The following is a 72,089-nucleotide window of genomic DNA, read 5'->3' as shown; positions in this document are numbered from 1 at the left end:
GAGGAATATCAGATGGAGACAAAGGTGAGTGAGTATGGTTTTACGCCGCTTTTAGCAATATTCCAGCAATATCACGGCGGGGGACACCAGAAATGGGCTTCACACATTGTACCCATGTCGGGAATCGAACCCGTGTCTTCGGCGTGACGAGCGAACGCTTTAACCACCAGGCTACCCGACCTATCCGAATCGCGAAAAGATCACTAGAGATAGTGATAAATATATGTAGACAATTAAGATTTTGTAATCAGTGTAATCTAGATCTTATTGAAGATGGATATCACTTCCTGTTAATATTCCACACATGTGATAATCTAAGAAGTATATACTTAAAAAGACAGCTTTTTGTGAATCCAAGTATCCACAAATTTGTCACTCTAATATCTTCAGTTAAACTTGATGTTATACGCAATTTGTCAATATACGAGGGGTGTTCATTAAAGATTTCCCCTAAACCATTTTACATGTGTAATGATACATGCATCTATGGGTTACGTCTGAATTTGCAGCACCGAACTATTAATCTTACCACTTTTACAGGTGTTATGATTGATTAGGGTGTGCCAATGGAGCCAGTAGAATACCGAGCAGTGATTAGGTTTTTATATTTGAAAAGTCGCACACCAAAAGAAACTTTCGATGAAATGAAAGCAACTTATGGAGAAGATGCCCCGTCATATGACGTTGTTAAACACTGGCATCGCCAGTTCAAGTGTGGTCGGACATTTGTGGAAACAGCTGCCATTCCTGGTCGCCCCCATGCAGCCATTGATGAGGACACTATCCATTAAGTGGAGACCGCCATTTTGGCAGACCGGCGTATTACTGTTCGTCAGTTAGCACAAGATGTCAAGATCAGTGTAGGGTCTGTGGAAAAAATCATCCATGACAATTTGAACATGCATAAGGTGTCTGCACGATGGATTCCAAGGCTGCTCACACCTTTCCAAAAGCAGGAACGAGTCAATTGCTCAAATGATCTTTTGGACATGTGCCGAAAAAAACAGGCAAACTTTTTTGACAGACTTATCACACAGGATGAAACATGGGTCCATCACTATGATCCTGAGACTAAAGTTCAGTCGATGCAACGGAAGCATGTGGAGTCACCACCCCCAAAGAAGGCACGTGTCCAACCCTCTGCAGGCAAGGTCATGCTCACAGTGTTTTGGGACCAGCACAGAGTAGTGATGATGGATTTCTTGGCAAAGGGTACCACAATTACAGGAGCTTATTATTCTTCACTGCTGCGGAAATTTGCCGGACGCTATCAAGCTTAAGAGGCGTGGCATACTGACCAAGGGTGTCCGTCTCCTGCAAGACACTGCTCCAGTACACAACTCTCATGTTGCCCAGACAGAAGCGCGGTCCTGTGGCTATGAAATCCTTCCACATCCTCCTTACTCTCCTGACCTTGCACCATCTGACTTCCACCTCTTTCCAACCATGAAGTCATTTTTGAAGGGAAAACGTTTCACAGATGATTAAACACTGATTTCTGAAGTCACGTCCTGGTTTGAGACGCAAAATGAGGGCTTTTACAAGCGAGGTCTCCATAGTTGCATAAAACGATGGGAGAAGTGTGTAACTCTTGGTGGTTCCTATGTGGAGAAAGACTAATACCTATGCCAAGTTTCATTCCACTAGGTCCATCGGAAGTGGGTCAGGGGAAATCTTTAATGAACACCCCTCGTATATGTATCATGCGATGTCAGTTAGAAATAAGTTTATGTTGTATAAAACCGCTTCCTAAATGCTGTATAATATTGGCCTGTTGCCTAATAGTTTTGTACGAATAAATTATCGATCTATGTGATTGAAAAAGTTAACAAGACCAATAAAGTTAAGACCTCGTCAGCAGGCGGTGAAGATGTCAACTGTTTGGTGTAACACAACGCCCTGCTACACCTGTACCGTGTCTTAAAGTGTGAGCTTACATCAGTGAAGGGGGCACGGGTGGCCCAGTCGTCTAAGGCGCTGCGATTCGCTGTGCAGAGTTGCGTCCCTTGGGGGCGCCAGAAACATATGATTGTGGGTTCGAATCCCGGTTCGCCCCGATTATGTTTCAAGGTTTGTCAGCACCATACCCGTGCTCGTGGGTTTCACCGAAGTGGTAAACGTCTGAGACCTGCATCACCTCGGGCTTTCCTCACACATTAAGCTGACACGCCGCGATATAACTGGAATACTGTTAAAAGCGGCGTTAAACCAAACTCACTCACTCACTACATCAGTGAACAGCGTTCCATGAGTCGAGGTCTAATTCTATGGTTCGTAAAGTTTAGATTTGATGATAATGCGTTTGGATGACGTTAATGTCCCCATGGCGCCCATGACTGAACGAGGCAGAGACGAGGATCAACTCGTATCTTCCTAATAGTTGTCGCTTATCCCCAGGCGTTTGCGTGTGCTAGAACGAATTCTGTTAGCTTTTATTACCATATACAAATCTGTAATATCCAACAAATAGAAACTCGTGCTTACCTTTCGTGTTACAATCAAGCATGGAAGGGACTCGGTAGAAGCAGCTGGGGTAAGCCCACTCAGTGCATATCGTATACGTCGAAAGCCGGACTCAATCAGTATGTAAACGTGACGTGCCTCTCAAACGTGCTAATACAGGGTTATTGTATCTGTGTAATTCGTATCCGTCGTAAAGCATCACCTCGGTAATTTACAAACTTTCATGTCACAATCATCCCGAAATCCACAGTAAATCACAACGTACAGTGTTTTATGGCGACAGCACTATCATAGTAGTTGTTTTAGGACCTCTGTTATTCCTTATTTATATTAATGATCTGACTCATGGGATAACGAGTAATATTAAACTTTTTGCTGATGATACATCTTTATTTCTAATTATTGAAGATCCTGAATCCACAGCCGCTATATTGAATAATGATTTAGAATGTATATCAAACTGGGCAAGTAAATGGCAGGTGAAATTTAGTCCTTCCAAAACGGAAGCCATGTTATTTTCTACTAAAATGAATCCTAGTCCTAAATTATCTCAGCGAATGAATGATATTCTTATACCTGAAGTAAGTAATCATAAACATCTAGGGCTTGTATTCCAGGAAGATGGAAAATGGCACAAACACATTGATTATATTGTACGTAAAGTGAGCCCATTAATTAATTGATTGCGTCGCCTGAAATACCGTCTAAATCGAAGAACGCTCGAAACCATGTACAAATCTGTTATTTCACCTATTTTTGATTATTGTGATAATATTTGGGATAATTGTAATAATGAACAAGTAAAACTATTAGAAAATTTACACTTGGATGCTCTACGAACAATATGTGGAACTGTTCGAGGAGCCAGTCACAAAAAACTTTATAGGGAAACGGGTTTATGCTCACTGTCCGACAGACGACATTACCATAAATTATGTATATTTTACAAAATGGTCAATGGGCTAACTCCTAAATATCTATCTTTATGGGTCCCACCTAATATATCCAGCATAACTGGATATAACGTTCGTACTTCTAATGACTTCTACAGACTAGTGCAGGACGCTTATCCCAGTATAATCGATCTTTTTTGTTACGCAAGCTTGGAATGCACTTGATATTAATATCAGAAATGTAGATTCCTTATCTCTGTTTAAGCAATTAATTTCTAGAGAAACTAAGCTTACTTCAAATTTTACATCTTTTGCTAGTTATGGCCAGCGGCAATGCTAAGTGATTTTATCTGGACTTAGGCTAGGTTGTAGTGATTTAAAATCACATTTATTTTATCTTGTCCACGCTATGCCAAGTTTAGAATTGATAAATACTTTTTTGTTAACCAGCTCAGCATACATACTATACTCCACGGCAATGAAGATTCATCTTCCTCAGACAATGAACACATTATAAAATCAGTTCACAATTACATCATTGAAACAAACCGCTTTACGTAAGTTATGTGTCAACTTAAGAATATAAAATCCATTTGGTATCTTGCTTTCCATTTTTTTTCATTTTGTGTTACTCTTTAATGTCTGCTCTATAGACTTCATTACAATCTACATGTATAATGTACAATATTAGGAGAAGCATTAATAAAGGCCTTTTTGGCCTGTTTGCCAATCCTTTTTCCATTTTGTAACGCTATGTAATGTAAAATCTGAACGTTAATGGAAATAAAATACTGTTTAAATCACAGTAGTTGTTTATAAAAGCATAAAAAAAAGTGTGTGATAGCGAAAATTACATTGTCTGAATCTGTGGGATTTTGTTAATATGGACAGTCAAAGTTTACCAGTACAGATAATATGGACAGTCAATGTGTTCTTGTACAGATAATATGAACCGTCAATGTTTTCCAGTACAGATAATATAGACCATGAATGTTTTCTTCGACAGATACTATGGACCGTCAATGAGTTCTTGTACAGATAATATGAACCGTCAATGTTTTCCAGTACAGATAATATAGACCGTCAATGTTTTCTTCGACAGATACTATGGAACGTCAATGTGTTCTTGTACAGATAACGTGGAACGTCAATGTTTTTCAGTACAGATAATATAGACCGTCATGTTTTCCAGTACATATAATATAGACCGTCAGTGTTTTACAGTACAGATACTATGGACGGTCAATGTTTTCTAGTATAGATAATATAGACCGTCAATGTTTTCCAGTACAGATAATATAGACCGTCATGTTTACCAGTACAGATAATATAGACCGTCATGTTTTCCAGTACAGATAATATAGACCGTCAATGTGTTCTTGTGCAGATAGTATGGACTGTCAATGTTTTTTGGTACAGATAATATTGACCGTCAATGTTTCCAGTACAGATACTATGGACCGTCAATGTGTTCTTGTGCAGATAGTATGGACTGTCAATGTTTTCTTGTACAGAACATATCACAATACGATTTCAAAAACAGGGCAAGCATGTGTAGCACGGGTGTCTAGCCGGTTGAGCCACATTTCAAAAATGACTATTGCCGAATGCGCCACATTTTCAGCTGTGTGCATTTCACCTACTCTAGCCGGTAATTAATTCATCAGATTACCGATACCTTTAAATGAGTGTCCCACATTTAAATTGAGTAAACGTTCTTAATTGACATTGAGTTAATCCTGTTATTCATAACATATTTAAGTGACGTCCTGTTCACTCCATGTCAGAACCATGGCAAGTAGTTTATATAAATGTATCAGGGTCTGTAAGACAGACTATGAAAGAAGATACTGGTCCTGGATTGTCCAGGAGTGCACTGCAAGGATCACAACCCAGGGTGAGTTGCTTCACGCCACCTCGTGACAAGGTGGATGATGTGTGGCTTGATGCCATTGCTGACACTCACAAGCTGTAACTTTCTATTTATGTTCACTTGGTATTTGTATTTGATGTAATATGTACAAACATATCATTTAAATAATGTCTATATCGATGACGACACATCCTTCATTTCAATATGTAATATATGTTGTATGTTCACTCCATGTCAGAACCATGGCAAATGCACAAGTTCAAATAAAGTTCATTGAACGTGGCAGAGGAGGCGTCATTTTGTACTATGATGGCTTTAAGTTTCGGTGTAAGAGCAGTCGTGGTGAAAGAAGTAGACTAACATATAGTCTCTGAAATGAACATATCATACAGAAAAAAACAGTTGTTCAGTTATCTTAATAAAAATCTAATAAAAAGGGAGCCCAGTGATTCTCTTCATTTTCAGATACTGCAGTAATCTAGACTTGCCAAACATTATAGACTTACATGGGCTGTAGTTTATATAAATGTATCAGGGTCTGTAAGACAGACTATGAAAGAAGATACTGGTCCTGGATTGTCCAGGAGTGCACTGCAAGGATCACAACCCAGGGTGAGTTGCTTCACGCCACCTCGTGACAAGGTGGATGATGTGTGGCTTGATGTCATCGCTGACTCTCCGGCTGGCCCTAAAGTGACTGCCTTCATGGACTATGTGACAACCAGTTGGGTTCAAGGACAGGCCTTCGTCCCAGAGATTTGGAATCACTTCGACAACCAAGACCACCGTACCAACAATCACCTAGAAGGGTGGCACAACAAGATAAAGAGACTTGTCAACAAGCGCCACCCGAAATGCCGATCTACGAGGTAGTGAAGCTCTTTCAGCGCGAGCAGTCACTCACAGAGGTTGCAGTCCTGAGACCCTCTCACCAGTGGTCAGAACCTTCACGAAGAAGGAAGTACAATTCATTACACAAACGTGACCTGTAATGTGACAGTGTAATATGACCTGTCATGATATCCATCAATGTAATGTTGAATAAATTATCCCTGTTATGATCTGAATAAAAAGTGAGAAAACAAAACTTGTTTTGTTAAATACGGTAACCTGTTAGAATCACAAAACGTGTTTTGACAGCAAAGCCACGAGAGCCACATTCCACAATCACGCAACCGTAACCATTGCCACGAGAGGCACATCAATTTTGGCTATCTATTTTCGAAATGTGGCTTAGTCGGCCTGTAACCGTAGCACGCAAGGCACATCGGTGGCCCTCGACTTTCGCGTGACGTGAATGTCTACCATACGTGAGTAGTATAGTGTCACTAGGCAGGAGCTGGTTTTGGTTGAGGGAGGTTGAGGGAAAATAGGGAAGGTGATTGGTTGATCCAAGTCACGTGATCGGATAGGATGACTCATGCATCAACAGCGCGTCACAGGTGAGGGGGAATGAAAGATGTGTGTTTATAAGGCAGAAAAGAATTCGTAAGTAAACAAAAGTAAAGGGTTATGAATAGAGCTATGCGTATAGCGTGCTGCCCTAAATAGACAAGCAGCCCAGTTTGAATTGAGCGCGCTTGACAACTCATGTGGCCTCGTCGTTTAACCCGCGCTCGCTAGAGCGTGCGACCTGGTTTGATGAATACAGGGTGTGTGTTGAAAGTACATCATACCACAATAGAGACGGGTTATGTCAATACGATATACGCCGGGTAATGTAGGGAAAAAAAATGTACGTCTAGCTGGATCAAATTCATCTTGTACGGTCTACACGTTGTACATCACGAATGTTAGACAACCTGTATGGAAAAAAAAAATATAGACAAAATAGATAAGACTTCACAATCAGTAAGCTAGCAGTGTCGTTTAATTACATTTAGCGCGCAAGAACGAGGTCGTCAGGTCACCCTGCATTGAGTATAACGCTGAAGGCAGCCGGATTTCGAATCACCCGCGCTGCGTACTGACGGCACGAAGCTAGGTTTGTTAGGAAAGTGATGGAAGCAATCTATAGGACATTTTCATGTTTACAATACTCACCCTTTATTCGAAGAGAGAACAGAGTTTATCATGGAAAATTGTTTGACGAGGAAAATGTTTTATTGGAAATATATGTCGAAGTAGGTTTATTCATAGCTAATGTATAGCAGAGAGACTAAGCGACCGACCGCCCATAACAATGTCAACATACCCCGGCCTTACAATTAATGTCAACATACCAACCTCGCCTGAAGCTTCCCATTCATAAATTGTGTGACCAGTGTCTCGTATTTATGATATGTTAGGGAAGATGTGTTGTACATTTGTTATTTTAAAAGGGAGTTATTTCAGAGAGGATATATATGGGTATTCCCCTCATTAAACCTTTCTTTCGTTGGTGTCTATTAAACGTATCCGGTATTTGATACATTTGAATGATGTAGGAAAGTATGTGCGTGTAGATGTTGTACCTATATCCGAACACGAATGTATGACACCTTTCAATAGATCAATTACGGTTCTAACCACGACACGCAACATGACTATGAGCGTGGTTAGCAGTTCATATTTATAAACACATCGTAAATGGCAGATTTCTGATGAATGAACTCGCCCGCACACATGTCTATAGGGTTATGTTCGCCCGAACTGTAAACAGTGACACATTGATAACAGGAAGGGTGTGTGGAATGCACTCGTCCTCGTAAGGGTAAAATACGCGTTTAAACTCACCATTTAAACGATGACATTACTTTTTAGATATATTGGTATCAGTGAGTGAGTGAATTTAGTTTTACGCCACACTCGGCATTATTCCAGCTCTAGGACGGTGATCTGTCAATAAACGAGCTTGGACCAGACAATCCAGTGATCAACAGCATGAGCAGCGATCTGTGCAACTAGGAACCGATGGCACGTGTCATCCGAGTCGGCGAGACTGACCAACCGATCCCCGTCAGTAAGCATGGGTTACTGAAGGTCGATTCTATAACCCGGGACCTTCACGGGTGTAGTATGACGAAGATTATATACTAATATGATCGCTTTTTTAACATACTCACAAGTGTGCTGTGAAGAAAAGAGTGTCTTCCAAGATTCCCTGCACGTGTAAGACAGTATAAACTCTACAGTAGTGTAGCCCGAGAAACAGTTTTACTCTCGCCAGCAAACGGATTGGACGTGACCAACATGAAGAAAGCATCAGAGATCAGACTTGACCCTAGAGATATATTTAGGAAGACTACGTTGAGAAAATCACAACAGAGAAAGAAACCACAAGCAGCCAAGAAGTCGACGCTGAAGACAAAGAAGAGACAGGTAACACCTAAAATGAAAACGATGACAACCAAACAGGGATCGAAGACAACACCCCAACCCTTGAAAATACAACATGTGTCAGAGGTGAAGGCTGTGGTGGAACGGGCACTTGCTGCCTTGAAGCGTCAACAGAGTCAAGGGTATAAAAGAAAGCTTCATACCCTCTAATCGCACACCGTATTTGGATCACCATGGGGGTTGCCACCTGTCCGGACTGTGAAAAAATGTTTTCAAGGAGAGATGACATGTTACGACACAGGAGAAATAAACATAGCATACCGCCGCCGTTACAAGCCCATCCGCCGCCGCAAGTCCACTCGCCATTACAAGCCCACCCGCTAACGCCGCCGCCGCAAGCCCATCCGCTACCGCCGCCGCAAATCCACCCGCCATTACAAGCCCACTCGCTAACGCCGCCGCCGCAAGCCCATCCGCTAACGCCGCCGCAAATCCACCCGCCATTACAAGCCCACCCACCGCCGCAAGTCCACTGGCCAGCGGCGGCGGCAGATGTGCTTGTAACGGCGGGTTGGCTTGACGCAGCGGCGTTAGCGAGTGGGCTTGTAATGGCGGGTGGATTTGCGGCGGCGGTAGCGGATGGGCTTGCGGCGGCGGCGTTAGCGAGTGGGCTTGTAATGGCGGGTGGATTTGCGGCGGCGGCGTTAGCGAGTGGGCTTGTAATGGCGGGTGGATTTGCGGCGGCGGTAGCGGATGGGCTTGCGGCGGCGGCGTTAGCGGGTGGGCTTGTAATGGCGAGTGGACTTGCGGCGGCGGATGGGCTTGTAACGGCGGCGGTATGCTATGTTTATTTCTCCTGTGTCGTAACATGTCATCTCTCCTTGAAAACATTTTTTCACAGTCCGGACAGGTGGCAACCCCCATGGTGATCCAAATACGGTGTGCGATTAGAGGGTATGAAGCTTTCTTTTATACCCTTGACTCTGTTGACGCTTCAAGGCAGCAAGTGCCCGTTCCACCACAGCCTTCACCTCTGACACATGTTGTATTTTCAAGGGTTGGGGTGTTGTCTTCGATCCCTGTTTGGTTGTCATCGTTTTCATTTTAGGTGTTACCTGTCTCTTCTTTGTCTTCAGCGTCGACTTCTTGGCTGCTTGTGGTTTCTTTCTCTGTTGTGATTTTCTCAACGTAGTCTTCCTAAATATATCTCTAGGGTCAAGTCTGATCTCTGATGCTTTCTTCATGTTGGTCACGTCCAATCCGTTTGCTGGCGAGAGTAAAACTGTTTCTCGGGCTACACTACTGTAGAGTTTATACTGTCTTACACGTGCAGGGAATCTTGGAAGACACTCTTTTCTTCACAGCACACTTGTGAGTATGTTAAAAAAGCGATCATATTAGTATATAATCTTCGTCATACTACACCCGTGAAGGTCCCGGGTTATAGAATCGACCTTCAGTAACCCATGCTTACTGACGGGGATCGGTTGGTCAGTCTCGCCGACTCGGATGACACGTGCCATCGGTTCCTAGTTGCACAGATCGCTGCTCATGCTGTTGATCACTGGATTGTCTGGTCCAAGCTCGTTTATTGACAGATCACCGTCCTAGAGCTGGAATAATGCCGAGTGTGGCGTAAAACTAAATTCACTCACTCACTGATACCAATATATCTAAAAAGTAATGTCATCGTTTAAATGGTGAGTTTAAACGCGTATTTTACCCTTACGAGGACGAGTGCATTCCACACACCCTTCCTGTTATCAATGTGTCACTGTTTACAGTTCGGGCGAACATAACCCTATAGACATGTGTGCGGGCGAGTTCATTCATCAGAAATCTGCCATTTACGATGTGTTTATAAATATGAACTGCTAACCACGCTCATAGTCATGTTGCGTGTCGTGGTTAGAACCGTAATTGATCTATTGAAAGGTGTCATACATTCGTGTTCGGATATAGGTACAACATCTACACGCACATACTTTCCTACATCATTCAAATGTATCAAATACCGGATACGTTTAATAGACACCAACGAAAGAAAGGTTTAATGAGGGGAATACCCATATATATCCTCTCTGAAATAACTCCCTTTTAAAATAACAAATGTACAACACATCTTCCCTAACATATCATAAATACGAGACACTGGTCACACAATTTATGAATGGGAAGCTTCAGGCGAGGTTGGTATGTTGACATTAATTGTAAGGCCGGGGTATGTTGACATTGTTATGGGCGGTCGGTCGCTTAGTCTCTCTGCTATACATTAGCTATGAATAAACCTACTTCGACATATATTTCCAATAAAACATTTTCCTCGTCAAACAATTTTCCATGATAAACTCTGTTCTCTCTTCGAATAAAGGGTGAGTATTGTAAACATGAAAATGTCCTATAGATTGCTTCCATCACTTTCCTAACAAACCTAGCTTCGTGCCGTCAGTACGCAGCGCGGGTGATTCGAAATCCGGCTGCCTTCAGCGTTATACTCAATGCAGGGTGACCTGACGACCTCGTTCTTGCGCGCTAAATGTAATTAAACGACACTGCTAGCTTACTGATTGTGAAGTCTTATCTATTTTGTCTATATTTTTTTTTTCCATACAGGTTGTCTAACATTCGTGATGTACAACGTGTAGACCGTACAAGATGAATTTGATCCAGCTAGACGTACATTTTTTTTCCCTACATTACCCGGCGTATATCGTATTGACATAACCCGTCTCTATTGTGGTATGATGTACTTTCAACACACACCCTGTATTCATCAAACCAGGTCGCACGCTCTAGCGAGCGCGGGTTAAACGACGAGGCCACATGAGTTGTCAAGCGCGCTCAATTCAAACTGGGCTGCTTGTCTATTTTGACGACCTAGCCTCTTCCCAGAAAGGCAGTGGTCTTGCCTTCAAACCTCCACGTGGGAAGTCAACATTCACTAATATGGAAGCCGAGGAGTGGCAAAATGTAGGCTTACAACGCATCTGGAAGCAGGTGTACGATACGTTTCATGACAAGATGAAACTGCAGAAAAAACAGTACAAGCGACAGGGACGAACGCAAGAATGGATTGAGAGAAGAATGAAACTGAGGTGGGAGGATCTAGTGCGTAGTACTCTCAACTATGCTATGGAATATACCACGTACTTTAAAGAGGCACCTCTGTTTCAAAACATGCTATACAACCTGGGAGACATGAATCCTTCCACGGAACAATCCGTTCTCAAAAATAAAATCAAACTCCTCCTAAAACCCAAGATGAAAGAGATCCTGCCTTTGATGGATATGCCGGAAATAGAGAGTGAGACTGAATCTGATAGCGTTGCAGAGGATAACGACGGTGATGACGAGGAGGAGGATGACGATCGTGAGCAGAACGATTAGGCATAAATACCCATCACTACTGTATCAGTCTAACAGTCTGAAGAGAATGCCGAGTCAACGCCACGCGTCTAGTTTGATTCATATTTTGAAAACACCTCGTAAACTGAGGCGTTTGAACGATAAGAAACGCCGAATTTCCCTCTACGTGAGAGGAATTGTGAAACTGGGACCCCCTGGACGGAAATCGTTACAAGCAATGGATAAAGCATAGACTATAGACAACCATTCAACCTTAAAACATTCAACAGTGCGACATGTGTTTCAAAACATGGACTGGCTGTTTAAACAATAGGGCCTTCAGCAGCAGCAGCATGTGTATATGAGTGACTAAATAATGTTCCAGAGTGAATACTATTGTCCATTCGTATATCACAGCTTTGTATGGAACCAATTGACTCGAATCAATAAATGATACGAATGAATTGGTTTGGTTTTTCTCAGTTTTTTTGCATATTAGTATATAGTCTTCGTCATACTACACCCGTGAAGGTCCCGGGTTATAGAATCGACCTTCAGTAACCCATGCTTATCGGCGACTGACGGGGATCGGTTGGTCAGTCTCGCCGACTCGGATGACACGTGCCATCGGTTCCTAGTTGCACAGATCGCTGCTCATGCCGTTGATCACTGGATTGTCTTGGCACTTATAAGTTGTCTATCTATTTTCAAAATAGCACGTTCTGAAGTAAAAACTGTGCACATCATGTTACACGGTTAAAACTCAAACCGTAGGGCTTATTTGTCATCGCGTTAAATGGAAAAGCTAGCATTGAAACATCAACTATGCAAGTCGGGATAGGATTGAATAAGTCAACGCCTTCTATACAAATGGTTCACAATAGTACGCAGCGCGGGTGATTCGAAATCCGGCTGCCTTCAGCGTTATAGTCAATGCAGGGTGACGTGACTACCTCGTTCTTGCGCGCTAAATGTAATTAAACGACACTGCTAGCTTGCTGATTGTGAAGTCTTATCTATTTTGTCTATATATTTTTTTTTTTTCCATACAGGTTGTCTAACGTTCGTGGTGTACAACGTGTAGACCGTACAAGATGAATTTGTTCCAGCTAGACGTACATTTATTATTCCTACATTACCCGGCGTATATCGTGTTGACACAACCCATCTCTATTGTGGTATGATGTACTTTCAACACACACCCTGTATTCATCAAACCAGGTCGCACGCTCTAGCGAGCGCGGGTTATTTGAATATATAACGTGAGTTGTACACTAATTGTAATTTCTACTAACGCCTGAAATAAACGAAACCATTATGACCAATAAACAATTTGAATCGACGTGGTCACGTGAGTTGTCAAGCGCGCTCAATTCAAACTGGGCTGACGGGTACGGTCTGTCTATTTAGGGTAGCACGCCATACACATAGCTCTCTTCAATACCCTTTACTTTTGTTTTATTATGAATTCTTTTCTGTCTTATAAACACACACCTTTCATTCCCCCTCACCTGTGACGCGCTGTTGATGCATGAGTCATCCTATCCGATCACGTGACTTGGATCAGCCAATCACCTTCGCATCCGCCTGGATCAACCGGATCAACCAAAAAAGGTTCCTGCGGACCCGTCCTATACTACTTACGTGCTTGGCATCAAGTATGTTACTGATGTTCATCTTGCTTTGATTCACCTCACCTTCCACATCTGAGAAAATCAACGCCCAACCACCTCCTTAACATAACAAGAAACTGTATCGGAGGGACAGTACTTTCAAAAGACTAATGAAGCGGAACGATTTCTGTAATAGAGAAAAATCCACGGGAATCTGTTTATCCTCCATTTGATTTCAGAAATAGATATTATTTGTTACCGAGATGTTATTACAATAAGCGAATATGTCCACAGTTTGTTTAATAGTACATCAAGGGGTGTTTTCTTTTGTTGAACACAATATTTGCACTGTTGATTGACCATTACTTTTCTTACAAACAACTTGTAAGACACTCACAAGCTGTAACTTTCTATTTATGTTCACTTGGTATTTGTATTTGATGTAATATGTACAAACATATTATTTAAATAATGTCTATATCGATGACGACACATCCTTCATTTCAATATGTAATATATGTTGTATGGGAGCGATGTTAACTTAAGCTGTAAAGCTTGTTCACCAATCCCAACTCATCTCAAAGAATAAAAATATGTTTAAACCATATTTGCACTGTCTTGATGTAAATAATCTAGCTTGCTGCCCATGTAACTGAAACATAAGTTTCATGGACATCAATATATCAAATTCTTTGTTTGCTCCATCTGATATCCCATGTGAGTCAGTGATGCACACGACTAGTACAAGCTTACAGGCCAGTATATTTCCACTCGGATAGCCCAGTGGTTAGAGTGTTGGCTCATCACACAAAACACGACACCTCCGTGGTAGAGTGGTCGAGTCTGCCTGAAAAGCGGAAGGGTGGGGGTCTCATCCCAGGCCCCATCATACCAAAAGACTAAGGCTGGGACGGGTAACTCGGGTACTCGGGTCGGGTGGGTACTGAGTAGCACCCCGGTACCCACAGGACTACCCGGACCATGGCTAGTCACCTGATATATTGTTTTATGTAAAAAAAAAATTCTAAAACTCATAGGTTACACTATAAGTCACTAATGTTCCCATTTCTTTCTGACAATGCACCTATTCCTTCTGACTATAATAGAGGCGGTCGGGTAGCCTAGTGGTTAAAGCGTTGGCTCGTCACGCTGAAGATCCGTTTTCGATTCCCGACATGGGTACAACGTGTGAAGCTCACTTCTGGTGTCCCCCGCCGTGATATTGCTGGAATATCGCTAACAGCGGCGTAAAACCATTCTCACTCACTCACACTCTGACTTTAATATGTTTGAATACAGATAAACTTCATGCAGTAAACTTCCTTATATGCATGACCGGATCGTTTTACACGTGTATCTAAATACATTTTGCCAGGACCAAGGTCAAACTTTTCCAAATCGGACAGTTTGTACCTATCTCTAAATATCTAAAGCGGGTATGCGGGTAGGGTCGGGTAATAAGGTGGTAGGTACCCGAGTAGTAAATTTGGACTCGTCACAGTCCAACAAGACATTAAAAGATGGTACTTGTTACCATACCTGGCCCTTGGCATGAAGGGGCTAAAACAAGGACTGGTCAGCTCGGAGTCAATACACAAATTGTGTCGGAGTGGGGTATTCATGTTCAACTGCGACATAGTGTCTCAGTTGTTGTTGTTTTGGTTTAACGCTGCACTCAGCAATATTCCAGCTACCTGTATATGACAGCAGTCTGTAAATAACTCAGACTGGACCAGACAATCCAGTGATTGATATCATGAGCATCGATCCACGCAATTGGAATACGAGGACATGCATCAACGAAGTCAGTGAGCCTGACCACTCGATGCCGTTAGTCGCCTCTTACAACAAGCTTAGTCGACTTTTACAGCAAGCATTGGTTGCTGAAGAACAATACTACCCTGGATCTTCACGGGTCTAGTATTTTAGTGGGCTAATAACATAAAATCGGCATTAGTCCGGACTAGTTCAAGCAGCCACATGCACACGTCAAGCACGTCACTATATAAGTGCAACAATCTTGCATGGGACGGTAAACCCCATTTCACCTCACCTCACACCTGGGCTCCATTGCCACAATAGATACATCTATTTCTGGTTTACAAGCGTAGTTCTATAGCTGGAGTTATGCCCCAAAAGCACAAAACCCTGCTCATTTTCAACATGAGCGAAAGCAAAAAAGCACACGGAAAATTTCAATGTCATTACTTTTATTCCATAACATGACAAGGGCAGTATCACACACGATTGTCTTGAACAAAACACACAACAACCATATCATTTCCTCACTATTTTCACATTTCCATCTCAAACAAAACAATCAGAATAGTTCACAAAGCTCACTACATCGTATTTGTGATAAAATAGGTACATGTGTACACACATGCACACACATTAAATACACACCTGTAAAAAGGCAAAGCCCCACTTTGTTTTGTTTTTTTAGGGAAATACGTACTTTCTTATAATAGGGGAGTATATGTGGCCAAGTCTTTTAAGGCTGTGCATTGTTGATTGCCTTGAGCACACCACAACCCTGTCATTGTGGGTTCGAATCCCGGTTCACCCTAATTGTTTTTAGGTTTGTCAGCACCATATTCATGTTAGTATGTATTAGATAATAAGTCTTGTGTTCAGTTACTGTTTAAGGGCAAATAGTTTTTTGGTATTCTCTGTCAACAACTTCATGTGATGATGAAAAACCAGTACTTGTCAGTCTAACATAACAGTCCCGTTTTTTGTCATCATGTATCTTGTTTTGTTTTTGTACATGAAAGCAATGTCAAATGTTTGTTTGTTTGTTAATTTTGTAATGCCGCACTAGCAATTTTCCAGCTTTATGATGGCGGTCTGTAAGTAATCGAGTCTGGACCAGACAATCGAGTGATTGACAACATGAGCATCGATCCACGCAATTGGGACAATGGCATGTGCAAATGTGTCCAAAAGTAACATTAAAGTTCAGGATAAATGAAGCTATGTTTATTCAACCAGCAGTAAAATGGGTACCCGGTAGGATGAGATGGTAATGTGACTGTTAACCTAATGCTTCATGGGTAGCTTGGGTTGAATACTCTGCAGAGAGCAGAGAATGAAAGTGCACACTGTTCCACTGACTGGGTAATGCTGGTTTCGAACTTTAGGCATGACGGAGTATGGAGTAAATGCTATATAGGAAGCAATATCCTAAAATAAAGAAATGATGCTTACCTGCTATCCAGTTATATACAGGAAATATTTACTATTTAAAAAAGATTCAAGTGGTGTAAGATGTAATAAAAACATAAGAAAGGTTTGATTAAATCTTAAGCCAGAAGAAATTTGACATCATTCATTCATACATTTGAACAGCAATCATTTTTTAATTTTTTATTTTGGATGCTTGTGTCAGTAATGTTTTTGTCAACTGTCTGTTGTTTAACACCACATTCAGCAACATTCCAGTTTTAAGATAGCAGTCTTAAAATAATTGAATCGGGACCAGACAATTTCATTATTGACACTAAATATGCTTTGTGAATATGCCCAGCAATAATTGTTGTTTCACATCGCACTCAATAATATTCTAGCTATATGACTGCGGTCTGGACCGTACAATACATTGACTGACATCGTGAGAATCAATAGATTCAATTGAGAGACGATGACATGCATCAACAATCAACGAGCCTGACCAGCCGATACTGTTAGTCCCCTCTTTGGACAAGTATGGGATCCCGAAGACAAATTCTTAACTGGATCTTCGCAGGTGTTGAGTCAAGGTGTATACGCCAAATCCATTGTCAGTAAAGAGTGAGTGAGTCAGATAGTTGGGTTTAATGCCCCTTTTGACAATATTCGAGTTAGAGGTATCTCAGGACGTGTCAGCTTAATGTGGAAGGAAAGTGAACTACGATGAAACCCAAGGGCACGGTACTGACAAACTCAGAAACAATCACAAGGAGTGCATCTTAGTTGTCAACCAGTGATGTGGACTAGGCTTACAGTAGTCATAGTGCTGAGATTGCTTTTTGGAAAGAGGCCTAGAGTCCATTTGCACAAAGCGCTCTTAGCGCTATGACTATCGTAAGTCTATGTTAATTATGCGAGTACGATCGTCGTAGCGCTACTGTCACTTTGAAGCCCTGATCTCCCAATGGCAGTTTCTCGCTGCAATCTAGAAGCTTTCCACACACAGGAAGCTTGGGTTCAAGTCCCTACAGGGGCATATTGCGTGCAGAACACCTCTGGTCTCATGGTAAGGCGGGGTCAATGCCAAAAACAGCCATAAACCTCACTCCCTCCCTCACTCACTCACTCACTCACTCACTCACTAATGGCCATCCATGAAGTCACGTTTCCCGGCTCTCACATAACACTTTTCTGCTACGTGACCTGTTGGCTGCTTCATGATATACAGTGGTTTTAGAGTTTTACAATTGTCTGCGTAACTCTGCTATGTACCAAGCAGCCTTGCTCCTTCATCCAGATCTTGTACAAGTGACATCACCAGTGTCTCTGCTGTCGGCGTCTCTCCAAGCATGCCTGGAACAAGCAAATAATTGAACCTAAAATAAACAAGCAAGCTTCTAATCATAACAAGTTTCATACAGACATGGAACACTAAAAGGATTTTTATTGGCTTTTTGTAGTTGGGTTATTAAGCCGTAGTCTGTAAATATCTTTTTAAAACCAGCATCCTATATTTTAGACAGAAGACTTAACATATAAATTAAGTCTATCATGAAGTTTAAGACTTCTATTAACAAGCATATATCATTTTGTACAAATTGTCAATTTTCAAAGCTCTTGGATATTAACACTAAAAGTCAAGGATTATCAAGAAGGACCATACAATTCAAGGCCTTTTCAGTCTGTATGAACCTTGTATCAATGGCAACAAGTTAGCTTTTTAAGCTAGCATAATTATGCATACCAGTAGTCCAAGATGACGGCATTCCCCTGACTCCTTCACACACCAAGATAGCTATCAACTCCCTGTCTCCAACTCCACACAAGCCTCTGGTTATTCTTCTACTATCTTCCTGAGGTAAGTTTGTTAACGGACTATAAAAGTCCAGTTTCCACCCTTGCTGAATTAGGCTGGAATTTGCAGGTTCGATCTTATTGCCACTAGTGCCTATTATGAGTTATATCCCTTCTATGTCCCTCCTATATTCCACCTCTCATATCACTTGCATGTTGCTTCAAACAAAATGGCGGTGTCCAGTCAAGACGATCTGATCAATAATCAAGATCTACATTGTATTAAAACGGGTCTTACCCTTCACATCAAATCACTTGAGCACCATGATTAAAAACATGAAAAGATTTGCAAAATTTCTGTTGCACCCAGTAGATTGTACACATGCTTTTTGCACATCCTGCAGTCGACTGAAATCTACACATTGAAATCTATGTTGTTTACAAACCGGATGACTAAGCATAGACTCGTTAGTCCAGCCAAATTGAAACTCCAGAATTCCAGCCTAGTTCGGCAAGGGTGGAAACTGGACTTTTATGGTTAGTTAACTCCCTTGCCTCGGGGAGATGTTCTTCTACCCTTGTGAGCACTTATTGATTTTTCTGACAGTTCGACCAACATCCTCCTTCTGAACTAGGAAATACAAAGAGCCCCTTCACTTACCCTCCAGAATGCCCCCCAAAATCAGATCATATCTCCTTGCCGTTCCTATCTGGAATGATTACTTTTGCTTAAACAGTAAACATAGCCAATACCGTCTGTTGATTCCCCATGTGCCTAACCTGTCTAATTCCCTGGACAACCTGTCAACTCACATATTACAGCACATCTGATTCCCCATGTGCCTAACCTGTATAATTCCCCGGACAACCTGTCAACTCCCCAATTACAGCACATCTGATTCCAGTTGGGAAACACATGCTTCAACATAAAACCCAGATAAACTATAAGATAGCTCATCTGATTCATATACTTTCCCTGATTCCCTGAATCTGAACCTCTTTCCTGTGCCGCTTTGAGCACCCTGTCTACCTACCCTGTACAAGCTCTGTTGGGGGTTTCTCCCCTCCATGGGCCAGGACCTCCCGCCTGTAGAGTTCCCCCGACACCCTGGAACACCCTGTCTACCTACCCTGTACAGCTCCCCCGACTCCCTGGAACACCCTGTCTACCTACCCTGTACAGCTCCCTCAACTCCCTGAAACACCCTGTCTACCTACCCTGTACAGCTCCCCGACTCCCTGGAACACCCTGTCTACCTACCCTGTACAGCTCCCCCGACTCCCTGAAACACCCTGTCTACCTACCCTGTACAGCTCCCCCGACTCCCTGGAACACCCTGTCTACCTACCCTGTACAGCTCCCCCCGACTCCCTGGAACACCCTGTCTACCTACCCTGTACAGCTCCCCTGACTCCCTGGAACACCCTGTCTACCTACCCTGTACAGCTCCCCCCGACACCCTGGAACACCCTGTCTACCTACCCTGTACAAGCTCTGTTGGGGGTTTCTCCCCTCCATGGGCCAGGACCTCCCGCCTGTAGAGTTCCCCCGACTCCCTGGAACAAATAAAGAAACATAACCACCATATATACTACTTAAAAGAATTTGAAAAACACCCAATTTTTTATTAACTAAAAGTCATAGATCATGTGTTCTTAAACTTCTTTTGAGTCACATACTTTGGCACATTTTAGCAACTCCTATTTTGGGGGTTTATAGAGTTTGATTGCCCAAAGCCCAAAACATGAAAACCACAGTCAGAAAATAAAACCATAATTACAGTTAGAAAAAGAAAACATACAGCTACATACGTCATACAAAACAAAATGAACAAAAACCTTTTAAAATAATACTTAATCAAGTGTTTGTAGGCTTCATGCAGAGAAATCTTTCTGAAACCTAGAGAACTACCTGATATACATGAAATACATGACCTGAAGATTGGGTGTACTGTTTAGTGTTAAAAAGGATCCTAAACGTAAGATGAATCAATTTTTACCATAAATAATTAACCTGTAATGTCCTTAAAAAAAGCTGAGGGTAAATTAAAACTTTAATGTTTAACAATGCTAAATCTTGTGAAAGACATATAACTAGATCTCCCAACACAACAAAACCAGTCAGTGTTTATACTACAGTAATAAAACAAACAGAACCAGCTGGTCATACGTTTCCCTGACAATATGCATTTGCAAAGAGACTTTTTCACATTTAAGATTCAACTTGATAGCTTGTCTGTCATTTGGGCATTTTGTTGACATCAAGGTTTTTTTCCAAGACAACTGTTGACATCAAGGTGTTTTTCAAAGAAATCTGTTGACTTCAAGGTTTTTTTCCCAAGACAACTGTTGAGTTGAAGGTTATTTCAATCCCTGCATAAACCTTGTTCATATTCAGGATATTTAAAGGTTCACAGTAATTTTGATGGCGTGGAACTCACCTGCTGAATGGGTTCTGGTTAAAACTCTGGTACCAGATCTTGGATGCCACTGCTCGTGAGAGTAGATATGAGTAATACTTGGCCCCGTAGCCAACCAGATGACCAAACCGTAACTGCCATGCCTGGAACAGTAGGGCGGTTTGACACTGATTTGAACAGTTTGCATAAAAAATCTAAGGACTAACAAGGACTACTACTAAGGACTAACATTTAGCATTTAAATCCTTATTTCAACAAAACATGACGTCATAAAAGTTCAACTTCCTCAGTTTGGACATTTTCTGAGGGAGGGGTGCAACTATGTATTTTGCAAGAATTTTAGACCATTGACCAATCACAAAGATCAAAATGTAAATACTGCTGAAAACAACTGAATCCACCTACGAAGTAAATGTACACGAAACTTCACTGCAGTTTTAGATATAATGTCTCACTAATGGCCATAAATATGTGGTTCAATATGGATGCTGTGTGAGTATCTACAGCATAGAGATCCGAGTTAGAATAGGTCTTCAGCAACCCATGCTTGCTGTAAGAGGCAACTAACGAGATCGGGTGGTCAGACTCACTGACTTGATTGATGCATGTCATCGTATCCCAATTACGTAGATCGATGTTCATGATGTCAATCACTGGATTGTCTGGTCCCAACTCGATTATTTACAGACTGCCGTCATATAGCTGGAATATTGCTGAGTGCGGCGTTAAACAACAAACAAACTAAAATATATTCTCTGTTCATTTAGCTGCGAATGGGTACCCAGTAGGTTTATATGATAAAGTAAAGGCAAACCTTTCCCTGTGAGTGGAATGGTTTTTTTAAAAGAGGTGTCATACAATTTGGGTTTTTTTTCACAACATATTTTTTTTTCATGACATTCAGCATTTCCAAAGAACAATTGTATTTGTTTGCAAAACTCGAGATACAATCAGTTTATCCAGTAATTTCTAGAACAAAATATTTTTTTAAATTATCTCTGCCCTCCCCACCCAAGAACATGAAATGGTGAGTCTCTTACCGTGTTGTCAATGTAGGGCGTGCCATGGTACTCGACCTGCAGATCTGCCAGGACCTGTGTTGTGGACCTTCCTAGCGGGTGGGGCCCATGGTACACTTGGTCCAGGACAGAGTAGAACACCTGCAGCTGCATCTCCTGAAGAAAGTCAAACAAGGTCCTTAAACTGAACAGTCTGACCATCCTTCAGCAGACAACACTTGAAGGAAGTCAAACAACATTCTTCAACTGGGCAGTCTGAATCGCCTTCAGAAGAAAAACGCCTACAATTGCATCTCTTGAATACAGTCAAACATGATTCTTCAGCTGGACAATCTGGCTCTACCAATTATGGAAGGCCTGTTCGAGGCAGGGTAGCAACAAGTACCATCTTTTAACGTCTTTGGTATGATGCGGCCAGATTGTACCACCGACCTTCACTCTCCATCCACTACACCATGTGGTGGTGGACCTTTATTGATTGATAATCATTTGCACATCCTGTGAGGATTCCACAAGTCACCCTCTACAGTACTAAGAAAGTCAATTACTTCTCTTTCTATTAAACTGTATGGTTGTGAAAAAAACAAGAAAAGAAAAGAAAAAAAAACAACAACAAAAAAAACGAAAAAGAAATAAAAGAATGTCAATAACCTGTTACATTCCCTGTGTGCAAACAGTCCTGTTACAAGGGTCATGTCAGGACTACAAATTTGCAATTATTTTCAACCTGATGGTTCATGGGCGTTGCATAACTGTGTTAATAATTCCTACCGAAGCAGCAAACATTCTCTTGGACTGACACAGATCTTGGATGGTAGAGGGTGACAGGGCTTCCCCAGTCTTGTAGTGTCGGGCAAATGTCGACAGCACCTACAAAGAAGATCATCCGATAACATGAAGGCAACAACCAGATGCTGTTGACGCAGGACACCACTCAGCTATCCAGTAACACACTGTATTGTATGTATACAGCATATTGGTTGTATGTTATTTAACTCTACAAAACGTTACCACAGTCAGGGTACCATATCCATCAAACAAGTCCCTAAGTCCCCACAATCCATTTAGATGCCAAGTATGACATGAAAAGGTTGCTGGGGACCTTAGCTTTGTTTGTTTGTTTGTTTGTTTGCTTGCTTGCTTGTTTGTTTGTTCGTTGTTTAACGCCGCACTCAGCAATATTCCAGCTATATGATGATCTGTAAATAATCAAATCTGGACCAGACAATCCAGTGATTGACATCATGAGCATCGATCCACGCAATTGGGATACGATGACATTGGAGACATGCTCTGCCCCAGAATTTGTACAAGGACTCCTTAAAACAAAATATAGCATATCTGCAAAAGAATTGACTCTGGGCTGAATACTGAGTTTACATTGTTTGTTTGATGTTTAATGTCGCACTCAGTAAGGCTCCAGCTGTATGATGGCCACATGTAAACAATAGAGTCTGGACCTAGCAAACCAGTTATTGATATTCTTGGCGTATGATGACACACGATATACCAAGTCACTGAGCCTGACAACCCCATCCATATATTATGATCAATAGCATGATTGATATCACATACTTCATGCAAAGAGGTGAGGGTTTAATGTCACATTCAAAATTATTGCACTTATACAACGATGTGCATGCATTTCTGTATGTGTGGCTGCTCGTACTAGTGCTGATTCTATAGTGCTCACCCACTGAGATGCCATGCTGCAGTTTAACATGGATATTCCACTCACATACAGTATTCTGACTCCAAGACGACCAGTGCTTGTTTTTTCCCCTTAATGCCGAGCATCTGGCAGGGTAACAAAAAATACCATATTTCATTATCTTTTGGTATGACATGCCCAGGGAATCAAACAATCAACCTATCGGTCTCTGGGCAGACATTCTATCCACTATCCACTGGACATCCCATGCAAAAGAAAGTCGTAAAAGGCGGCTATGCTTGTCGTAAGAGGCGACTAACGGGTCAGACTAGGTTGATGCATGTCATCGTATCCTAAATCCCAGATGCTCATGATGTCAATCACAGGATTGTCTGGTCTAGACTCGATTATTTACAAACCGCTGTCATATAGCTGGAATATTGCTGAGTACGGCGTTAAAGAAACAAACAAACAAGCGCTATAAACATATTACCCTTGGATCAGCTGCAAAGAACTCCATCAATACTGACGGCACCTCTGCAAAGTCTGTTGAACATCTTGTACCTGCAAGTGAAAAAACATATGTAAGGCTGCATAAGACATTAAAAGTTTCTCGGGCACAGTTTTCTTAACATTGAGGAGGGAGGCTGGACATTTTTTTAATCATAATTATATTGAAAAAAAGTGATAAGGAAAGAAGGATATCAACAACACAATTGGGCACAGAGTGAACTCAGCTCTTTTATACAATGTCAGTTGTCAAGCATGGATAACAGAGTCTGCTTCATTTATGTGGAAATCTGAAGAATAGTTTTGATATTAACAAAAAAAGTGACTAATGCCTGAGAACAATTTTTCATTCTTCATTTCTTGGTGAAATGAGTGAGTCAGTTGGGTTTTATGCCTCATTTAGCATAATCATAGGGACACAAGAAATGAGCTTCACACATTGAACACAGGCCTTAGCATGACAAGCGAACTCTCCAGCCACTAAGTTACCCCACCGCCCACTGGTGAACAGAAATGGAGAATGCTAAGGTTCATAAAGGAATGAAATAGCCAGATGAGAATTTCAGTGGCAAAGACTATATTAAGCCATCATTGCCAATGAATTATTTGGCACGGAAATCATTCTATCTGTTGTGGATAGTGTGGTGCCACCATGGCCATTAGAGCTTTTCACTTTCCTCCATTCAAGTTGTTGTCCGGGATGACAGTACACTGACTTGGAACATGCACTGTCGAATTCATGGGACAAGTTCTCCATGGCCACACTAGAGAGGGGCTAGGCTCTGAACACTATGCTGTACCTGTGACTACATGGCCCAATTCATGGGACAAGTTTTCCATGGCCACAGGGTAGAGTAGAGAGAGGCGAGGCTCTGAACACTATGCTGTACCTGTGACTACATGCCCCAATTCATGGGCAAGTTTTCCTTGGCCACACTAGAGAGGGGCTAGGCTCTGAACACTATGCTGTACCTGTGACTACATGCCCCAATTCATGGGACAAGTTTTCCATGGCCACTATACAGTACCTGGGACATGCTGGTACTTTGTGCGACCAAGCCTAGAGTACATAGCATGGCCGACCTCATGGAACAAGTTCCCTATCAGAGGGAGTAAGACTGAACACTATACAGTACCTGGGACATGCTGGTACTTTGTGCGACCAAGCCTAGAGAACATAGCAAGGCCGACCTCATGGAACAAGTTCCCTATCGGAGGGAGTAAGACTGAACACTATACTCACCTGTGACATCCTGGTACTTTGTGCGACTAAGCATGGAGTACATAGCATGGCCGACCTCATGGAACAAGTTCCCTATCGGAGGGAGTAAGACTGAACACTATACTCACCTGTGACATGCTGGTACTTTGTGCGACCAAGCATGGAGTACATAGCATGGCCAACCTCATGGAACAAGTTCCCTATCGGAGGGAGTAAGACTGAACACTATACAGTACCTGTGACATGCTGGTACTTTGTGCGACCAAGCATGGAGTGCATGGCATGGCCAAACTCATGGAACAAGTTCCCTATCGGAGTGAGTAAGACTGAACACTACACAGTACCCGTGACATGCTGGTACTTTGTGCGACCAAGCATGGAGTGCATGGCATGGCCAAACTCATGGAACAAGTTCCCTATCGGAGGGAGTAAGACTGAACACTACACAGTACCTGTGACATGCTGGTACTTTGTGCGACCAAGCATGGAGTGCATGGCATGGCCAAACTCATGGAACAAGTTCCCTATCGGAGGGAGTAAGACTGAACACTACACAGTACCTGTGACATGCTGGTACTTTGTGCGACCAAGCATTGAGTGCATGGCATGGCCAAACTCATGGAACAAGTTTTCCATGGCCCCGGGGGTGAGTAAGGAGGGGGAGCGAGACTGAGGGGGTGGCAGGTTCAGCTGGAGGACCACCACGGGGAGCTGGTAGCTGCCATCTCGCTTCTCTCGGCCTCCTTGGATAGTGAAATGGCAGTCCTGTCAACAATAAAAGCACGAGTGAGAAATGCGTGATTGAGAATTGACACTGCTTCAAGCAATATTTCAGCAAAATCAGGTTCTTTTTCTTGTGCCCTTTGCTTCTTGTTGCTGAATGCAGCAACATTCCATTCCAGTCAAACACTAATGTGTCAAACCTGGGATTGTCTATGAAAAAAAAGTTTGGTTCCTGCGTCGTCCGTCTTTATTCATCCTTTTCCGTTGTGAGTGAGTAAGTAAGTGAGTGAGTATGGTTTTACGCCGTTTTAGCAATATTCCAGCAATGTCACAGCGGCAGACACCAGAAATGGGCTTCACACAATGTACCCATGTCGGGAATCAAACCTGGTCTTTGTCGTCACTAGTGAACACTTTAACCACTAGGCTACCCCACCAACCCTTTAATGAATGAGATGGTATACACTACATATATGGTCAAGTTACTGAAAATGAGAAAAGAAATCCAAAAAGAATTATGAAAAAAATCCTGATAATCTAAATAAGGTTATTAATGAAAGAACCAGATATAATGTGGGGAAAAGGGAAAAGAGATGCCATGTAAAACTAGCACTGGAGTCACAGCATTGATTCACTGGAAGGAATATAGTTACAGCAGGTAAAAGGCAATGGTTAAATAACATCCCATCAAAATCAAAGCAGGGCTACAACTCTGCAAAAAAGCCACAATAGCTAATTAGTTTGGACAAAGCATTGGAGAACTCCATCCCTGTAGGTCTCTATCAATCACTTCACAAATTCCAGGAAGCTGGTGAGATTGTATCTATATCATGATAATAATACATAATATACGCATGCACCCATGCACACACGTTTTGTAGCATAAGGGCTCCCTTCTCTGTCTTAGTTCTAGGAAAACCTTTCCTGCTGAAACTAAATCCTCAAAAATACAGACTTGTGATGATTCGAGTAAATACATTGAAGGCAGGCAATCAATGTCAAGCTGTCTTGAGTTTCGCGCTACGTTCATGAACAGAGTGAGTGAGTATGGTTTTACGCCGCTTTTAGCAATATTCAAGCAATATCACAGAGGGGGACACCAGAAATGGGCTTCACACATTGTACCCATGTTGGGAATCGAACCCGGGTCTTCATCGTGACAAGTGAACGCTTTAACCACTAGGCTACCCGACCGCCCCTTCAGGAACATAGAGATGGATCTTGTGATGTGACTTCCCCAGTGATGGAGGTGTTCAGGTCCAGGGTACTGATCATATCAGAATGGGAGATCTAATACACCAGATAATCGAGGATGCCGGGACCTTATGACCGTAACGTTACATCCTGACTTTCCAACACTTCTCACATACCTGGGGTGGTTTTCCTGCTCTTTCAAAAAAATCACAGTAGATGTATCCCTGCACTCCTTCAGCCTCGTGAACCACTGCCTGAAACATGGTATGTGTGTACCTGGTCAATCATTCATCATATAGTGGATAGTGTTACTGATGCAAGCTTCGTGAACCACTGTCTGAAACATGGTATGTGTGTACTTGGTCAATCATTTATCATAAAGTGGATAGTGTTATTGATGCAAGCTTCGTGAACCACTGCCTGAAACATGGTATGTGTGTACTTGGTCAATCATTTGTCATAAAGTGGATAGTGTTATTGATGCAAGCTTCGTGAACCACTGCCTGAAACATGGTATGTGTGTACTTGGTCAATCATTTATCATAAAGTGGATAGTGTTACTGATGCAAGCTTCGTGAACCACTGCCTGAAACATGGTATGTGTGTACCTGGTCAATCATTTATCATAAAGTGGATAGTGTTATTGATGCAAGCTTCGTGAACCACTGCCTGAAACATGGTATGTGTGTACGTGGTCAATCATTTATCATAAAGTGGATAGTATTATTGATGCAAGCCTCGTGAACCACTGCCTGAAACATGGTATGTGTGTACCTGGTCAATCATTCATCATATAGTGGATAGTATTGTTGATGCAAGCCTTGTGAACCACTGCCTGAAACATGGTATGTGTGTACCTGGTCAGTCATTCATCATATAGTGGATAGTGTTATTGATGCAAGCCTTGTGAACCACTGTCTGAAACATGGTATGTGTGTACCTGGTCAATCATTTGTCATATAGTGGATAGTGTTATTGATGCAAGCTTCGTGAACCACCGCCTGAAACATGGTATGTGTGTACCTGGTCAATCATTTATCATAAAGTGGATAGTATTATTGATGTAAGCCTTGTGAACCACTGCCTGAAACATGGTATGTGTGTACTTGGTCAATCATTTATCATATAGTGGATAGTGTTATTGATGCAAACGTCGTGAACCACTGTCTGAAACATGGTATGTGTGTACCTGGTCAATCATTTATCATAAAGTGGATAGCGTTATTGATGCAAGCTTTGTGAACCACCGCCTGAAACATGGTATGTGTGTACTTGGTCAATCATTTATCATAAAGTGGATAGTGTTATTGATGCTAGCTTCGTGAACCACCGCCTGAAACATGGTATGTGTGTACCTGGTCAATCATTTATCATAAAGTGGATAGTGTTATTGCAAGCTCCAATGTTCATACTCCAATGAACTCACACAAAGTGAAAGTCAATTTTTAAGAAACATGTTCCTGAAAACTGCTTAAATCACAACACAAGATGAGGTTAAGCCTCCCCTCTACATTTTGTGTAAAGTGCATGAAATGAGTATAATTCTCATTCACATAATCACATCTACTGTCATGACAATTTCCAAAAGTTTGGCTGACCTCAAATATGGGTGTGGACCAGACAATCCAGTGATTAATATCATGCGCATCAATCCACGCAATTGGGATCGATGACAGGCATCAACCATGTCACCCGATCCTGTTATTCGCCTCTCACGATTATTTAAAGACCGCCGTCATATAGCTGAAATATTGCTGAGTGTGGCGTTAAACAACAAACCAACCAACCAAATCAAATATGGGTGGTGGTTTTACCCAAAAACAATATTTCGTCCTAGTCACACAAATGGAATGGATGGAAATGATTTAAACTGTGAGTCCTGTGGGATGCAAAATAATTAAATTTGTCAAAATAGTAGATTGCATGGTACATATTACTGACAATCTTACAGTCAAACTTCAGGGTGTCAGTGGTTGATTTTCTTCAAGAGAACATTGATATCCCCTCTATACTACTCAAATGCCATGACAGATTAACTACAGTCAAGTCTCGTTAATCCGACACTTGTTAATCCGACAGTCGACTTTATCCAACATAAATGATGGGAACTGATTAAATCCATGCTATTTAGACCCGTTAATCCGACAGTCTCGCACTCCGACACACCTAATTTGCAATCAGTCTCATTAATCCGACACAGTGATTAACATACTCTGTGGTCATCTGCCCACGAGTACACAGCCCTGTGCTTTGATGCGAGACAAGTCGGCAAGCAGCTGCAGATCTAAACGGCTGCAGAGATAAACTTTCATAACAATAAACAATTACTGCTGTAAATAAACAAAACAGGATTAATCACATGCCAATATTACCTCAATCTCATTAAAATGGGATACAAGTTCTTTCTACCGCTGAGGACATCCTATTACAGGTCACGTCAGAACGTTCTTTCGCGAACTTTGACCGACCAATGAAATTACTAGGCATTCAATGTTGGCCCCAAAGGATGCTTATGATCCCTTATCCTTTAAGTATAAAACTGTTAATACAGAAATTGTCTCACCAGCTTATGAATGTCATGTGACCAGCACTCCCCCGGCTGTGTTTTCTGCCGCTGCAGTGTGACATTGTAGAGACTGTGGAACAAGTTGTTGAGACCTTCCATGCACGAGCCAAGGGAGAAGAAGGGAGACAACTCTGTTGAACTTGCATTGCATCTGTTTGAAATATCAATACCAGAAGGTTATATTTTCATTTCTACATTTTCACATCCCGTAAAACAAAGACAAGCACCTTCATACATAGACTTTCAAAGAAACTGCTGTAAAATTTACAGCAAGGAACAAATAATAAATCTAGTCTCTGAAATGAACATATTTTCAGAAAAAGTAAAGTTGTTACATTTTAATATAAAGGAGACTTTCATTATTTTCAGAACTATTCAGAAAGTTCTAACCTACATAGGATTACTAAATCATAGTTCCTAATAGTATGAATATGACATTCCCAAGGACCCCTTGACTGTGAATGAACCTTCACAGACAGAAAATAACAAAATCACCATGAAAACATGTTTCTTAGTGACCCATGGCAAACATCATTTACACATCCCAACGTGAGGATGAAGACACAAAAAAGGGAGGAAAATCTGTACAGATAAGCTACCTGTGCTCTCAAAGCTCCAATATGTTTGTTTGGCTATATATGACTCAAACATGTAAGTCATGAGCCAAGAGGTAACTGCAGTTTTTTAGTTGCCAGAACTAATTTCAGTTCACAAAGGACAAGGTATGGCCCACATGATTTGTATAATTTAAGAAATGAACACAATGTTTAGAAATTGTTATGAAAAATATTGATAGGTTCCTATGAATCATAACTGGACTATCCATTTCAACACATGCATGTTCTTGACTTAAAGAACACTGAATGGATAGATGAGGCAGAAATATGTCAAAAAGGCAGATTACAGGAAGTGTTTTCCTAATATGTTAAACATGAGCAAGTATGACCCAAGCTCACATTCTTAGAGGAAGCAGGTAAACACTCTACAAACACACAGCAGAATGTTTATCTGAAGTCACAGTCATCTAAGGTCATAATCTTGTTCATAGTCATCTAAGGTCACAGTCTGTTTCATAGTCATCTAAGGTCATAGTCTTGTTCAAAGTCATCTAAGGTCATAATCTTGTTCATAGTCATCTGAGGTCAGTCTTGTTCAGAGTCATTTTAGGTCACAGTCTTGTTCATAGTCATCTAAGGTCACAGTCTTGTTCAGAGTCATCTTAGGTCACAGTCTTGTTCATAGTCATCTAAGGTCATAGTCTTGTTCAGAGTCATCTAAGGTCATAATCTTGTTCATAGTCATCTGAGGTAACAGTCTTGTTCATAGTCATCTAAGGTCGCAGTCTTTGTCATAGTCATCTAAGGTCACAGTTTTGTTCATGGTCATCTAAGGTCATAGACTTGATCAACGTCATCTAATATTCCAGCAATATACAGCCAGAGACACCAAAAATGGGCATGACAAGCAATCGCTTTCATCACTAGGCTACCCCACAGCCCCAAGCTGACAGAAGCATAATCACCTCTCCTGCCTGCCAATGGCTGAGTAGTAAGGTGGGTCCCATGGCATAATACGCTGCAACAAAACAGGGAAGAACCATTGTAAGTACAACTGTGAATGTCTGGTAGCAGTTTTAATACTCAAGAATGTATTTTTTAGAGTTAAAATATCATTTATTTTTATCCTGACTCATACTAATTGCTTATCTCATCTCATTTCCGAGAGGTAGTGGAAACTTCCTGTGCTGTGTTCCCAGAGAACAGAAAGAACATCTCACCCGAATGCAGCCCTGATTGCAGAGTCAAAAAAGACTCAAAACAATCGAACATTATTAAGTGTTTCTGATCTATTCTACCCAAGGTTCCTACTGGTAAATAGACGGCTATTATATATCAAAAATATATTTTAAAGTCATAGAAATACATCATACAGTAGCCATAGCAACAGGAGTTTTGGTAAAACAGCAGTTGATACAACACAAACAAGAATAAGACAAAATGTATAAATGATGATATGCTTGCCTTATTAGGTAATAAAGTAGACACGCCTCACCTGATCGGAACTTGAGTGCCTCTGCTTCAGGTGGAGAATGTCTACATAGTCCTTGCCAGCTCTGAGAAGATGGCCAGACATGTATTATCATGATGTGATATTCATTGTTTGTATTGTTACGAAATTAATCCAGAAATCTTTCAGTTTAAATCAAATAACAAATTTGGGGGTGCATTCACAGTGAGTGAGTGGGATTCATCCTGCTTTGAAAGTATTTCAGTTGTGCAACAGTGTTTCAGCTGAATGTGGGACAAGAGGATGAAGCTGGTTTTGTTTGTTAGTTTGTTTGTTTGTTAGTTTGCGTAACACCACACTCAGCAATATTCAAGCTAAATGATGGCTGTCTGTAAACAATCAAGTCTGGACAAGACATTCCAGTGACTGACCTCATGAGCATCGATCTACACAATTGGGATACGATGACATGCATCAACCATGTCAGCGAGCCTGACCACCCAATCCTGTTAGTCGCCTCTTACGACAAGAATAGTCGCCTCTTAAGGCAAGCATGGGTTGCTGCAGACCTAGTCTAACCCGGATCTTCACGGGTCCAGTGAGTGTGTCAAATAATGTTCAGTTCCTATGACAGGCAGTGAGTTTGGGGTCTTAGAAGACCTCTCTGCAGTCATGCAATCCGGAGAGATCTGGCAGTTTACACTTTTCACTGACACAGTTTTCATAAAATTTGACATGTAGGTCGGATCTTGTAATTTTAATAGGAAGATTCTGGTCCTGTTGTCAGTGCCCTTACTCTTACCTTTGTTTCAGCTTGTTGGAAAGGTTCCGTAAGAACTTCATCACAGACTCTGTGAATATCCAGAAACATATTGTTATCAACGTTTAATAGATGGGTCACTTTGAGAGATAAACTAAGGCATCTTTGAGCCAACCATTGCATTTGCCACCTGAAGAAAGACGTGGCTTTGTCTGGTTTCCATCTTACAGCCTAAACGTGGACCCTTTCCCATGTGTGAAAATAAGTGAGACACTGTCTTAGTACGTTAAGGGTAATTGTCTCCGTACATTCAGGATAATTGTCTTAGAACAATAAGGGTAATTGGGTAATTGTCTCCGTACAATCAGGGTAATTGTCTTAGAACAATAAGGGTAATTGGGTAATTGTCTCTGTACAATCAGGGTAATTGTCTTAGAACAATAAGGGTAATTGGGTAATTGTCTCAGTACCATAGGGTAATTGTCTCTGTACAATCAGGGTAATTGTCTTAGAACAATAAGGGTAATTGGGTAATTGTCTCAGTACCATAGGGAAATTGTTTTCGAACAATAAGGGTAATTGTCTTAGAACAATAAGGGTAATAGGGTAATTGTCTCAGTACCATAGGGAAATTGTTTTCGAACAATAAGGGTAATTGTCTTAGAACAATAAGGGTAATTGGGTAATTGTCTCAGTACCATAGGGAAATTGTTTTCGAACAATAAGGGTAATTGTCTTAGAACAAAAAGGGTAATTGGGTAATTGTCTCTGTACAATAAAGGTAATTGTCTCAGTACAATCAAGATAATTGTCTTGGAACAATAAGGGTAATTGTCTCAGTACAATAAGGGTAATTGTCTTAGTATGGTAAGGGTAATTGTCTTAATATGATAATCAGTACAGTTAGACTTGAATCAAACTTGCTCCCTGTGCTATTTAGCCCAAATTAAGACCCTCTAAAGAACATAAATGTGCTCCTGAGGCAATAACTAGAAGGACATAGTCGCACAAATACTCTTTCACAAATGAAACTGAAATACATAGACAGGACTAATTCATATTTAGTGATGTAGCAACAATATGGTTTAATGTTGGTTTAATAGTTTAACGTTGCAGTCAGCAAATTTCTAACTATATCACAGCGACTCATCAATTCTCCAGTCCAGAACAGTGACAAAGCATGATCAATGATCTCAACCATTCAACCAGCCACATCACCAAGATGTTTCTTTGTTTGTTGCTTAATTCTGCACACAGCCTTATTCCAGCTGTATGACACAGGTCTTTAAATAATTGACTTTGGACAAGACAATCCAGTGATAAGCAACAATCTATGTCATAGGGATACGATGCATCAACCCAGTAAGTGAACCTGACCACCTGATCCCCTCAGTCGACTCCTAAGACAAGTAAGAGTTGCTGTAGACCTATGCTAACCCGGATCTTCACAGGCCTACACACTAAAGCCTGCTTAGTTGCTCCAACAGTGAGTGAGCATGGTTTTACACCACTTTTCACAATATTCCCGCAATACCACAGTGGAGGACACCAGACATGGGCTTCACACATAGAACCCATGTGAAGAACTGAACCCAGGCCCATGGAGTTGAGGACTCTAAATAACAAGAACATACTGAGGACCTCTTCCTTCCTGGGATGACCTGTTTCAGTGACTCACCGCACACAGTGACATTACTGGGGTTGCACAAGCCATTGCATCAGACCAGGCATTAATCTACGATTCGTAATTGAGATACGATGACATGCATCAGCCAAATCAGCAAGGACGACTACCCGATCCAGTTAGTCGCCTCTTTCATCAAGCATGGGTTGCTGAAGACCAATCCTTACCCGGATCTTCATGGGTCCCATAACATGAATTGGGAAATTGGTAATTCTAATTTCAACAAGCATGGGTTGCTGAAGACCAATCCTTACCCGGATCTTCATGGGTCCCATAACATGAATTGGGAAATTGGTAATTCTAAGTTGGACCTTTGGTTCAGACTTGGGGCCAAATATCGGCTTCTGAGCCTGTCTAAATAAATCACTGCAGACAGAAATCTATCACAACTGGTTCATTCCGGTTGCGAGACAAGATCCTTCTGACCTGGGTTTTCCAGTATCGTGCCCCTGGTGGCTCTATGAGCGTAGGTCGGGAAGCCGACAAGTTCGGCCAACTGGTGTCGAGCGCGTAACAGTGCATCTAGGATCTCCAACTGGTGCTGGTCTGGATACAGAAATGTTTTATAGGCCGTCTCTCGCACCTGAAACACAATACCACAAATGTAGATCAGACAGGAATTTATCTAGGACTTTACACTACATGCCTTTGGCAGGCAAATTGAGAAGACATAGTTAATTTGTTCTCATCTTCCTAAATTCTGTGGAATACTACTCAAACGAAATTAAAAGAACATAGAATAACTATAGTCTTATGAAAAGATTGTATGTTCTTTTAACTTCATTTGAGTAGTATTCCACAGATCTTTTCATAAGACTATAGTTATTCTATCATGTCATGACAGATTAACTATTTGTCATTTGAAAAAAATGGGTGTCCTTTAACTTCTTTTGAAAAGCATATATATATCAGAATTTAGGAAAATATTAACAAAATAAGTATAGGGCTAAAAAAAAAGAATCTTGGTCCTCAGACACCGCCCACTTTATCACAAAATCCATAGCATGTTTTATTTTTATTTCCATTTTTAAAACAAAATAAAAATCCTTAAATATTCCAAATCCAACAGTAGTCCAATACTGTATTCCACTATTTTACTCATCAATGAATACATTTATGTAGGGAGGCCCTTTCCAAGATTGAATGTACACAACTTTCTATTTGGTTACACAACTGTTTATTTGGTTACATACTAGTTTGAACAACACCCCCTCCAAAAAAAAGACACCCTGCCCGCCCACACTATATTTTCAAAAACCATTGCCTGAGAACCAATTCTTTTATCTTATTAAGCCTAGTATAGTATGAATACATAATGCCATTTACAAAGTGGTCAAATGTAACTGATGTTATATTTGGGATTGCGCTTTCTTAGTAAATTTCAGATTGTACTATTTTTGGTTGAGTGAGAAATCAAACCCACTCATTGAAAATCAATGTGCTTTCTTATATACTTAGTTATGAATAAAATGTACCCGTGAAGATCTGAGATAGAATAGGTTTTCAGCAACCCCATGCTTGCTGTGAAAGGCGACTATGCTTGTCATAAGAGGCGACTAACGGGATCGGGTGGTCAGGCTGTCTGACTTGGTTGATGCATGTCATTGATCTCAATTGCGTGGATCGATGCTCATGATATTAATCACTGGATTGTCTGGCCCAGACTCGATTATTTACAGACCGCCATCATATAGCTGCAATATTGCTAGGTGCGGCGTTAAACAACTAAGAAAAAAAAAAAAAAAACCTACTTGGTGATGAAAATTTTTTTTTTGAAAAATAGAATCAATATTTCAATCTTAAAAGTGAAATATCACTTTCTGACAAACTACTTTCAGACTGCTTAAATGACACTACAGTTTCCAGAGTGAGATCATGACGATCATCAGGAATGTACACCACTAATAGGATAGTAACTTTCCCTGCCAAGTAACATAGTTATCTCATCGAGGGACCCGACAATGTTGATAGTTTCATGAGGGTCCCAGCCATGAGTGCAAATGTCAATTTTTTCACGTTCAGATCTATTTTCCTTAGACGCTTAATGAAAGGCAACATCGTTGAACAGCAGCAACTGACCATCAGCAAATATCACTGACATGTCCTGACCTGTAAGAAAGATTACTGAGACTAGTGAAAGGAGGCTATCCTTGTCCAGTGGTCGGTCACTCACCACGTCGCTGTAGTGGTCGGAGCACAGGCCTGTCACGTAGGTGTTGTCGCCATCCACGTTGAAACTGTAGCAAACACAAGTTGTTAATGGTGCAGCCATGTAGTGAGTGAGTTGGATTAACTCTGCACAGCAAAATCAAGGGTCCTTAGAGGAATGAGTGAGCCTGGTTTTACAACACTTTTAGCAATATTCCAGCAAAATCGCAACCAGAAATTGGGTTCATACATTGTGCCCATGTGGGGAATCAATCCCAATCTACCCCACCGCCCCAGGGTTCTTACAGGAAGAATAAGGTTTAAAATAAAATAATGAAAAGGTTTAGTGTTAGTGATAATTACTTAAATCACAGGACCATTATATTTCTTGAATGTTCAATGAATATTGTGCATCCCTTACGATGCAATGTATGCATTTCTGCGTCCATTCTATACATTTGTTCATAATGGGAGCACATTTCTGCATCGTGTTAAACCCAGGGTGCTGTTGTACCCAACAACCTATGCGCTATGTCTGTTATAAGGTATGGGGGTAAAGACAACCTTAGTGCCAGAATCGCTTTGAACAGAACCTGGGTCATCGGTGCGATGACCCCACACCATGCTACACACTCCCCTGTCCACAGGGACATCTTGGGCTGCCACACATTGGCAGCCAATGAAACGGGGGCAAAATGCTAAAATGGGCTTTCAAACCATGGACCTTTTGATGCAAGTTTGGACACCTTGTCCCTAATACCACCATCAGTAACCAAGCTAAGGTTGTCCACTCCACACCTGGCTACAGAAACAACGTAGATTTTGACCATGTATAGGACATAGTGAATGTGCAATAAACATGATACAGACAACAGGCTCCATGACTATGACAACTGTCGGAATCATGTGGTACTTTCATCTAATTCAGAGTGAGTGATTGAGTATGGTTTTACGCCGCTTTTAGCAATATTCCAGCAATATCATGACGGGGGACACCAGACATGGGCTTCACACATTGTACCCATGCCGGGTTTCGAACCCACGTCTTCGGCGTGACGAGCGAACGCTTTAACCAATGGGCTACCCGACCGCCCCCCATCTGATTCAGATGTTATTCAGAATAGAACTAATGAAAAATCCATTTGAGGCCAGATAAAGAAATAGTTATGTTTTTCATGCCATTTTAAACAAGAGTCATCAAATTCCCCAGTGCCCCACAATAGCAAAAGGCAGTCCCTGTGTATGGGGAGGGACGAGGGAGGGAGGGAAGGAGAAACAGAGGGGGGAGTAGTCAGTGTGTGAGTGTGGGGGAGTATTGGGTGGATGCGTGAGTCAGTGAGTGAGTGTGGGGGGGTATTGGGTGGATGAGTGCGTCAGTGAGTGAGTGAGTGTGTGTGTGTGTGTGTGAGTGAGTCAGTGAGTGAGTGAGTGAGTGTGTGTGTGTGTGTGTGAGTGAGTCAGTGAGTGAGTGAGTGAGTGTGTGTGTGTGTGAGTGAGTCAGTGAGTGAGTGAGTGAGTGTGTGTGTGTGTGTGAGTGAGTCAGTGAGTGAGTGAGTGAGTCAGTGAGTCAGTGAGTGAGTCAGTGAGTGAGTCAGTGAGTGAGTCAGTGAGTCAGTGAGTGAGTCAGTGAGTCAGTGAGTGAGTCAGTGAGTGAGTGTGGGGGGTATTGGGTGGATGAGTGGGTCAGGGAGTGTGTAAGGAGGGTATTCGGTGGGTGAGTGAGTCGGTGAGTGAGTGTGTGTGTGTGTGTGTGTGTGTGTGTGTGTGTGTGTGTGTGTGTGTGTGTGTGTGTGTGTGTGTGTGAGTGAGTGAGTGAGTGAGTGAGTGTGAGTGAGTGAGTGAGTGAGTGAGTGAGTGAGTGAGTGAGTGAGTGAGTGAGTGAGTGAGTGAGTGCCTCAGACCAGTCAAGATCTGAACTGCTTCACTCACCAATATCGGAGATTCTGTGGCAGTTTATCTTTAGGTACAGAGGATGGACGGTGTGTTCTTTGAACAAAGTAACTCCCCAGCATCAGGATGTTTTCGTTCAGCTTCACAAACTTCTCTCTCTGAAACATGATCAATTCAAAGTTGCTTAACCAGTAATCAGCAATATTCAAAGCGTGTCCCGATCGACATAAACAGTCGGGGCCAGGGAAAACAGTGGTTGACACATGGCTAGGACCTGTGGTTAGTCATGTGATATATTGCTTAATGACTAAAATTATGTGGAACTCCATGGTTCCACAACAAGTCAATAATGTTCGCATTTCTTGATGACTTTGTACGCATTCCTTCATGTATGAATAAAGATAAAACCAGTCAACTTCAGTGTATACATGACCAGATCGATTTATATGTGTATCTAAATACCTTTTGCAAGAGCTACGGTCAAACTATTCCAAACTGGACATTTTGAACCTCTCTCTTGAGATCTACAGTGAGTACCAAGTAGGGTCGGGTACGATTATTGGGGGGTGGGTACCCGGGTAGTAAATTTAGACTCGCCCCAGCTCTAGTTGAGATTACCAACAAGGCTGTACCTTGTCAGCCGGTAAGTGAATCCCGCTTTGTTCGAAGTCAAACATGAAGAGCTGGGCCACCCTGTTGTCCACATCGTCAGTGGGGACGGAGTCTCCGTTATCTATCACCGTCTTGAGGGCCTGGTGGAGACCGGTGTCGGTGTTCAGTCTGCAACAAGGACAACACGAATACAACCTGGCATTAAACACTGCTGTTAACAAACTTCCAGCAATATCACGGGGACAATCAATCACGGGGACAAAGGGCAAGTTCACACGGAAATGAACCATTTTTTCTTGTACTTTTTCCACATTAAAAGTGTTAACATAGAAGTGTCATAGACAAAAATATGAAAACATCATATTTAATTAACATATTTTTTGCACTAAAACAATTTATATTTTTCACATTTACCAAGTGTTCTATTTCCATAACAAAAACACCATGGCTTATGCCCCTTGCAATATGACGTCATTGGTGCCAATTGATAAACATTATGACGTCATCATGCTTTGTTAGAGCCGCTTCACGTGGTGTAGGTACAGTTTTGTGATTCTAGCATCTCAGATGCCAGCCAGAATTGTGTTATGCTGAGTCACCACTGCGCCGGAGTGTGTCGTAGACCATGTTGTTTTACCGCAAACTGGTCCTTGATATCTTTTGCGTTGAGAATAGACAGGGACCCAGTTGAATTGGCACCAATTACGTCATAATCTAAGGGGGATAACTCAGGCCTATTTCGCTCGTAAAACGAAGGCCTCATAACGGCATATCACTTTCACACTATTGTGAGCTTCCTACTTTCACTGTGAAAAAAATAAGTGTATATTTTCAAACACAGATACTAACTAATTCTAAAATTGTGTTTTGTTTAGAAAAAGAAAGAAAGTGATTTATGCGTGTACACTTCCCCTTTAAGCATCATCATGACATGTTCTTCCCTGGAATGCCCACATGGTGACTGAGATTCCCTACTAGTCAGTGCTCCCTCTTACCAATAATTACTTTTTTTTACCAGTTAAATAAGTCATGGACCGGTATTTCATGTGACTGTTAGTCCCCATGGACCAGCATATAAGTACCTTGTTATCTTTGATGTTGAACAAAAGATTGGTGATAATCAATAAAGTATATTTTTTTAACAAAGTCAGTTTGTCTTTTTTCAAAGTTTCCCGTTGTCTATTTTTAGTGCAAGTAAATAACATTATGATTTGAGGTAAAATATCTATTTTTAGAGACTTAGTTTCTTGTGAAATGCTGAACATGATGTTGGAAGAATTAAAATTGTTTTCTTTGTTCAAAATAGGGACTGACAAAATTTTGAGGGGACTGGTAGTTTTTAGAGTGGCTATTCCACTGGGACTGGCAGTTTTAAAAGCCAGAGGGAGCACTGCTAGTCTTACTTTTCAACAAGTCCAGACAGTCCAACGCAGGCCTCCTCCGCAGCCATGGAGTAGTCCTGATCTGGGTGAGACACTCTCACAAAGTCTGCCTGCAAACAGGTGAACACACACTCACAACTATACCCAGTACACAAGAGCTTAATGCTAAAGTATCGTTATGCTTAGGGGGACTATTGGGCTCTTTCCACTAATGTGATTGTAATGTTATAGTCGTCAACTATTGCTATTGAAGTAGTGGGACAGAAACCAACTTTAAGGCTTGATAATTATATTAATCAATGTAATGGAAATGAATAAAGGATTGCTGACAATCACAAAGAGGTCTATTTTCCTCCCTGTGGCATCTGAAATCAAAGGGAAGTAACTCAAATCTGACGTCATAATCTTTGTTAACCAACCACACAGGTAGGTCATAAATTTGTATAATATATGTTGGTTTGTTGTTTTACGTCGCACTTAGCAATATTCCAGCTATATGACGGGCGGTCTGTAAATAATCGAGTCTGGACCAGACAATCCAGTGATTAATATCATGAGCATCTATCCACGCAATTAAGATCAATGACATGCATCAACAAAGTCAGAGAGCATGACCACCCGATCCCGTTAGTCGCCTTTTACGACAAGCATAGTTGCCTTTATCGGGAAACATGGGTTGCTGAAGGCCTTTTCTACCCCCGGATCTTCACGGGTCGCATAATATATGTATTATTTTGTAACTAATTGCAAACTATCAATTGTAATGCATACTATCGATAATACTTTTGGCATTATCAAATTCCTATCGATTAAGTACTATTGTAACATATTCCTCCCTGTGGCCAGTCAAATTCAAGGGAAGTTACTCTAATCTTAAGATGTCAAAATCTTGTTATTAAAAACTGAACACTCAGGTAGGTTTGAAATTTACATAATATGTGTATTATTCATAACTAATCACAAACCATAGCTTGTTATGCATCAATGATATCGATGATACCATTGGCATTGGCGATGATACCATTGGCTATGTAGTACTATTGTTGGGCAAACGATTGTGATAGTTCGATATATATCGTTACACTATGAAGTTGTAGCAGGATTACAAGGGGTACATGGATTTTATGCGTCCAGCGTTGGTTAGGTTCTATACCATGATCTGGAGGCGAGTGGTACAAAACCTAACAAGAAACACATAAAACTTCATGTACCCCGAGTGATCCTGCTACAACAGATATATCTTAGGCTTAAAAAATAAAAGAGATGGTTCTCAGGGAAAGGCTTTTGAAAATTTACCAGTAGTGCGGGTGGGTGGAGGTTGTTTTTTTTTTTTTTGCTTGTTCAAACTAGTCTGAACCAAATAGACAGCTGTGTACCATCAACCTGGGAAAGGGCCTTCCTACATAACAAACAGCTCCTATTGCCACCATGACCATAGCAGAGGATGCCCAGTAAAGCAGTGCGCATGTAAAGGGAAGTAGCTGTGTGCCATATTGGATTAGATTGTTTTTAAGGATTAGGATTATTTTGGGGGGGAAAATGGAAATACAAACGAAAAGTGCGGCAGACTTTTGCAGGTGGTGCTTGAGAACCAAGACTATTTTTTTTCAGTCTTACAGATATGTTTTAATATGACATTGTAAAAGAATTCAAACAAATTCAGCTGTTCAGCTGTTCGATTGAAGTTAACCTTGTTATGTCTTTTGACTTGCATGTACGGCTTTTTGCTTTTAGTGGGTATAAGGGATTTCTTTTGCCTCTCAAATCCACTTGCAGCCTCTCTTGCTCGTGGGGATATAAGGGATTTATTAGCCTACTGAGATGTGTATTCCCCGCCAAGGCGGGATACATCATATTTTATTAAGATCACGTGGACCAATCAGATATCAACATTCTGACATGGAGGTATGAAAATCCCTTTCCTGTTGAAGTCCACCATCCACACCAGGAATAACCACACATAAGATCTTAATTTAAAGTATCTTTATGATGCAGTAAGCCATACACACCAGGATAAACATAAATAAAATCTTAATGTTAAAGTATCTTAATGCTGAAGTCAGCAATCAACACCAGGAATAAACATACATAAGATCTTATTGTTAAAGTATCTTAATGCTGAAGTCAGCAATCAACATCAGGAATAAACATACATAAGATCTTATTGTTAAAGTATCTTAATGCTGAGGTCAGCAATCAACACCAGGAATAAACATACATAAGATCTTATTGTTAAAGTATCTTAATGCTGAAGTCAGCAATCAACAAAAGGAATAAACATAAATAAGATCTTATTGTTAAAGTATCTTAATGCTGAAGTCAGCAATCAACACCAGGAATAAACATAAATAAGATCTTATTGTTAAAGTATCTTAAAGCTGAGGTCAGCAATCAACAAAAGGAATAAACATAAATAAGATCTTATTGTTAAAGAATCTTAAAGCTGAGGTCAGCAATCAACAAAAGGAATAAACATAAATAAGATCTTATTGTTAAAGAATCTTAAAGCTGAGGTCAGCAATCAACAAAAGGAATAAACATAAATAAGATCTAATTGTTAAAGTATCTTAATGTTGCAGTCAGCCATTAACACCACAGAGACAATCATTTAGTTGTAAGACACAGACAGACATGTGTGTAACAAGTTATATACAATTTAAAGCACTAGTCCACAATCTGCTGACGATTGGTTGATATACCAAAAGGGTAGCCTGACAGAGGGTATAAACGTCCTGTAATGTTCTTGGGAATTATATTTTTTCTATAAATAACTCAGCCTTTCATTCGTCACCAGTACCACTTTCATTCGTGCGTTCTTTCCATCTAGATGTTTGAAAACTTTGAAATTGGCTACTGAGCCACTGATTGTAAAATAAACAGGTGTGTATCCCAGACATTTACCACTGAGGTGAAACCAACAAGGTACAGACATGGTGCTGACAAACCTAGAAACATAATCAGGGTGAACCAGGATTCAAACTCACAATGATAAGACCTATCTATGTGCCAAGTTTGGTGAAAAAATATGGTATGGTTTTCAAGATCTGCTCCGGAAACGAAATGTGACGGACGGACGGACGGACGGATGGATGGAAGGACGGACAGACGGCACCCATGCCTATATCCCCCTACCACTTCGTGGCAGGGGATAATAACCCAATTAAGATAGAAACCCTAGAGTAAAAACTCAATAGCTCAAAAAGTTATCTGGAGCTCTGTCCACAATCTGGAACCATTGTAACCAACTGATTCCAACTACCTACCATATCTGCTACCTTACAAAGGGTATCGGACAGCTCATCAAACACCTCCACCATCTTGCGTGTCCTGTGCGGACTGGTTGCTTCTTCCACCAGTTTCTCCACTTCATCACAGGCTCGTTGCTGGAGTAGATAGAACCCTCGGAAGTCGGTCAGTTCAGGGATACAAAACAGGCCCTGTAATAAGAAAGGTGAGGTGAGGTGAGGTGAAATTGGGTTTAACGTCGCGTCCAAGATTATTGCACTTATGTAGCGACGTGCATGTACATGTATGTGTTTGTGTGGCTGCTTGTACTAGTCCAGACTGATGCTGATTTATAGTGCTAGCTCACTGAGATACCATGCCGCAGTTTAACATGAATACCCCACTCAGTCACAGTATACTGACTCCGAGCCGACCAGTCCTTGTTTTAGCCCCTTAATGCCGAGCGCCAGACAGGGTAACAACAAGTACCATCTTTTAACGTCTTTTGGTATGACGCGGCCGAGGATCGAACCCCGGACCTTTCGCTCTGGGCGGACGCTCTACCATTAGACCACGGAGGCGGTCTAATAAGAAAGGCCAACTGAAAGTCGTTTGTCATAATGATCAAGCCTGATCTAATTGTGTATCCCATATCCATTCTATAACATCTTCCCCAAGGCTTATACAAAGGGAAGCCACTCCCATCTAGAGTATAAAGATTTGCTGCCCTTGAGATATCCAAAAGGTCATTGACGTTACTAATTGATTGCAGACAGGTTTTTATCCTTCCCTTGATTAGCGAAAAGGTATGTTGTTTCCCACTTCTTTCAGCATTGAGTTGGGTGTGAATAGTACTTTTAGCTATCGACTCGATAGTTATGTGGTTAACTATCACAATTAACAATATTCCTGACGTTAAATCGTTGGGCAGTTCTTCGGGTTGATGAAGTGTCAATTCAGATCATAAAGTTTAACAAAATAAAGAGGCAATGTTTGAACATAATGCAGATCATTTATGTGAAATAGACCCTGTCTTGCATGCAAATTTGATAAGTTTACTCAGGGACTACAACGAACTTAGATACTTGAGATTGGTCCAGACCAATTGTAAGTTTGTAAGTTTCCAAAATGAGTAAGCATCTTGAGATTTAAAAAAAAGATGAAATAAAGTTTCAGATGTATATATATCAGTTCTAAATATAGGCTTGACTCTGGAAATAAGCTCTGTTGTACGCATGCTGAAAAAGCTTCATTGGGTATTTACGAGTGCTGTTTTCAAACAATTGAGTTTTCCATTTAATGCATGCGTTTCTGTTCGCAAGTTAATTGAAAGTAATTTGGTTTTGAATAGTTTTGGGGGTATTTTACGCAAATACGCAGCTTATCTGTAGCTCTGTACATAAGATTATTTATACACAAAATGCAATTGTGTAAAATGAAACTTGCACTTTTTGTAAATCTTCAAATGAAAGTATATTCCATGTTTATATTGAATGTGATGCTACTAATGGTTTCTGGAGAGAACCGGAACAACGATTGAACCAGTTCCTTCAAGATATGCTTCATGTTACTACATTTTCCATTCTGTTTTGTTTTCAAGAAAATATGAAAAGACATAATTACATATTACTGTTAGCAACACAAAACTCATATATCAAGTATTAAAAGTGTAAAACCATCTGCTGAACGCTTTATGTGGTATCTATCATCTGTATGCAAAGTAAAAACATCTATTGCAATTATAAAAACAGATATCTTAACTTACAGAAATGGAAACCACTTGCAGATAACATTTTGTAATATATCATACGTACTATAAGGCGGAAAAAAAGATAGTCTTGATTCTCAGGCATCGCCCACATCATTCCATTTTTAAAAAAATAAATAATCTTTCAATATTCTGCATCTCGAACAACGTGCCCGGCAGTGAAATGCTACAATACTTAAAAACAACATGATTTCACAAAAATTATTGTGAACGAAAATGGGGTTACATACCAGCTTGAACATCAAACAACAAAAAAGCACCCATCCCCCCCGCACATCATTTTCAAAAGCCATTGCCTGAGAAACAATTCTTTTATTTTTTTAAGCCTTAATGTGTGTCATTTGTCATGTAGCCTAATCTAATGTTTGTTGTTCATTTCAAGCTGTTTTGTTTGTCAAAAAAATGTACATGTATCATCCACTGAATATTAAAGATATCATATTAGTCTTGGGAAATAATATAAAAAAGAAGGAAACAAAAAGAAACATAATTGGGAAGAACTTGGATTCGGATCCACAATCATCGGTTTCTTGCAGCCCAAGGGAGGCAACTCTGCACAGCTACCTAGCCATTCATGCGCCACCAACCCCCCCCCCCCCCCCCCCATCCTTAATTGGTACATATTTGGCCACAATAAATTAATTATTAGATTTTCCATCCAGGTACTTAGAGACGGAAAGGTAACATGTTCCCTGCTATCTGTTCTTGATGAAATTTACCCTATAGTCCAACTGTATACTGCCTCAATGGAATCACGCCTGTTGATGGTTTACTTAAACAGATGGCGAAAAATTAACTTCAACAAAATAAAAGATAAAAAATAAAACTCCTCAAACTTCTGAAACAAATAAAGAATGAAAGTCTAATATTAAATAACTTACCATGGCCTCTAGGGCTGGGACGGGTAACTCGGGTACTCATGTCAGGTGGGTCCTGAGAAGAACCCAGGTGCCCATAGGACTACCCGGACCCGTGGTTACATAGATAGATACATGTATCTAAACAGCTTTGGCCAAGGCTGTGGTAAAACAATTCCAAACTGGCATTTTGTACCCAGCTCTTGAGACCTACAGTGGGTAGGGTAAGGAAATAGGGGGTCGGGTACCAATTTTTTTAAGCCCTAATGGCCTCACAAAACATAACACTAATGCTAATACTGTATTCGACATAATAAGCGCCCACGGCGATATTTGCTAATATATTGGCTAGTGAACAATCCCAATAAGCACCCCTTCCGATTGATAAATGTACACAAGACTATTTATTCGTGCATAATACATTTCTTATATGCTCCCTTAATTGTGGGCAATTAAATTCTGGAAAAATATATCTGTCGTATATAAACATTTCAGGCTGTCAGCATACACCAAGAAATTTGTGATCTTTCAACTCTGCTGTTTTTCACCAAAATAATATTCTAATAAGAGCCCCCTATTTCTAATTTTGAGAGCGCCCTAGGCACGTATCATGTAAAACTACTCTCATGCCAATAACACTTACAGCATTTCCCTTCGTGAGGCTGAGGTTGAGAGCTCTGGCAGGTTTAGCATTAAACGCTGAAGCCAGGGGTGACCATTTGGACACCCACCTTCGTCCCCACCCCCGGGACAACTGACCCAGCGTGGTGTACAGGGGTCTCATTCCTACAGCCATTTCATTTATGGCATCTTACAGTTGGTGATGACAAATCTGAAAAAGCAAACAGATGCAATTGAACAAACAGATGTGACCAAGTTGAGTTTAGAATCTCAGCCAGTGTTACTATTATTAGAGTGAGTTGGATTTCAGGCCACTTTTAGCAATATTCCAGCAATATCACAGCAAGGACACCAGAAATGTGCTTCACACATTGTAACTATGTGGGGAATCGTTCGCTGACTTGGTTGTTGCATATATTTGCATCCCAATTGCATAGATCGATGCTCATGATGCCAATCACTGAATGTCTGGTCCATACTCGATTATCCACAGATCGCCATCATATAGCTGGAATATTGCTGAGTGAGGCATTAAACAACAAACAAACAAACATCTTCAGGTTAATCTATTCTGCATTTACATTTCTACTGTAAAATCTCAGCCAATGCTTTTTCAATATTAAAGATTTTTCAGCGTAATTGTTCTTTGTTTCCATTTAACAATAGTTTATCTTTCAGCTTGTTAGCTTTATCCAAAAATGAGTAAATTCATAAAAAATTTGAACTTTGAATACAGATTCAAGATTCAAAAAGAGATTTGGTGCTGTTTTCGTGGGGTCCACCATCTTCTTTTCTAAAATTGTACTGGTTTTTGGATTCAATCTGGAATCCTTATTCAGAGTTCAATGTCAATGAAATAGAGTATTTGTACATTTGGAGGTATACTCTCTTCTATTCATGGGGGGTGGGGGAGACAGTTTCCACCCTTGCCGAACTAGGCTGGAATTCCTGGGCTCGATCGTAGCCCCACCATTGGCTATTACAAGTTATGTCCCTTCTATGCCTCTCCTATTGACCAATCAGATTCCGCATTGACTTTTAATACAGTATTCCCGGTTACTGGTAAATACCAGTTTTTTACTGTTAAAATTGGGCTTGGACCGGTAATTCATGTGACTGCCAGTCCCTGTGGACCGGCAAATAGAGTACCTTATAAATCTTTGTTGTTGAACAAAACATTGGCGATATTCATACACTGAGGTAAGTATATTTTTCAAATGAAGTCAGCTTGTCTGTTACCTTCAGGGTTTCCCCTAGTCTATTTTTAGTGCAAGGAAATAACATTTTGCTTTGGTTCGAGGTTAAATAGAGAAACTTGTGAAATGTCTGAATGACATGTAGATCTCACTAAGTTACTTCAGAGATGATGTCATGGAGAATGAATTAAAACCAGATAATTTTTATACTTTTTTTTAATTTTTGAAAGTTGGGGCTGAAAAAAATGAGGAGGGGATTGGTAATGTTTTAGTGGTGCCAGTCCACCAGGACTGTCAGTTTCAAAGGCCGGCGGGAACACTGTAATAGACTATTCCCTATTTGGAGTTATTTTGCAATTCATCGTTCTCATTTGAATCCAAACGGACCAGACACTATGAACATCAAAATTGGCAGAAAGAACAATTGGCAGAAACGCCTACTAATTGTCAGGTGAAAACGGCACCTCTATTTTTAACAATAATAAGAAAGATTTATTGAGTAGTATACACTTTATTTAGATGCTTTATTTGGTTGTGTTGTAGTATATATGTTTTCCTTGGGCGGGGACACGGTCTGTTATCCAAAAAAACATTCTTGTGATGTCGGCTGCCGGTAGAAAGGGGAGATATGTATGAAATATATCTATAAAATTACTATTTATTTCCAGAGACCATATAATAGATTCTATTATTAATCTTTAATATGGTCTCTGTTATTTCCAACTTAAAAAAATAAATATTAAATGTATAGTATACCCGTAGTCCAATTTCTTAACATTTCCGCCATAATCAGTTTCAGTTTGACATTGAGTTAGTTTGGGTAAAAGTACTTAAAACTTCAAAGCATGTGATGTTTCAACGATAAGTTTAGTTGCGCCTCCCAATCAGAGTTGGTGAGTAAACTGGAGTAGAGGCTAATTTCTAATGTAAACTTGTTTTAAGGTGATTAACATTTCACAATTATTTGTTTGCAATTGACCATGTATGCGAGTTAAATTTCATATATTTTTACTTCAAAGCATGTAATGTTTTCTCAATAAGTTTAGTTGTGCCTCCAAATCAGAGTCGGCGTGAAGGGGCTAGTTTCTAATGTAAACTTTTGTACAACATCAACAAATCACAATTATTTGTGTTTGAAACTGACCATGTGAGTTTATTTTCATGTATTTGAGTTCGAAGGTAAAAAAAATAATAAGGTGCCGTTTACGCCAGGCAATTGTAGCCGTTATCGCTTTAGGCGAGGTGACGTTTTTGCCAATCGGTGCCGTTTTAGCTATAACCGGAACACTGGCTCGATCTGGACTCCAGCAGACGTATCATACCTCCAAATGAATGGCATTGCTTAGGTTTAGCGTGACACTGAAACATTCACACGTGGATAGATATAATCCTACCTTTGAATGCTGACATTGGCCAGATTTACGAAATAAACTTGACAGATCAACTGTCTTTTTTGATACATATAATTTGTAAACAAACGTAGGAAAGAAAACGGAAGTCATGCGCCTAGATCTTCATCTCGTAAAGTCTCCAGAAGTAACGTTGGTTCTCGTCATAAGCAAGTGTCATGGCGGCTGCTAGGTTGCCTCCGCATGTTCTAGAGACGTTGTTTTCTTATTTGGACATATCCGATCTTAGAAATTGCTCTCTTGTATGTAAAAACTGGTATAAATTTTTAAACGACGAAAATAACGATGTATGGAGGTTACACTGTGTGAGAAAATTAGCAGAAGAGGCCTTGAAATCGGATTTGTTGAGTAATGTTCCAACTTACAAAGCCAAATTACGTGCGTTTTATCACTCCTGGAATCCAAACGACTGCTCAAGAAACATATATGTGAAGCCAAATGGATTTACAATTCATCGCAACCCAGTTGCACAAAGCACAGATGCCGCAAGGGGCAAGATCGGCTTCAGGACAGGTCGACATTGTTGGGAGGTTTGGTGGGAAGGACCACTCGGAACAGTGGCAGTTATTGGTCTTGCCACCAAAAACTCTTCCATGCAAGTTCAAGGATATGTGTCGCTAGTAGGAAATGATGATCAAAGTTGGGGATGGAATCTTGTAGATAATCATTTAATACATAATGGAGACAGCCAAGGCAATTATCCTCTATTGAACAATGCACCTAAATATCAGGTATGGGTTGGACTTTCAAGTTTCATTCATAAATGCCAAATGTTTTAACAGTTACCAATGTTTGTGTCACTTAAAGTATATATTGCAGAATTGATCGTGTAGGAATATATTTGGGAGGGGCTATATATTATTGTTGTTTTGTATCTAGTGTTTGGTGGAGATAATGAAATTACAACTGTGTCAATGACCTCATTAAACACTTCCTGCAACATGCTGAAGGACTGCATAATGCCTGTCACACGTGACTTTCATTCATAACAGATTCTTTCACTGAGGAATGTTTGCATGGGCCATGCAAGCAAAGTAGGCCAGTCATCAAATAAATAGTGATTGCCAGCATGGATAGAAATGATATCTTATGACACATTTTGTAAAATAAATGATGATTCAAACAGTATAAAAAGAGTGGGCATGTCAGCAGGGTAAATATACTGTCTTATTGTAGCTTTATGAGACAACCATATTTCAACTTCATATGTATTATTGTATCGAGGAACAGGCATGTAGCTTGTTCTGTTGGTGATATTTCACTGCTTTCTGAGCACAATTGCATTTGTTCTTTATTATCAGATTATATTAATCGTTAAATGTGTCAGAACTGTTACCAGTTACAGCCTTATGGAGTTCAATAAGTATGTTTTTTAAGGAAAAAATATTATCAGTGTCAAGGATCACTGGTTCCACCAGGATTTGCTAAACAACTGCAAAATACAAATATTTAGATTTTTTCACATCTTAAGCATGTCAAGGTGTAAATATTCAACGAAATGTAGTCTTTACGTTTTCTGAAAGATAACCAGAAATCCGATTGCATGTTATTCTTGAATCAGCAAGTTAATTAGCCTGGCTAGGGTCAATGGAGAATTTCTCAGAAAGAAAGTGTAAGTTAGGCATGTTACCGGTAAGAAGCACAACTGCAATAATTAAATATTGATGGGTCACTTGGACATGATGTGTAACCCGTGGTACTTGTCCGTTACAGCTCTAAAAACTGTGAAAGTGCTAAGTCATTCAGATTCAGATAATGGTTTCAGAGGTTAAGATTACATACTACCTGAATGGCATTTCTTATATATATATTATCTACATACATAACAGTCTTCGAAATTAATCATGACAGTCCGGGGATCCACTTCATAAAGCTAATGTTAAAATCTTAGGAATCCCTACATTTATGTACCACATGGGTAAACATCAACTTGCTCAAGAACTCAAGGGGGCATGGTGGCCTAGTTGCCTAAGGTGCCAAAATTCTCTGTGAAGAGTTGCCTCCGTAAGGCACGCCAAAGCCTATGATTATGGGTTCAAATCCTGGTTCACCCAAATTATGCCATTTGTCTCCTGACATTATTTTTTAAGGTGCCATTTCAAACTTTAAGGAGCCACTTTGATTTAGGCTTACAAAGAATTTATTATTTTAGAAATAAGATGAGAAAATTTTCCAATTGTTCTAATGTTGTCTGCACAAGAAACTTTGAAAACTTGCTGCAATCAATACTAGCTATTGAATAGTTACCCTTGTCGAAAGCTAATCACAGTAATTCGCTTAGCCATGCCTGAAACAATATTGTTGCTGCCTTTTGGCTTTATTGAAATGATTGTTTTAGGCTTTCATTGGATTTCTGATTCATTTGTTACTATCAAACACATTCATAGCAGATGAAGTAATCTTGGTCGTCAGGGCACACGATGCTGAATTCTCTGATTCCACTATGCCCACCAACATCTGTAATAAACACCTTGTGGGAGCCCTTGAACCATCTTCCCGAGGCAAGGGAGTTAACTGACTATAAAAGTCCAGTTTCCACCCTTGCCGAACTAGGCTGGTATTATGGAGTTTGGCTGGACTAACACATCTATGCATAGTCCAATCAATATCGCGCAACAAAATCGAAATCCGGTTTGTAAACTGTCGTGCAGATGTCTGTCGATTGCAGGATTTGCAAAGCATGTGCACCGACAACTCATTGTCAACAGATATTTTTTCAAACCTTTGTGCTCGCGTGATTTGATGCATTTTGCAATGTAAGACCAATTTTATGACAATATAGATCTTGATTATCGATCAGATCGTCTTGACTGGGCACCACCATTTTGATTGAAACAAATGCAAGTGATGGAATCTGATTGGTCTATAGGAGAGGCTCAGAAGGGACATAACTCGTAATAACCACTGATGGCGCTAAGATGGAGCCCAGGAATTCCAGCCTAGTTCGGCAAGGGTGGAAACTGGACTTTTAAAGTCAGTTAACTCTCTTGCCTCGGGAAGATGCACTGGAATAGGCATAGTTATGTTAATCATTACATCATTCTGTGATGGAGAGGTTGGCTTACAGATGGCTCCTGGATTAGAATTTAGACACTTGTGTCGTAAACATGGTATGACATGAACACTCATATGATATAATGTCCTCTATAGTATTTATCAAGCCCTAAACTTAAAGTTGGTTTAATAATAGCCCCATTAGCCCCTACTATTGACACATACAATGTTTCAGTTTCTCACAGTGCTAAGTGGAACTGTGCAGTGTTACCGGAATGGTACAATACATTTTTAAACAATATGTAGCGCAATATTTTTTTGTGTGTCAGAGAATTGTGTAAAAAAAAATATAACAAGTTACATTATGATTTTTATTGTTAAACCTACAAATGAGACATAAATTCATTCACAAATGCTGTTTTCGTTCCAAATTTATTGACAAAACGGCAGAAATGTGGAAGTGATTTCTCTCTCATTATCTAGCCCTTGTCCATGACAACAAAATGACAGCAACTAACAATGCTGACTTGGACATTGTAATTTTTACTTTGGTATACATGGTATGCAAATAGGATGTGCTTGTCAATCACTGTCAAACACTTGAGCTTCCAATATATCGCAGTATGTATCGTGATACAGGTACCTGTAAGGCAGTGTATTGCAATAAAACTATTTGGGCCAGTACACAACCCTAGGGCTAATAGCACAGAGACCCAGTCTGGAAGTGGTCGCCATTCAGTGAGTCTTAGCCCCGTAAAGATCATATAGTCATTTAGGCGTTAGGTGTAAGACAATCCATCTGTGTCGTTTTGAACTAATAGGATTACCATGATTACTGGACGTTATTGATTATCATGATTATGTGAGTGTTACTTATCAACAGGATTGTTCCGCTTCGTATGGTACATCCCCATTGTACACCTGCACAAGTGCCAGTCGGTAGCATTAGAAGAACACGCTGTACTTCACAATATATCTGTTATGTTAATCTCCAGTATTGTTCAAGTGGACAAAAAGGTCAGAAGGTGAATTCAATAATTGTGTCAGAACTAAGACAAAAAGCAAGTGATTTTGCAAGGATTTTAAGTTGCGTTCCCTTGGGGCACAAACTGTAGGAGAGCATATTATTTTGTCAAGAATATAGAATTGTTATAGCCTGTTTATTCAGCTATATGTGACACTGCATTTTAATGCAATAATGGAAGGTTGTGTATTGTGGCCTTAAACAGTTTTAGATATTATACAAATAATAACAAATTGGTGAAATTGTAAATTCCTAATCAGGTGTTTTATCAACATTTGCTGTATTTTTTGGGTCTGATGTCTACCTTTGAGAAGAAATTCTAAAATATTGTATTTGCTGTTCAAGTGGTCTGGAATAGGTCTTCAGCATGTTCAGCAACCCATGTTTGTCGTAAGAGGCGACTAACGGGATCGGGTGATCAGACTCGCTGACTTGGTTGCTGCATGTCATTGGATCCCAATTGCGTGGATTGGTGCTCATGATGTCAATCACTCGATTGTCTGGTACATGCTCAATTATTTACAGACCGTCATCATATAGCTGGAATATTGCTGAGTACTGCGTTAAACAACAAACAATCAATGACCTAGAGAGACCTAGAGAGAGTACATATCATGGTTTTCACTGTCGGTTCACCATGAATTAGGGCGGTTGTGTAGCTCAGTGGTTAAATCCTGCCCGTCGCTCCGAAGACTAGGGCAAACTCCCCAATATGGGTACAATGTGTGAAGTCCATCTCTGGTGTCCCCCACAGTGATGTTGCTAGAATATTGCTAAAAGCAACATAAAACCGTACTCCCCCTTAATTACATGTATGCCCCTTTGAAGATTCCGTTCTGAATTGGTCTTCAGCAACCCATGTTTGTAAAACGATAACAGGATCTGGAGGTCAGGCTCACTGACTTGGTTCATGCATGTCATCGTATCCCAATTGCATGGATTGATGTTCATGAAGTCAGTCACTGGATTGTCTGGTCCAGACTAAAATATTTACAGACTGCCATCATATAGCTGGAATACTGCTGAGTTTGGCATTAAACAATAAGCAAACTTGATGAAACTTAGAAGTCTATGGAAACAACATCTTTATTTTGTGACGGTAACAACTCGGCCAACATAGTGTTTTGGAAACCAGAATTTACTTGAGGGATTAACGTTATTGAGTGAAGGATCCAAGCCTCCATTTTATATGTGTGACCCTTATCAATTATTGCAGAGGACAATGGTGATTTGTATTCGTGTTCGTGTCCTGATACCAAAACAACTCTCTTAGACTGCTGTTGTCATTAATAATCAATGCATACTACTGCTTAACCATGTTGACACAGCATATTATTCTTTTACTGGGAGTGACCCTGCGAAAGTAACCGCACAGTTTTCCACAGATCTGGGAGAATGGGCTGATGGACTGAATGGTAGAAATGGGATATGTATCTTGTGTTGTAATGGCAACATGGATGAAACATGGCCCTAAACCAATCTTACTTCACTCTTTCCCTTGAGATCGAAGTTGTCACGGTTTAAAATCAGCTTCAGTAAAATGTCAATGGAGATCGAAGTTTTACCAAAAAAATTTTTTTTTATTCCTTGGATTCATGTTTTAAATCTTATTAAACCCTCTGACTTGTTTTATCCTATCCGTAAAACCCCATATCACCTCACCTCACCTTTTCTCTGAGATTGACGTCACGCCAAAGACCCGGGTTCGATTTCCCATATGGGTACAAAGTGTGAAGCCCATTTATGGTGATATTGCTGGAATATTGCTAAAAGCGGCATAAAACCATACTCACTCACCCACTCACTGAGATTGCTGGCATCTTGGAGGCCAAAGGTTACTTGACTCATACTGTGCGCTAAGGGACGGTCAATTATTATCTACCGAGTATAGGGGGAGCTGGTGAGAATATGGGAGGGACAAAAATTACTGTGCTGGGGCTGGAAAAATGTTGCATAAAAATGGGGGATGGGTCAACAAAATATTAGGGGTGACTATTGGTCTGGAAATCACTATTGTGATAACTATTGATATTGAAAGAAACTATTGCAATAACTTTTGATATTGCAAGCAACTATTGCGATAAATATCGATAGTTTTCAGTGTATCATTTAGATGGATTTTAGAGTTGAATTAAACCTTGGAAGTGAATTTTCCTTTGAATGTGATAACCATAAGAAATCAAAACACTCAATATTTAACCTAAGTTTGTCACAAACTCTACTTGACTGTCACCCTCCACCATTTTACTTGAAGAAAGACCGGTTGCTAAGCATCAAGGGCAGTTAACTCTAATCCTCACTCGGCTGTGTTCGCGAGTGTGTTTCGGTGACTCAATTGCATTATATATGGTAAATACAATCGAAACTATTGATATTCCTAAATGAAATCGATACTATTGATATTCCTGACTGAAATCGATACTATTGATCGGAAACTGATTTAACAATCGATTTATTGACCTTAAGTGCTTAACAATAGCAATATACCAATATTTCGATTTATCATGACACCCCTACAAAATATACAGTCTGATGATCAATCCCCCAACCCCCATTCTGGGATAAATGAGCAGTCCCTACAAGCGGGGAACCCATCTTGAGCCTGAGAGTCTTCCTGGGGCAAGGGCGTTAACTGACTATAAAAGTCGAGTTTCCACCCTTAATGAACTAGGCTGGAATTCAGGAGTTACATTTTGGCTGGTCTAACAAGTCTATGCATAGTCAAGTCAAAATCATGTAACAAACTACATGGATTTCAACTTGCAGATTTCGGTCGTGTGCATGATTTGCAAAGCATGGATGTCGACAGATACTTTGCAAATCTTTTAATATTTTTAATCTAGGTGCTCAAGTGGTGCACTTCTTGGGTTAAAACCCATTTTATTACAATATAGTAAATACCAGTGAAGATCCCGGGTTGGAATAGGTCTTCAGCAACCCATGCTTGTTGCGAGATCAGGTGGTCAGACTTAGTGACTTGATTGATGCATTTTATCGTATTGCATGGATTGAGGCTCTGATGTCCATCACTGGAAAGGATTTGATATTAAAGACCATGGTAATTTTGCTTGAATATTGCTGAGTGCAGCGTTAACAACAAACAACCAAAAGCTGTGTTCACATATTTCTTTACAGATGTTTGTTTACTAAACGAGTGCAAGTATCACACACATGAACTCTACTGCAGTGAATAATGCATACACAAGGCTCATCATCTCACTTTTTGTTAATTAGACATGTATTGCACTGTTGTGAATCTATGAGACACTCGGGACAGCTCGCAAACAGATACAAATCAGATTTGTTCGTTTGTTTGTTGTTTAACACATACTCAGTAATATTCCATCTATATGATGTCAGTCTGTAAATAATTGAGTCTGGACGAGACAATCCAGTGATTGACATCATGAGCATCAATCCACGGAATTGGGTGAGGGAGCCTGACCACCCGATCCCGTTAGTCGCCTCTTACAACAAGCATAGTCACCTTTAATGGCAAGCATGGGTTGCTGAAGACCTATTCTACCCCGGATCTTCACGGGTCGATACAAATTACAAGTCACCTGAAACAGCATTTCAAGTAGAAATAGTTTTCAAAAATGTCTACTCGGTATATAATTACCCTATAGACTAGACCCATGGGGGTAAAAACTTATTGAATACCCAAAGAAAACTCTGAATACCCAATGTGAATGATAACTTGGGAGTAAATACTCAAAGGTTAAAAAGTTATCTTCAGCCCCAAAAGGATTTTTTTTACAAAATATACCGCAGTGTGCCTATCTGACCCCAGGAACAGTTAACTGCTATTGGCACTCTTAGAATAAAGAATTTCGAAACCTGAAGGATAAATATGGTTTCTTCAGGTAGATATTTCTGGCCTCTTCCTTGCTAGGTCTGTGGATGACTGCTGAGGAGGAGGCTATGGAGAGATCATTTAGAGTATTTGCATGTGGAAAACAGTTCTGAAATCAGATATGCATGGAGAAAGTTCTCCTGCATCTGTTAACATGGTTAAGCAGGTGGTTTACTGTTATACCACTCCTCTGGTGAATTGTATGAGGTAGCTATGTCATCAGTTTGTGTGGCCTGGCCTTGAGGGGCTGGGGTCGAGACTGTTGTTGCTGATGTGATTAGAGACAAATACTGGGGTAATATTATCAAATTTCTGTGGTAAAATGAACAATCTTCTGCAGCTAATATTACAAACTTCTCACTAAAAATAAACCTTCCCTTCTCTTGTTTTCCTTACAAATTTTATTCTCTTGCATTTAGACATACCTACCCAGGACCTAAAAGGGCAGGGGTATTCCGTCCCTCTGTCCATCCTTTCGAGATCCGTGAAGATCCGGGGTAGAATAGATCTTCAGAAACCCATGCTTGTCGTAAGAGGCGACTTACGGGATTGGGTGGTCTGGCTCGCTGAGATGGTTGATGCATGTCATCGATTCCATTTGTGTGGATCGATGCTCATGATATTAATCACTGTACTGTCTGGTCCAGCCTCGATTATTTACAGACCGCCGTCATATAGCTGGAATATTGCTGAATGCAGCGTCAAACAAATCAACCAACCATCCTTTTGAGGACATCTTTTGTGCAACCTGCAATCAGGTATGTGAAAACTCCTGCCAAAGGAACTTAATTTACAAGATAAATCCCTGGGTATTTATTGCTTTTTATATGCAAGTCCCCTCAGACTCCCAGGAACTCCCAGTGTCATGCCAGGAATACCAAAAAGGTATCACTGGAACCAGATAGACTTCGAACAAGCAGGGTTAGAAACAAACAGTTTTTGTCCACTATGCCTTATAATGATAACATACAGCAAAACCCTTAAAATGGGGTTTCTACTAGTCCTTAGGATACCTTTACTATTGGGCAGTTGGTAAGGACTACGGGACTAGTGCCAATTCCTAAAGCTGGACAAGGGGTTCCTTTGTTGACCCCAATCATTTTCTCTTCAAATCATGAATAAGTACAAATATCTTTTGTATTTTTTCAGGTTGGTGAGAGGATACGAGTGATTTTAGACTGTGAAGACAATACGTTAGCTTTTGAAAAAAATTATGAATTTTTAGGTGAGTACCTTCTAAGATCTTGTGAATATAACAGTTATCACCTTACTGAACACAACTTACCCACCCACTGTTAGTCATGCCAGGAAACTAAACACAACTCACCCACTGTTAGTCATGCCAGGAAACTGAACACAACTCACCCACTGTTAGTCATGCCAGGAAACTAAACACAACTCACCCACTGTTAGTCATGCCAGGAAACTAAACACAACTCACCCACTGTTAGTCATGCCAGGAAACTGAACACAACTCACCCACTGTTAGTCATGCCAGGAAACTAAACACAACTCACTCACTGTTAGTCATGCCAGGATCTACTGAATACAACTCACTCAACCATACTTAGTCATGCCAGGATCTACTGAACACAACTCACTCACCCGCTGTTAGTCATGCCAGGATCTACTGAACACAACTCACCCATCCTTAGTCATGCCAGGATCTACTGAACACAACTCACCCATGCTTAGTCATGCCAGGATCTACTGAACACAACTCACTCACCCGCTGTAAGTCATGCCAGGATCTACTGAATACAACTCACTCAACCATACTTAGTCATGCCAGGATCTACTGAACACAACTCACTCACCCGTTGTTAGTCATGCCAGGATCTAATGAACACAACTCACCCACTGTTAGTCATGCCAGGATCTACTGAACACAACTAACTCACCCGTTGTTAGTCATGCCAGGATCTACTGAACACAACTCACTCACCCATCCTTAGTCATGCCAGGATCTACTGAACACAACTCACCCATGCTTAGTCATGCCAGGATCTACTGAACACATTTCATTCACCCGCTGTTAGTCATGCCAGGATCTACTGAACACAACTCACTCACCCATCCTTAGTCATGCCAGGATCTACTGAACACAACTCATCCATGCTCAGTCATGCCAGGATCTACTGAACACAACTCACTCACCCGCTGTTAGTCATGCCAGGATCTACTGAACATAACTCACCCATGCTTAGTCATGCCAGGATCTACTGAACACAACTCACTAACCCGCTGTTAGTCATGCCAGTATCTACTGAACACACCTCACTCACCCGCTGTTAGTCATGCCAGTATCTACTGAACACAACTCACTAACCCGCTGTTAGTCATGCCAGGATCTACTGAACACAACTCACTCACCCGCTGTTAGTCATGCCAGGATCTACTGAACACAACTCACTCACCCGCTGTTAGTCATGCCAGGATCTACTGAACACGACTCACTCACCCGCTGTTAGTTATGCCAGGATCTACTGAACACGACTCACTCACCCGCTGTTAGTCATGCCAGGATCTACTGAACACGACTCACTCACCCGCTGTTAGTCATGCCAGGATCTACTGAACACAACTCACTCACCCGCTGTTAGTCATGCCAGGATCTACTGAACACGACTCACTCACCCGCTGTTAGTCATGCCAGGATCTACTGAACACAACTCACTCACCCGCTGTTAGTCATGCCAGGATCTACTGAACACGACTCACTCACCCGCTGTTAGTCATGCCAGGATCTACTGAACACAACTCACTCACCCGCTGTTAGTCATGCCAGGATCTACTGAACACGACTCACTCACCCGCTGTTAGTCATGCCAGGATCTACTGAACACAACTCACTCACCCGCTGTTAGTCATGCCAGGATCTACTGAACACAACTCACTCACCCGCTGTTAGTCATGCCAGGATCTACTGAACACAACTCACTCACCCGCTGTTAGTCATGCCAGGATCTACTGAACACAACTCACTCACCTGCTGTTAGTCATGCCAGGATCTACTGAACACAACTCACTCACCTGCTGTTAGTCATGCCAGGATCTACTGAACACAACTCACTCACCCATCCTTAGTCATGCCAGGATCTACTGAACACAACTCACTCACCAATACTTACTCATGCCAGGATCTACTGAACAAAAGAGGCATTAATCCCAATTCACTCACAAATCCTTTTGCTGTCACTCTGCATATTTCCAGTTTTCAAAAGAAAAAGAAAAAACAAATAAATACCTTTCAAACCTATTATATTTAGATGGCTGAAATAAGAAAGACACATGTTTTCCCTAGAGGAATTGTTACACACCTTCTGACGATTATCTTCTTGTTTCAGGAGTAGCTTTTCGTGGTTTACCAGACACACATCTTTACCCCTCTGTGTCGGCCGTGTATGGCAACACGGAAGTCTCAATGGTTTACCTTGGTCCACCGCTGGATGGCTGACGATGTGCTCGTGCTCCAAGGGGGGCCGTACAGACTCTGCAGATAGTGAATATTATAAACTGGGCACCATATGCCCTTAAATTCCATTCTTGTCAACTGATTGGCGATGGATGACAGTGTGCTTGCCAAGGAGCAGAAGAGAATGTGATCATCTTGTCATCAAGGGCTCATTTGGCCCTCAAAGTATCATTCTATTCACGTGACCAGCAACAAACTGTTTTTCGTCACAGCGCAGCAGACAGATGTTCACATCATCAAGGGATCAGACCGAAAATTCCATTTTTATCACGACTGGCAATCTGGTGTTGCCTGTGAAAGAGCTGTGCAGAGTCAAAAGCTGATTCTTAACTGACCAAAATAATTCCATAGTAACATCAGGGGGCACCTGCCAAATAGGCAGCAAAACTGTCTATGGTGATTGTCATGCCACATTTGACAAGCTCATATATTCCAGATGTGTCATTATGTGAGAATATTGTTCTTAGAAATGTTGTTGTCATGGCAACTGATTCTATAGATTCATTGTGGGAAATTTGTTCTTCTCTATGACTAAGTTACCTATGCTTTGACATCTGCTTCTATAGTAGTTCATGTCCAAATTCAGTGTTTGAAACTCATGTACATGCTGCAGCCATTGTCAGATTGTGTGCCTCAGTATTTAAATGGACAAAAAGTTGTTATTTCTAAAGAGTGACAAGTCCTGTTGAAATAATAAGTACCGGTATTCTGATTCAAATGCTGAAAATTGAGTCTGTCTGAATGTTTCCAAATGCATTATGTATAGAATCTATATATTTTTCAAAGCTGTTGTCAGAAAATACCCAAAATATTCCCTGAAACGTTGATCAACCATAGATGTATACATCAAAATGAACCAGGTGGACAGAGGGTCTGGCACCTTCGATGATCCAGGGCGTCATATGTCGATCATATATTTATGAAAAATACCCAAGACCCTTTCACTACCAAAGTTTCTTTTTAAATTGAATTACACTGTGCTTACAATAGACATACAATAATTTAAAACTACTGTTCAAGAGACAATCCAAAGGAAGTTACTGATATTAATCATAAGGGACCGCTGACGTCATCTTGTGAATAGAGCATATGCCTGGATCTCAGAAGGACGGTGGTTTCATCCATGGCCATGTCGTACCAAAGACGTTTAAAGTTGGTAGTTACCCTTCCTGGTGCTCGGCATTAAGAACACAGAACAAGGACTGGTCACATCGGAGTCAGTATACTGTGTCTGAGTGGCGTATTCATGCTAAACAGTGAGCTAGCATTACAAAATCGGCAATTGTCGGGACTAGTACAAGCAGAGAGACACACACATGCATGCACGTCGCTATATATGCGTGTTATAATCTTGAATGAAACGGTTGACCCCATGTCACCTCGCCTCTCTTTAAACGTGTGGTCAGGGGAAATGGGGTTTAATGTTACCATCAGAATAATCATCAATGACAGTAAAAAATTAATGAATCCTCTTAGATTTTATTGAAAAAAATAATTTTAGTCTGAAAACATTAAGCTGAAATGCCAAGGCATGACTTAACTACTGAAGTGAACCGAACCACCCTGTGTCCCATAAAGACGGCACAGCTGGCGTAGTGGTCTGAGGTGGCATAATTTGCAGTGCAGAGTTGCATCCCTTAGGTATACCAGATTCGCAGGGAATATTTTGGGGGTTGTCAGCCCCTAGGCCTAGCCGTGCTTGTGGGTTTCACCAAGGTGGTAAAGGTCTAAGACCTGCATCACCTGGGGTCTCCTCCCACCTCAAGCTGACATGCTGTGATATAACTGAAATACTGTTCAATGTGGCATTAAAACAAAGTCACTCTTTTGTCCCCGAAACCACAGAACTATTATCAATTCCTTGGTAGGATCCTAACCTATCGTTGTTCCAGTTGATTGGATCAACACTTGAGTAGATGACTTGAATTAATTTGAACATCATTTGTGTGATTTACCAGCAACAGTTACATAGATATTTGTGACAACCTGTGTAAACATTCATTCACTTGCCCTCACAAATGTAAATATATATTTTTAGACTTGATCAGAAAGTGACACATAATAGCATAATATGCCATTTACAAGGAATGAGAAGAGGTATTAGTAAAATCATGGGCTCAATAGGGGGAAATGATATACCTATTGGCTGGCCTTTTCACTGTATTTCTTGAATGTGTCAGAGTTGCCTCCCTTTGTTCAGCCGACATGAGGCCTTGTTTGTGAGCTAAATCTAAAAAGAAACTTTGGCCAGCTTTTGGAACTATTTCTGTCCATCTGTCACATGATACAACACAAAACAAATCTGCAGCCATGACCCTGATGTAAATCCTGATTTTTTCATTTGTTTTGCCTTAAAGTTGACATCAAAATTCAGGAACTGGGAAAATTTCCTTAAAGTCATTACTCATCAAGAGGGAGGTGGGATTTCAAGTCATCTCAGGCAACTCAGAGTTGCATTCCTAAGTTATGCCAGGATCCACTGATTCTGGGTTCAACTCCAAGATTTGCCCTGAGTGTGATCCATTCTTTGTCAACAACATACCCATGCTCGTGATTTTTTGGAAAAGCCATAAACTTCACTTTATCCAACTGCATGAAGTTATCATTGTGTGATATAACTGGAACACTGTTCAAAGTTGCCTAACACACGAGACCCTCTCTCAATAGACCATTACCAAAACATATTGACCAAAGAGCACTTGTGTGTTAAAACACATGATTTTATTAGTCTGTCAAAGTTGTGTTGAGGTTTTGTGATTTTGCTGTATGAAAAGATGACATCATGCACCATATGTATGTGAAAATGAGACAGACAGGAACAATGTTTGTGAAATATGCTGTTGGAAAGCTGGTAAAGGGAGATAACTTTCAATATGAGTAATCTCCCTTTGTGTACCTGCATTGGCATTGAAATCAATCAACAGTTTCAATAAAATAACTCAAGAGAAATCTATTGTTGAAACATCATCATTAATATCACAAAAGCAATAAAGGTTCCAAAAGAATGGCTTTCCAAAAGAATGCATATTAAGACATTGCAAAGAATAACTTAAAGCATGGGGGATATGATTGTACTGACGAATGTTTACAGTTGATGACAATGTTATTTCTAGTGAGTTTCTATGTTCTGAGCAGACCTGGTGATAAAGGTCTGTTCCTGTGTGATTTCTTCATTAAGAGGAGGTGTTCCAGTTACTATGGTTACAGTCTCTCAACTTCACAAAAAGTGGAAATTAGTTTCTCTTCCAGCAGAGATGACTATAAACAAGTTAATATGAATGCATTTGTTTGTGTGTCTAGATGGAAACGGGTAAGGTAGTCAGATGATAGGAAACTGTGTCCTTTGGATCAGAGACCTTCAGGGTTCTTTCCTCAGACTAAATGGGAATTCCGGGGTAAAACAAGATCCCCAGCAACCAATTCTAGATGTAAGAGATTACTTAATGGATCTGGTCTTCAGGCTGGTCTTCTCAGAAACCCATTGGAAAATCATTTTTTATGAATGTACAGAGACTGTGTTTATGCTCCTTCTCTACTATGAAATTAGATTTTCAGTATTTCAAAATTCAAAATTGCTGTAAGCAGTCACCAGAAATAGGGTGTATGAAATCAATGGAACTGCAAGCTGTGTTAAAGCATGCAAGTGAGGGGCCTATTCAAGTGAGTGGCTTCATCCTTAATGTAATTCTGGCCTACATTTTCTCCCATTTAGAACCATGAGTGGCATGAGGACATTCATCATCTTCAGTAAAGATCCGGGGTAGAATAGGTCTTCAGCAACCCATGCTTGCCCTAAAAGGTGACTAACGGGATCGGGTGGTCAGACTCGCTGACTTGTTGATGCCTAGCATTGATTCCAACTGCGTGGATCGATGTTCATGATGTCAATCACTGGATTGTCTGGTCCAGACTCGACCCCCGTCATATAGCTGGAATATTGCTGAGTGCGGCGTTAAACAACAAACGAACAAATAAGAGCTTTTCAGAAGACATTTCTCTGTCATTACCAAGAAAATTAAGCAAAACCCTTTCCTCCATCCAAGAAAAGAAAGATGATGTTTGTTTTCCTTGTCAGTTATTTTTGTAGAGCCTCAAGATGTAATGCGACTGTGGGGATTGGTGGTTGGAATTAGTTCCCAGGAACCTATGGTCTTCATAACAAGTGACTTCATGGATCAGGTAGTCAGCCTCTGTGACATGGTTAATAGCAATCATCGTGTCCCAACGGTGTTGGTCTCATTGCCCATTAAATCAATCACTGCATGGTCTGGTCCAGACTCAATTATTTACAGGCTGCGGTCATATTGCTGGAATATTGCTGAGTGCGACTTTAAACATCAAATAATATGTGATGACTTATTGTGTGAAAAGATGTGCCTGGTGTCTGTGGATCAAATATTACATGTACCTGAATGACGGTCCTTGGTTGGCTAGCACCAGGCCTTGTAAAAAGTGAAACCTATGACCTACATCACCTTTAGTGTTACTCCCAACTGTACCTGACCCTAAGGATGTGAAGAGGGGATAGGGTAGCCTAGTGGTTTAAGCGTTCACTCGCCAGCCTGAAGGCCCTGGACTGACTCCCAACAATAATGTGAAACTCATGTCTTCTGTTCCCGAAATGATGGTGTGATGGAATGTTGCTAAAAGGAGAGTAAAACCCAACAGGCTCACTCACTAAAGAAATAAATGAATAATGTGTAATAAAAGATGTGTTGACTCCTAAACTACTCAAGCAGTTCATAGTGATAATACCCATGTGAAACCTGTTCATATTTTAGTATGTTTAGACAAAGTTATTGTCTCCTTATGCCCAGGGGGCGGTCGGGTAGCCTAGTAGTTAAAGCGTTCGCTCGTCACGCCGAAGACCCAGGTTCGATTCCCGACGTGTACAATGTATGAAGCCCATTTCTGGTGTCCCCCACCGTGATATTGCTGGAATATTGCTAAAAGCGGTGTAAAACCATACTCACTCACTCACTCACTCATACACTTTATGCCCAGTGTAGGGCAGTGGGACTAAGGGTTGAAGTGTTGGGCTCCCATTGGGACCTGGGTTAGATTCCCCGGCATTTCAGTCGATAAATTGTTTATCCATGTACCTAGAAATTGGAACACATCCTCTTTGTTTTACTGTCATCTCATTATTGTAAATGTATCTTTTACATATTCACTGGACTTCTTGTCAGAAATGATCTTGAACAAGAGGTTTGTATTATATTGTCAGCTTGATCCTGTTGATCGACCGTGTATATTTTATATTTCTAAGTCATAGTGTTTGTGTATGCCAGTCTGAATGACATCTGCTTAAATAGTCAAGTGCTCATCGATGTGTTTGTCGTTTTTTTAACTTCGGTCATACAGAGGATGGCAGGATGGATCAAATGCTCCAAGTCCTGTTATGTCAGCACATGGTATGCATTATGCACAACCATCTTGATACTCATTGCTCCAAATCCTCTTATCTCAGCATATGGTATGCAACATACACAACCATCTTGATACTCATTGCTCCAAGTCCTCTTAACTCAGGATATGGTATGCAACATACACAACCATCTTGATACTCATTGCTCCAAGTCCTCTTAACTCAGCATATGGTATGCAACATACACAACCATCTTGATGCTCATTGCTCCAAGTCCTCTTAACTCAGGATATGGTATGCAACATACACAACCATCTTGATACTCATTGCTCCAAGTCCTCTTAACTCAGCATATGGTATGCAACATACACAACCATCTTGATGCTCATTGCTCCAAGTCCTCTTAACTCAGGATATGGTATGCAACATACACAACCGTCTTGATGCTCATTGCTCAAAATCCTCTTATCTCAGCATATGGTATGCAACATACACAACCGTCTTGATACTCATTTCTCCAAGTCCTGTTATCTCAGCATATGGTATGCAACATACACAACCATCTTGATACTCATTTCTCCAAGTCCTCTTATCTCAGCATATGGTATGCAACATTCACAACCGTCTTGATACTCATTGCTCCAACTCCTCTTATCTCAGCACATGGTATGCAACATACACAATCGACTTGATACTGATTTCTCCAACTCCTCTTATATCAGCACAAGGTATGCAACAAACACAACCGTCTTGATACTCATTGCTCAAACTCCTCTTATCTCAGCACATGGTATGCAACATACACAACCGTCTTGATACTCATTGCCCCAAGTCCTCATATCTTAGCATATGGTATGCAACATACACAACCGTCTTGATACTCATTGCTCCAAGTCCTCTTATCTCAGCATATGGTATGCAACATACACAACCGTCTTGATACTCATTGCTCCAAGTCCTCTTAACTCAGCAATTGATATGCAACATACACAACCATCTTGATGCTCATTGCTCCAAGTCCTCTTAACTCAGGATATGGTATGCAACATACACAACCGTCTTGATGCTCATTGCTCCAAATCCTCTTACCTCAGCATATGGTATGCAACATACACAACCGTCTTGATACTCATTTCTCCAAGTCCTGTTATCTCAGCATATGGTATGCAACATACACAACCATCTTGATACTCATTTCTCCAAGTCCTCTTAACTCAGCATATGGTATGCAACATACACAACCATCTTGATGCTCATTGCTCCAAGTCCTCTTAACTCAGGATATGGTATGCAACATACACAACCGTCTTGATGCTCATTGCTCCAACTCCTCTTATCTCAGCACATGGTATGCAACATACACAATCGTGTTGATACTGATTTCTCCAACTCCTCTTATATCAGCACAAGGTATGCAACAAACACAACCGTCTTGATACTCATTGCTCAAACTCCTCTTATCTCAGCACATGGTATGCAACATACACAACCGTCTTGATACTCATTGCCCCAAGTCCTCATATCTTAGCATATGGTATGCAACATACACAACCGTCTTGATACTCATTGCTCCAAGTCCTCTTATCTCAGCATATGGTATGCAACATACACAACCGTCTTGATACTCATTGCTCCAAGTCCTCTTATCTCAGCACATGGTATGCAACATACACAACCGTCTTGATACTCATTGCCCCAAGTCCTCTTATCTCAGCATATGGTATGCAACATACACAACCGTCTTGATACTCATTGCCCCAAGTCCTCTTATCTCAGCATATGGTATGCAATATGTACAACCATCAGTATCAAGTTAATGATTGGTGCAATGATCAAGACAGGACATACAGTTTGCATGTACTTATCCAAAACAATAACAATGCTCAGAAAAAAACATAAGTAAGAGGCGACTAACGGGATTGGGTTGTCAGGTTCGCTTCCTTGGTTGATGCATGTCATCGATCGTATCCCAAGTGCCTGGATCGATGCTCATGATGTCAATCACTGGATTGTCTGGTCCAGACTCGATTATTTACAGACCGACGTCATATAGGTGGAATGTTGCTGTGTGCGGCGTTAAACAACAAACAAACCAAACCAAAACCACTTTAAAACAGCTTTAGATTATTTACAATGATATATGAACCTGCCATAAGTATACATTTAAGTTGAACATGGCACTGACAGGTGATACAGTAAGCACTAGACTCCTCGGTTAACCTAGTCATTTGTTCAATTTGTCTATTTTGTTTAATTGATAAACATGTGTGTTCAGATTTGCGGGTATCATTGAGTATTTGATGCCTCAAGATCCGTGGAGGGGCACGGGTGGCCTAGTCGTCTAAGGCGCCGCGATTCGCTGTGCAGAGTTGCGTCCCTTGGGCACGCTTGAAACCTATGATCGTGGGTTCGCCCCGATTATGTTTCTAGGTTTGTCAGCACCATACCCGTGTTCATGGGTTTCACCAAAGTGGTAATCGTCTGAGACTCGCATCACTTCGGGCTTTCCTCCCACATTAAGCTGACACGCCGCGATATAACTGGAATACTGTTACAAAGCGGCGTTAAACCCAACTCACTCACTCACTCACTCACTCAAGATCCGTGGCGATTCCGGTTAGAACTGGTCCCCAGCAACTAATGCTGTACGAGGCGACTTCGATCAGGTGATCAGGCTCAGGCCCGGAGAGACCCGTGTCGATTGTGGTTCGATTATAACAACTAATGACCTTATTTTAGCTAGCTGTAACCTGACTACGCAGCCAAGGTGCCGGAGAAACGAGACTGAAAAGTTAATGTTCACTGTGGCACACAGGGGAAAGAAGAGAGATTTTCCCGTCTTTGCACGCAGAAGAGCTATAAGCTGACTCGTGCTGTTGCGGTGACAAGAAGATGACTTCTGCTATACAAAATGCAGGAATTTGGGAATGGTGTAATAGTGGTAGTAATCTTAGAATTATTAACAATGATAACTATTTTTTCTATGACTGTGGGTTCGAAACACGGTTCTCCCAGATTATGTTTCTAGGTTTTGTCAGCACCATACCCGTGCTCGTGGGTTTTAACAAAAGTGGTAAACGTTTCAGACCTGCATTACTTCGGGCTTTCCTCCCACATTAAGCTGACAAGTCGTGATATAACCGAAGTACAGTGCATAGTGGTCTTAAACCCACCTCACTCACTCACTCCAATACTATCGCTGCCACCAGTCACAGCTCCCCACTGTGCTATGCTGCCTTCAACCATGTCTGGAGTTGAACTCAAAACCGCATGACCGTTATGTTCAGAAACAAGTGATGACTTAGTGACGCCGAATACACTTTACCAGTTACTCTATTTTATTTGTTAGTTTGAATTTATATTTTATTTCATCTCTCATGTAAGTAGTGTAGTGGTAGGGGAAACCGGAATTTCCTTTAACCTGTAATCCTGAACCAGTTTAATTGAAGTGATGGAGTAAACAATTAAAGATGGTGGCATCAGTATGGCTTCAATTTCCTTTCATTTTTGAAGTATGACGTTCCTTAAACAAAATTCTTTGCTGGGCCCACCTATAGGACCGAGGGGATTATTTTTGTATATTCAGAGCATTTCCAACGATGCATTAGGCCTAATGTTTATTCAAATACCCTACCATAGAGAGGAACAGTACGTAATTTATGTTATTTTCATTTATGTCCATCACAAAAACGACAATAAGGTTGTGACGGTGTGGGCATATGAAAAAGACACTACGATGGGTTACCTAGGATTGATGAAGAATTTTGCCAACGGTCAAGGCATGAAGAAATTGGTGACTTCCAGAAAGTGAAGGCTACCAGTTCTCACTATTGTATTGGAACTCAAGGAAGTTAAGATCAAATTACTGCTAAACGCCTGCCACAAGTGCATGTGACGAAGTTGACAAAATCGCTCGTCACGCCGAAGACTCGGGTTCGATTCCCCACATGTGTACAATTGCTGCGACATTGCTAAAAGCGACGTAAAACGATACTCACTCACTCACTACCACACATTTAACTTTATATACTCAGGTATAATTCACATTGAATAAATTGCCATATTTTTTAATCGGTAATGAATATTGAAAGTTGTTTTCAAGTATCAAAATACTTGTGAAACTATAATACTGGCACAGAAATAGTATGATGTATTTGTTGATTTGTTTTCAAAGCACGTCATACGACGCTTGCTTAAAAGTTGCCTTTGCCTTTTCGTGTGTTTGTGATGGTGCTACCTGTGGGGCCGGATACGCTCACGTTTTCGCAAGCACATGGTATCATCACTTTTGGATATTTATTCATAAAAACATGCTTATGATATAGTCGATGTCTTATGATTATATAAATAATAATAAGTAGAAGAAGAATTCTTATAACGTGCCACCTTTCACGCAACATAGCATGCTCAAAGCTTTGACATCCCACATACATATGTAAACAAGAGTTAATGGCTAAGCTATCAAACAAAGATGTTTTAAGTCTTGAAGTGTGATGGGGCTGTTTGGAGGGCAATTGGAAGATCATTCCATTTGTTTTACAGCAGTTAGTTGCGAAGTTTGGTCACCAAAGGATTTAATTTTATGTAATGGTTGTGTCGCTTTTAGTGGCTGTTCAATGCCGCGCCCTGTACACAGGAGACTAGGACAACGGTAACATCAGCTCTCAATCCTGCCTGTTTAAGCACCATTTGTAGTGAGTGAGTGAGTTGGGTTTAACGCCGCTTTTAACATTATTCCAGTTATATCACGGCGTGTCAGCTTGATGTGGGAGGAAAGCCCGAAGTGATGCAGGTCTCAGACGTTTAACACTTTGGTGAAACACACGAGCACGGGTATGGTGCTAACGAACCTAGAAACATAATCGGGGTGAACGGGTATTCGAACCCACAATCATAGGTTTCTGGCGTGTCCAGGGGACGCAATTCTGCACAGCGAATCGCGGCGCCTTAGACGACTGGGCCACCCGTGGCCCCCGCACCATTTGTAAGTAGCATAACCATTGACAGAGTCATAAATTTGGTCGGAAATGTAAGAATTATATCAAAATGTTTTGTGACGATTTCTCATATATGTTATAGTGCAAACCATTTCAATACTGAATTTAAAATAGTGCAAGCCATTTCAATACTTTTATTTTAAACTTCATTTATCGTAAATACCTAATTGGTTCAATATGTTTCTAAGTGCAAGGAACTTCTATACCCTTTGTCTGTTTAATATATTCAGCAAACATTCTGCATATCCCCTCTTATCTTAATCTCCAGCGCTATCTATAAATCTCAGTTAACACCTCTTTACGTCGCCGGATGTTACGTATATACATACACGTGGGTCAATGACCCTTCCCCACGTCATGCAATACCTCTATCTATGAAACCTGACTGACATGGTCAGTCAGGGAGACAGGCAGATCATCGACTCGTGTAAGTGACAGAGCGGCTCTCTGCAACCTGGAACATTGGCCGCTGGGTCCCGGTGTGCGTTCTGTCACGTTATTATCAACCTGTACCATTTCGCCCTACAACAATACACATGGCTGCTGTCGTCTAAACTTTGTCTTCCGTCTTTACCTGAGCTACCATCCAAGGGCCAAAGCCTACGCCCTTGGACATGTGCATCAGCCATGACAGGAATAAACTGCCTCTGTAAACTGTACATGTTCGAATACATGCGAAAATGCATATCATTATCTCATGGAATGTCCATTGTTTAGTCATCAGCGTGAAATTATGTTAAACAGCCTTAAACATATTGTTCATAACATACCTATTGATGTACACTTACTGTTACACGGCAATGCAGATCACGTTGTTACAGAAAATGAAGCTATATTTAAAGCAGTACAACATTATATATGTACAACTAAAAGATTTGTGTAAAGAACTGTTCATTCAACAATGTCTCTCTCTCTCTCTCTCTCTCTCTCTCTCTCTCTCTCTCTCTCTCTCTCTCTCTCTCTCTCTCTCTCTCTCTCTCTCTCTCTCTCTCTCATCTATAGTGTTTTATGTTTTATGCATATATATTGAATTTGAAATTGTGAATATTTTGTAAATACCAGGGAGAGGGCATTCTAAGTTGGAATAACTTGTCCCCCAAT

At 40.8% G+C, this 72,089-nt stretch overlaps 2 protein-coding genes across 2 annotated transcripts; one reads left to right on the top strand and one right to left on the bottom strand.

The window, feature by feature from the left end:
* Positions 1 to 15,666: 15,666 nt before the first annotated feature.
* Positions 15,667 to 49,376, bottom strand: LOC139447660 (mitochondrial intermediate peptidase-like). Its single transcript, XM_071229086.1, has 20 exons — positions 49,260 to 49,376; positions 46,692 to 46,880; positions 43,462 to 43,635; positions 40,220 to 40,308; positions 38,837 to 38,984; positions 38,244 to 38,362; positions 36,340 to 36,403; positions 34,593 to 34,749; positions 32,525 to 32,573; positions 31,768 to 31,828; positions 31,238 to 31,290; positions 29,713 to 29,866; positions 27,326 to 27,403; positions 25,793 to 25,997; positions 23,994 to 24,064; positions 22,621 to 22,719; positions 21,871 to 22,005; positions 20,852 to 20,973; positions 19,894 to 19,967; positions 15,667 to 17,969 (listed from the first exon to the last, which is right to left on the bottom strand). Exons 2-20 carry the CDS (start codon positions 46,842 to 46,844, stop codon positions 17,881 to 17,883), a joined length of 2,094 nt encoding a protein of 697 aa, XP_071085187.1. The 5' UTR covers positions 46,845 to 46,880; positions 49,260 to 49,376; the 3' UTR covers positions 15,667 to 17,880.
* A 56-nt stretch (positions 49,377 to 49,432) lies between these two features.
* On the top strand, positions 49,433 to 65,949 carry LOC139447670 (F-box/SPRY domain-containing protein 1-like). The gene is made up of 3 exons (XM_071229098.1): positions 49,433 to 50,005; positions 58,298 to 58,373; positions 60,496 to 65,949. Exons 1-3 carry the CDS (start codon positions 49,433 to 49,435, stop codon positions 60,603 to 60,605), a joined length of 759 nt encoding a protein of 252 aa, XP_071085199.1. The 3' UTR covers positions 60,606 to 65,949.
* Positions 65,950 to 72,089: the final 6,140 nt, after the last annotated feature.

This window comes from Haliotis cracherodii, unplaced genomic scaffold (genome assembly GCF_022045235.1).
Source record: "Haliotis cracherodii isolate W230 unplaced genomic scaffold, xgHalCrac1.p SCAF_7, whole genome shotgun sequence".
Taxonomy (NCBI): Eukaryota; Metazoa; Mollusca; class Gastropoda; order Lepetellida; family Haliotidae; genus Haliotis; species Haliotis cracherodii.
Note: the sequence above shows the minus strand (reverse complement) of the source record. Positions and strands in the feature narration are given on the sequence as shown.

Excerpts from the sequence above, each read along its gene's own strand:
- LOC139447660 (XM_071229086.1), bottom strand. The coding sequence starts at position 46,844 with ATGGCTGTAGGAATGAGACCCCTGTACACCACGCTGGGTCAGTTGTCC. Across the intron at positions 43,636-46,691 it reads GCCTCACGAAGGGAAATGCT|GGCCTGTTTTGTATCCCTGA; the intron begins GTAAGTGTTATT and ends TTCTTATTACAG. Across the intron at positions 22,006-22,620 it reads AGAGAATGTTTGCTGCTTCG|GAGATGCAGCTGCAGGTGTT; the intron begins GTAGGAATTATT and ends GACTTTCTTCAG.
- LOC139447670 (XM_071229098.1), top strand. The coding sequence starts at position 49,433 with ATGGCGGCTGCTAGGTTGCCTCCGCATGTTCTAGAGACGTTGTTTTCT. Across the intron at positions 50,006-58,297 it reads ACAATGCACCTAAATATCAG|GTTGGTGAGAGGATACGAGT; the intron begins GTATGGGTTGGA and ends GTATTTTTTCAG. Across the intron at positions 58,374-60,495 it reads AAAAAATTATGAATTTTTAG|GAGTAGCTTTTCGTGGTTTA; the intron begins GTGAGTACCTTC and ends TTCTTGTTTCAG.